The 72,089-nt window shown below is 38.4% G+C and overlaps 1 protein-coding gene and 1 long non-coding RNA gene across 5 annotated transcripts; one reads left to right on the top strand and one right to left on the bottom strand.

The window, feature by feature from the left end:
* Positions 1-2,880: 2,880 nt before the first annotated feature.
* Positions 2,881-12,916, bottom strand: LOC146768190 (uncharacterized). Its single transcript, XR_014951888.1, has 2 exons — positions 11,018-12,916; positions 2,881-10,286 (listed from the first exon to the last, which is right to left on the bottom strand). It is a non-coding gene; the product is annotated as an uncharacterized LOC146768190 (long non-coding RNA).
* A 30,307-nt stretch (positions 12,917-43,223) lies between these two features.
* On the top strand, positions 43,224-58,639 carry DAZL (deleted in azoospermia like). 4 transcript variants are annotated; one of them, XM_085568671.1, is made up of 12 exons: positions 43,252-43,469; positions 46,022-46,195; positions 46,411-46,545; positions 46,841-46,932; positions 48,305-48,356; positions 52,505-52,571; positions 52,885-53,018; positions 54,269-54,349; positions 55,103-55,159; positions 56,183-56,284; positions 57,027-57,125; positions 57,851-58,639. In XM_085568671.1, exons 3-12 carry the CDS (start codon positions 46,444-46,446, stop codon positions 57,902-57,904), a joined length of 840 nt encoding a protein of 279 aa, XP_085424797.1. In that variant the 5' UTR covers positions 43,252-43,469; positions 46,022-46,195; positions 46,411-46,443; the 3' UTR covers positions 57,905-58,639. The 4 variants fall into 4 exon arrangements, with proteins under 4 accessions (XP_085424792.1, XP_085424803.1, XP_085424797.1 ...); XM_085568666.1 differs by lacking the exon at positions 46,022-46,195 and having other exon boundaries at positions 43,224-43,469; positions 57,030-57,125; XM_085568659.1 differs by lacking the exon at positions 46,022-46,195 and having other exon boundaries at positions 43,258-43,469.
* The last annotated feature ends 13,450 nt before the right edge of the window (positions 58,640-72,089 follow it).

Genomic DNA, 72,089 nt, shown 5'->3' with positions numbered 1-72,089 from the left:
GAAGGAGACCAGAGCCCCACTCCTGGTGCTTCAATCCCCAAGGAACAGCCTTCCCCAACAAGTGTGAAGAGTGACTGATGGGTTTGAAATGGAGAAGAGAAAATGCAAAAGAAGGTCCTGGCCCTAATATAATCCAGACAGTGCTGCACAATGCAAAGAACAGAAGAATCCAGATGCATAAAAAGAATAGGGTATGATCAAATCTCACCCACAGTTTTCAAATCTGGAGTAGGCAGAGGTCAATTTGCTGTACCCTTGAGCTGCTGACAATCAGTTTGCAACTCAGGTGACACAGTAGGTCACTCCATCCATGTTCTTGCTTTGAAATGGTGCAGCAAGGTGTAACTTTATGGAGGAGTATCTATATAAAACTTCACAAGAGATTCCCTTGCCGTCTTCCTTTTAAAAATTAGCTGGTGGGTGAACTGAAAATCTCCCTTTAATTTTCTAGACAGACTGCTGAACAGCAGCATTCTGCTGCTGGTATGCAACAAACATTTTAATGTCCCACCTTATAAATCTCTGTCCTTTTACTTTCAAAATGCAGATAAAATTGCAACCTGACTCACTCATTGTCAAATTGGAGCTGGGTAATAGTCTTCTGGTCATTCTATGATAATATCTTTAGGACTTCTCAAATAATTTAATCAAACTCCACATTCACCTATGTCTAGCCATATTTACTTGGTTGGTTTTTCTTTGTAGGTTAATATATGTGTAAAGCAGTTTATTACACTAATCTGCTATGCAGTGCTGAAGATGGCGTATCTGCCACCACTGAAGTTCATTGTGGAGGTGCAGACTGCTTGTAAATGTTTACTTGTGGATGAAAATACCCCCTTGTGTCCTTAGAGAGGTTTTTGGCAATACCGTATTGAAACGAGCAGCTTATAAACAGCTCTGCCCAATGCTAACATCTCATACAGAAAACCCAAAGGCCTTTTCTGCCTACAGATGTTTGCCAAAGCCTGCGACCCTGCTGTGCCAACGGGCTTTCATTTTCTAGTATCGACTACAATTCACAAGTGCTGCACTCCAGATTTTACACCTCTGCAGCAAGACACCTCCTTGCACAGAAACTGGGAGATAAGGCAAACACATGCCCTCTTCACCTTTGCCTAGTCTCACCTTCAAAAATAAAGGTCAAGTTTCTCCCATTTACCCTCTGCTGATCCTGACTTTTCTTTTCAAGATAAAGCAGCTGTTGCAGTTGCAGCTGGTGCACTCAACTCCTACTTAAAATTTACAAAGTACTTTCTATTTGCTTGGAGAATGACAGTCTGCTCAGGTTATGCTGCCCTGCTCTCGAAGAGTTCTGGGAAGACTTATTCTCTGCTGTATCATCCACACTGTGCATGGTTTGGAACTCCCTACAAGATTCATTTTCTTGTCTGATGGAAATGTCTCTCCCTATGGTGTCCCAGACACAATCTGGACTTTTTTAATAGGATCTCTGTCCCCTATGCCTAGCTGCAAAATGGGTCTTCTGCCTTAGATCAGTCACAAGAATTATTCTCTCTCATACTGATTTATAGTAATTCATTAGTATCATTTCTTAATAGTGTTTTTCTTATGTTCCAGAGTTCAATTAAAACCATGGAATAAATAGAAATATATTTCACTCACTATGTGGTCTTTTTAATAGATTTTTGCCTTATTTTTTCTGAAATGAATTATTAAAACAACTCCTTCAAGGAGCATGCTCTACAGATATACTATAGCTTTCAGTAAAAGACAAGCACCAAGATGCAAGGCTTGACAGCCTGATAATTGACTGTGTAACCTAGGCATAGTCAAATACTTACTTGCCCAGAGCAGAAGATATTCTATAGAGCAATAGAGCTGATATTGGATATGCAACCTTAGCTTGATCTTTTGCATATACTTGACTAAAATCAAGATAACCTCTGTGTATATATTGGCTTATTTTGTACAAAAAAAAACTCAACAAACCTCCCAGAAATTCTGTAGTGAAAATCTAGTTTGTTGTACATCACATTCAAAATTTTAATGTGAGAATTACACAAGCATCATGTCTTTACTTACTTACCACTCTTTTTTAATGCCTTTTCTGCTATTCTCCCATTTTCTTTTGTCTCAAACCATATTTTACTGCTAGATCATGAACATTTATTCTGTGTAAGTGCATAGTAAGGACACTAATTGTAATTAAAATCCTCCTAAGCAAAATTATTATTTAGTCAACTAATAGAAACATACTAAAAATTGTTCCTTGATTTAAATCTGTTGACTGTGCAACTGCTGCTTCCAGTGGTCTTTCTGTATGCATTGACTCTTCTAGTCAGCAGTATTACATCAATAAATGCATATGTCTGTCATGCCCCGATTGAATAACAAAATTAAATACCTGATTATTATCCAAAACTTTCTCACTTAATCTAAATTTTATTTTTCAACTTTCAAACTTTCAAGTTTGAACTTCAGATAGCTACAGATAAAGCAAGAGACTTTTGAAATTACAGGAAATATTAACTATTGAATAGTTAAGGAAAAGAATATATGTTGTTTGTATGTTGCAACAACTCCCCCAAATCAAGGTACAATTTGTTCAGTAAGTTGTAAATGCTTTTAGAGGGAGTATATGAAATAGTTATAGTGCACTGCAAGATAAAACCATCTGATTTTACTTTGTCTAGTAATTAGCATACTGAAGATAGAAACTCAGCTGGGATTTCCATTTACTGCCATCAGAGAAATCATCATAGAAATAACTGAAATAATGTTATTTTTAAAAGATACATTTAAAAATAGTTGAAAATAATTAACTTGCAATATGAAGAAACACATTACTATACAACAGTGAAATACAAGAAAGAACAGGCATTGTTTTGAATAAAAAGAGGAATGGGAAGTATATAATTTCCAGAATTTACCATGTCAGGTTTACTTGCTTTCATTCCAGTTAAGTCTTCTCACAGAGATTTTCCGATAAAAAAGAAGTCGTTATAAATAACACAGCAAATTGTATATAAAATTAAAAGAGAAACTATATTATATGTGTTGGGGGAAACAAATTGGCAGTAGCCCCTAGAATGCTCTTCAGTACTTCAAAAAGCACTGGCATGTGGGCAGTGCAGTGTCTGCTTTTCAGGGTTTATCATCTATTCACTTTGAAAACAAGGATTACTTTTTTTCAGACTATTAAACCCATGGAAACACCACCTGGATTAAAACAGAATTTATGAGCAAACCTTACGAAACCTTTGAAGCCTTTGGGCTCCCTCTTCCATTTGAAAATATTGGCGCTATGCATGCATTGCAAGCGTGTCGCCAGCTGTCAGAGACACCCGATACGCGGCATGCTGTGATCTACGCACTTCGTACACGCGGCCTGAAAGAGGGGTGAAGGAAAGCTGCGGAGAAACACAATGAGACAGGATCAGGTTTCAAGCTTTTGGCTTAGGGCAACGTGTTTACACACCAAAACGATACAATATTAGTCTACAGAAGTCAGGAAAGTATGAGTAGCTTGAGCCATCTCTGGTCGTCACCTTCTAAGAGTTTATTCCCTCACAGAACAGGATAAGCTGTAGCAGTCAATCTGTCTATAAGGGGTGCGTGTGAGGAACTGATAACGTAGCTCCACTGGAAAAGAAATTGCAGCCCAACCACCTCACGCTCTTCTCATGTTGATATAACTACATGTTGATCAAGCTTTAACAGGGGCAGCAGTTTGCCAGGGCTGAGAGGGTCCCTGCGGATATCAGAGAAAGGCAAAACAGTCATGGGAGAAAAGACTGAAAATACATCAAAAAGCATCAAAACTGACTAAAGTCTTAAGAGCTAATACATAAAACAAGACAATAGTTTAAATGAAGGCAGATAATAGTTGAGAAATGAAACATGAAGTCTTTTTCTAATTCAGGAAGTGCTCAAAACTGATTGGAGAATTGGAGTGTGTCTTTTTTATGGTTTAGTGACTGAAAATGAGGATACAAATGAAACCGCTGAGCAAGAAAGTTCATTTCAGGCTAATGCACAGAGCTAGAAAAACTCAGGGCTCTATTATCTTATAAAAGTAATAATGGTGTTATGTGTAGTGAATGTAATTCGAGCCAGTTTTAATATGGTATATGTAATATTTAGTATTTTTAGAAAACACATATCTGTATTAGGAGTCACCCCCCCATAGGTGAAACTCAGTCTGTGTTGAAGCCTCATTTACAAGTGAATGTATGTAGCTCCTCCGGAGATTGGCCATAAGGGGACGCCCAGGTGCTGATCATCACGTCAACGACGCGAGATTGATATCACAGAAATCCTCCTGGCTGATACATCTGAATGCCGGGCTCCCTTAACTACATCAGGGGTACCAAGAGGATGGTGTGTGGGCATAGAGGGACCCTCTCCTGAGGCTGTCTTCTTTGTTGCACACCCAGCGCCGACCCCAGGCTCGGCACTGTTCTTTCCTTGTGGCTGGCTAGACAAAATGTAATTGCAAAATAAATATTTTATTTTTCATTTTAATTTGGCTGGACAAATTTTCATTTATAACAATGGCATTAATCTCCACTTAATGTAGCATGCTTTTCTGGTTAAACAGCCTTACAGATGATGCTCATAGCCATAATTTTTCAATAGCGGAGACATTATTCACAAATTTAAAGATAACTGTAAAAAAATCAGTTTGCCAAAGCCTTACTTTTCAAAGCTTGTAAGAAGAATGTCATTAATTAGAAACAGAAAACTGCCCATCCTGCCTCCAGAGATCAATATTTGTCACTCAAGGTATGTCCCTGTCACACTTCGGTTCACTCAACAGGGAGAAGGAATGATAGACAGGAAAATGCAATTACCTTTTTTAAAAGAACTCTTTGTTCACTGCTAGCCACAACTAAATGAAAGATAGAGTGTAAAACTTCATTTTATTTGATCCAAACAGCATTATAAAAAGGCAATGGGAGAGAAGGTCAGAGCAAGATCTTTCTTCACCTGCACAGCCCTCATTGCCCTGTGCATACCCCAGCTCACTGTGACAGCATAACTGCATAAATCCCTTTCCTCCTCCAACTACGTTGTGGCCATATCAATCTCCAAATGCATTTAAAGCAGATCATTCACGTCACTAGAAATGTTTGGTCGTCGCAGAAGGGAATTTGTCTCAAAGGCAACATGCACTTCTCCAGGCATGCAGTACCCAGGCAACCTCCCAGCCATTCACATACAGGCTCCAAAAAACTGAGGTAGCTGTGCTCATGCACATAGATCCCATTGCAGGCCTCCCCTGTTGTCCTTGCCATCCTAAAACACTTTTTTAACCCCTGTCTTTTTCCATTCCAAGTGACAAAAAAAAAAGGTCAGGACACTGTTATTGTAACATGATGCTGAGGGCATGTGCTATGCACCATGAGGGCATGTAGGGGTTGAGATGGGACAGCAATGGAGGGCCGAGGAGAGAGCAAAGAGCCGAATTTAGTGCAGTCTCTACTGGCACCTAGAACAGTAACTGAGGTGGAGCTTCCAGCTACATTCAAGTTTTCCCCCACAGGGAACAAACAACTGCTTTGATCCAAATGAGAAGCTGGGTATGAAGCAACATGTGAGCAGTGTGTGAGCAGTGTGCACAACAGACCCAGGAATGAAGCCGAAAACTACAGCAGATACACCTTACTGTATCCTTGGTATCATCCTATCCCATCAGTCATCTAGCAGAAGTAGGCAGTAAACTAATGGAAAATGTAGCTGGAAAAACTCAAACCAAAGCAAGAGAAACACAGTAAAGACAGACTTAATTACTCATGCAAAATTATATATATACATTGTAACTGTATCTGGTTTGACATTATTGAGCTCCTTCTAAGAGTAATGTGGAGTGATGGGCACAGGATAACAGTTTGTGACAGAATGAAGATAAACACCCACCACTGAAGCAGTCCTGGAAACCAAATACCTATGTAGGTTTGCATCTGTCTTCTATAAAGTATTATTAGCTATGTATGACACTAAATAAGCTACGAATGCCTCCACAGTCTGAGAAAACTTAATCTATCACTATTCAAAATAAGGACATGCCGTTTTTCTCTAAAAATTCCCTCTGCTGATATATGCTAATCATATTATTGCTGATACATGAGGGGTGAGAGGGTGGAGTAACCTAATACAGTGAGAGAAACACGAACCAGGGAGTATAACACAAGGCACAGACATGCATTCTCATAAACCTCGCTTCACATTCAATATAACTGTTCCATTTTACTGACAGTTTAAATCACAATGACAATGAAACTGAAGATTCCTATTGACTTTAATATAACTATCCAGCACTTTCTTAATTTCTTCCAGCAGTTTGAATATATTCAGAGTAATAAAAATGTGTGCTATAGTTTATGGTTGCTGAGCTGATGTAAAGTTGCAGATAGTTGTTTTTTCTGTAAAAGTAACGCTTTTTTCCAACCTTCAATCAAATTTTCAATTACCTTGGATTAGTAGAGGTCAAAAAAGACAAAAATTTTGTTGTATCTTCCAAATATCTAATCCTTTTCCAGAACAATTAAAATTCAAAGAATTATCCTTGTGTGTCTCCTAGTTCTCACTTGAGCAATAATATCCTCTTATCAAGGATGGAATGTAACAAGCTGTCCCCTATTGCCAAGATTCCCTACAGCAATGCAGGATCAAAGCATAAAGCTCAGGGAAAAAATATTTAGGTAGTAAACTAGCTCTCTTTCAAATTAAAATGCTTGAAACCTACATGTGTTACAACTCAGTTGTCTACATAATGGCCCTTCTCTCCAGGAACAGTTCAGTGATGAACTCAAAGCTTGTTTCGTATCAAGGGCACTCCCTGCTTCTGCCCAAGCACCTGCACTATACCACATTTACTCCAAAAAGCTCCCCATAATAGCTTGTTTTCTGGTGTGACTTTAGCTAGATTGCTTGACAATCAGATGGTCTTTGTCTTGCAAACAGCAGGCCATCAATTTGGGAGCCACAGACTCTAAGCTAGGTGTGGTGGTGATTGCTAAACATCCTCAAAGTCTTACTAGGATATGAGCTAGCTTTGTCTGCATGTGAGAAATCACAGACAGATCATTAAAGAGAATTCAGTCTTTTCTCCAGAAACATCAGATTTAAGAGTGTAAATGTTTTTAAAAAATCCCAGACCAACAACCCTGTGTCTTTAAAGCTACTCCTCTGTATAATGTCAGGCCCCAAGTGCACATCCACACTACAATCTCTTTCCCATTCATCCCCCACCCAGGAGTTTGGTTACCACTCCTTGACATCAGCTTCAATATTGAATCAGACTGTTTCTAAAAGTAAAGTGTGAGAAAGAGCTGTAAGATATGGTATCTGGGGCCTCTGCCCTTGGCTCAGAGGCTGCATTTGAGCTCAGACCCCTGCTATCAGTCCTTGCCTGTGTTGCATTATAAATATGGCTGTGCCTGGCTATTTTATTTGCTAATCCTGTGATTGCTTTCTGATTTGAATTTGCGGCTTGGCCTCAGATCTATCTCACCATTAAAACTGCTTCTGCGTAATTTTGTACTTTGTCATTCAACAAGCAGTGGAATTAGTGAATCCTGGCCTATTATGGATCTCATATGCTACAATTACTATTCTCCACCCAGTCCATCTTTCACTCAGAAAGCAGCAGAGCTGCCCTTGCTCTGTCTACAAGAGCTCACTTATACTAAAAGCCGGAGCTCCCAACACACATCACCTCCCCATATCCACCATGCCTCCAAATCTCTGATGGTGTGTAGATTTATGAGCTTCTTTCTCTACTGAAATGAGTAAATGCAAAGTCATGACCAAAGCACATGGACCTGTGATAGAGGCCATTTAAACTCTGGACATTTACTAAAGAAATCCATTAATAGAACACCATAACTTTTGTCAATGGTAAATAAGCAACAAAGTCTATAGTGTGGACTGTCAGCTTCTCAAGTAAGAATCTAGCTGGCATCAGGTGGTACCAACTCATGCTTGTTTTGTCAAGCAAGAAAACTACTGGAACAGCTTGAACATCCAGCCCTCACTACTGATGGAGAATTTATAATCAGTGTTATATCAACTCAATGATGTGCATCATGAACAAAGTATATTGATTTTGTCTCTAATTCCTCCAGAATGTTACAGTTATGAGTTATTTTCTTGTCTTGCAGAGAAACTTCAGTCCAGCTCAAAGCATAGCAGAGATAAATTAAATTTATTTTGATTATTAGTCTTTTTTGCTGTCAGGATGCCATGTAATTTCTGCTCAACAATACAGACTAAATAAGCACCTTTATATTACTCTTCTGAAACAGCAGCAAAGACTTACCCAACTTGTTCAAATGCTTCCAGAGAAGAAGACAGTACTTCTGCATGTTCAGAGTATTCAGGGAAGATAAAAATTAGCAAAACAAGAAGTCAACACATTTTTAATCTCCTGATTTGTCTTCTATGACATATATAAATAAAATAATACTACTTCATACTTCTCTAAGTCTTTTCAGTGTTAACTGTACAATAACAGGTAAAGCAAGATGATCCAATGGAATGTGAATTTATGGCCAAAAGATCCGGTGTCACTCTTCCTATTCTCCTGTGCAAGTCAGTATTTCCTCTCCATGGATGAAACACATTTTCCTTGGCTTCTGTAACTGTTCTTGAAGAACCCATAATGGCTGACCTCAAGTATTTGGGTAAATGTGACCACAAAACACTATCTCCAGATACTTCTGCTTCATTCAGGAAAGGTAAAGTAGCACATCACTTTAAACTCTGGTCATATGTAACTATGATTTTCATCAATGCAAAATGGAGCTGCACAACATTTTTTCAGGATATTTTAGACTTCATGCTATAAACAGTTTTACAGGTGGAACATATTTTGGAATGAAGCTTTCATATTGTGATAGAAGAATTAAGGAAGGTTGAAATACTTGTAATGGGTTTATTGGTGGGGCTTGCATAATTATAACAGTCTATGCTGAACCTGGTGCAGTTCTAGTGGAGAAAGTATGTTCCCCTGAAAGGACAATTTTATCTGAAGTAGCATTTGAAAAAATGAAATTTAAATTCTACTAAGCTGATATATGCAATGTCCTGTAAATGTTTTCCTTGTTTCATGACTCATCAGCTAACACTGGATTTCAGGCTGCTTATTAAAAACACTAATTATTACTTCATTTTAAAACATTAGATTCTATTTCAAATATATGGCATATATTTTAAACACCAAAATGATCCAATGAGCATCATTTCAGGGCTGTGAGGGCTCTGTTAATTTGAAAAACACAGGGTAAGTCAACATTTTAAAACATCTTTGCATCCTTAACACTTGCATTAAAGCCTGTGTAAGACCATGCAAGACATGGCTGTCTTGCAATTATCACTACTTTATTTAGCCTCTCTAGATCTAACCAAGGACAGCATTTCCTTTATTCCTTATAGAAAATGGTGAAAATACCCCCTAAGAAGATATGATTTATTTGATAGAAACATTCAGAACAAATCTTTAAGCTCTGACAATGCCTCATTCCTACAGAAATTGACAGCTGACTGAGAGTTTATTGCCTGATTATCACATGAAGTCAAATTCTAACTCTGAATAATGCTTTGCACAGCTGTAACTGCTCTCTGAACTACCTCACGTAATTGATTAAACTTGAATCACTCTTATGGGAGTGTTTTACATTGTGGAAGCATTTCTGCTTGTTCAGTGTAGCCAACAAACTTACTCCTTGTAGGAGTATACAGGTCAGGGATGCCAGAAGTATGAGTCAAAAATAATATTTGCATACAGGCAGCCAGGATTTGTTTCCTCAGGTGGTTTATGAGATTCAGTCTTGATAAAGTGACAACCTCCAAAAAGATTGATTTGAACAGAATGCAGAGTCTGGCACACATCTCCAACCTTAAATCTATAAACTCACAGCCACTTGCTGAATGCAGCAGAAATAAAACCAGCATCACTCGTTCATAGCACGCCGTTCGCAGTCCAGGGACAAGTAACTTCCCACTTCTGCTGTTCATGCAGCCTCAGTTAAAGTGTCCAAATAGCTTTAGGAGGGTGCGAGCGAGGAGCGCTGCTCCAGGCCGTACAGTGCAGGCTGCCTGGGCTTCCACAGCCTCGCTGCGCTGGGAAACGTCTCCTCGCGCACTGGGACCTTGCCGTCCTCTGGCTGCTTCCAGCGCCCATAGCAGCCAAGCTCTCTTTTTGTCTCCGGCTATCTGAAGGGCACCCTCTTCTGTCCAGCGCCCAAACTGCAGCAGCACGGGGATTTCCCCAAATGTTTCTTGATTGTACGAGGGAAAATTGCAGTACTGAGGTTTTTCTGTAAGATAAGTAAATACCATGACCCAGCCTGCTCCATTATGGATGGAAGACTGTTCTGCATATGTTAATGAAGACAAAAGGTGTAAAGAAAAATGAAAATATTACAGGAAAAGTAGGAAAGTTTACAAAGTTACAAATTGATGGATAGAACTAATTTTCCAGTGGAAATACAGACAGATGAATTATAAGGACTACAATGAATATTATTTGAATTCTCTCATGAGCGTTCCTTGCGGACTAAATGCAAAAAGTTTAATAGGTTTTGGAGGGATGGGGGGAGGGCTGCGTTTTAAACTCCAAGCTTTCATTAGAGAAGTCTAGGACTAGGAATTGCCACGTCTACTTCCAGATCAAGTTCTTTTGCTTGGTTTTGTCAAAACTTTAGAGAGGAATTGTCTGTCCAGTTCACACCCATTCCCACAGGTTTTAATTGGGAAAAAGAAAAAAAAAAGTTTTAATTTAAGTAACTTCATTTTCAGGTGAATTTTAAGTATCTATCCTAAGGAAACATGGCTTCTGTGGCCACCCTGTATCTCCACTGACTCCTGATAATGATGGGAACCACTGGCCCATTTCAGACCAATCTGGCAGATGGACAGAAATCTCAAACATAGTAAATTCTGGCAAATTTTCTGATAATCAGTGTAATGAACAGGGCTTATTCCTTGATTAATGTTCAGCGATTTATTGAAAAGGTTAGCTGGGCAGGGGACTCGACATGGAACTCACCCCTGCTGTTGTAGCTTTCCCGGTAGCCAAAGGGGAAGAAGGACTGCAGAGTCTGACCCTGGAGTCTCCGTGGCACACTGGAGGTGAAGAGCTGTCCGGTCAGTATCTGCAGTCCCGATCAGCAGACTGTCCTCTCTCCTTTCCTCCTGGCACACTGGTAGCCGAAGGGTGGGGGGATGTGCAGAGCCTGCTGCCGAGATCCAGCAGCAGCTGTCCCCTCTCCTTCCCTCCTGGTAACACCAGGAAGAGGTGTTTCTTTGCTCCTGCTTCCCACAGCTCAGTCCAGTCCTCTACAGGTTATGGTGACAGGTCAGACACAGACGAGGGATGTGGTTCCCTTTTCCCCAACCAGCACATCCATCCAGCCCCCTCCACTGCGTCCAGTCCTCCATTTAGAGGTGTTTTCATCCCCAAAACCCCCTCCCATGATTCCACTGGTCCCTCTATCTTTCATCCCAGCCCTAGAATGGCAGTGGGGGGGTGTGTGGGGGGGGGTGGGGGTGTAGGTGATTCCCAGGAGCAATTAGCTAATTAACATTTCAATATCAGTACTTAGCTCAATTCAGCAGTATCCCCATGGGAACCAGGAAGGCCCTTTTGTTCATAACAATCAGTAGCTGGATAGAAGAGCCTAATAAAAAGGGGCACCTTAATTAGTGCCCCCACTCAACGTGAGTCCAGAGTCTGGTTAGATCACAATCAGCCAAGACACGTGTCATCCCATGTCCAGGGACTGCAAAGGAAGAGAAGAGGGAATGAAGGGGAGGTGAGAGGAGATACGGAGGAGGAGGAAGGTGCATGACCACATGGATGTGAAATACAAATCACCAGGAAAGGAGATTCCATTAGGTCAGCTAAGAGATGAACTTGTTTTCTCACTCCCTTATGCCTCATAGTGGTTTAGAATAATGTTATTTGGATTGACTTTGGCAGCAGGTAACTAGAAGATCAAAATGCTGTCTGTCCATCTGTTGTGTCAATTAGTGTAATTTCTCCCCCTATGTGTTGTTTATATCATGTTTAGATGTTATTTAGAGATTTTTTTATCAATAAATATAGCAATAACTACTAGGGCATACAGATCTTTGACAATGTGATGTGTTTGGTAATGCTTAGTGAATTAAGAGATGGCTCTTCCAAACATAGGGGTTTTAGTCATTGCTTAAGTGCTGTATAACAGCTGCTGGAAGAAAAAAATATTTGTTTTTTACCAACTTTGGTATTTTTCAGCTTTTAGGAGAGAATAAACCTAGAGAGCATTAGTTAAATATTTTTCACTGATCAGGTCATTCCAGTTTCAATTTTTTTCTTGGAAAATGAGGTGACCTTTACCTTCATGTCACATATAATGTACCAAGGCAGCCATGCACATAGAGAAAGAGTTTTACAGACTTTACAATTTCAAGATTTCATAATATATCTCTAGATAATAAGAAATAAGCTGCCTGTATTAAAAAGAGATGCACTGATGTGCAAATGCATAACCAAGCACTGACCTGACTGAATTTTTATCATACTTTATTGCTACATCCTTTGTTATGTTAGGTCAGGTCTAAAATATACTCCTTGGATAGGGTATGAAACAAGATATACCTCTTCTGATCCTGCCATTTTTCATTTTATTACAGACACCTAATCATATAGTTAAATTCATAACCCTTGGGAGGATAAAGAAAACTTCCCTATGTTTTCCACAATTATAGGAATTTAAACATTTCCATTAAGTCTATTTTCTTTTGCACAGTTTTTCTTCAGAGTAGAGTCAAAAATAAATATTTTAAAATAATATCAGATTCAATAATTCTACACTTAAGCTTATAAAGAAAATCTATATAATGTGGAAATGTTCTTTCTAAATTTTAAGTTGGGAATTGGTAAAAATGTGTATTTTAGCTACAGAAGTAGCAAGGATAAAGTCTCCTTGCTGCCGGAGCTTATACACACCAACCAGCCTTGGGTGAACTTAAATGATGCACTAAAATGTGTGTTCAGCACCTGAAGGGTGCTGAAGGAGGACAAGGTGAATGTTCTTCCATTTGTGCTTCTGCATACATGGGGTACTGAACCCCGAAATACGCCAGAAGACAGACTAGGAAAATTTGGATGCCATTAATGAACAGAATAATAAAATGGAATGAAATGTTGTAGTGCAAATGCTCTGTCATGCTGCTGGGAATCAACAAGAAGAATCTTCACAATGAGCTGAGCTGGAAATACAAAAAACAAAACAAAACAAAAACAACAACAAAAAAACCCAAAAAGACAGAAAACCATTAGCCACTGAAAGTATGAAGCAAAATGTGCATAGCTGTGAAAAAGGCAAATATCACAAAGAATGTAAAAATCTGGTAAATACCTAAATACTGCCATTTTAAAAATTATGAATACTCATTTCAAATGCTGTGTACCCTCTGTGCACTCTTCAGAAGAGATGAATTCACACTGGACCACAGATACTTGGATGACAAAAGAGAGTGCAGAACCCCTCTCTGACCTGTGACTGAAAGACTGCTGTTTACCTTAGTCTGCAAAAATAAGGGAGAATGACCATACAGAGATAAGCTGGTAAGTGACATTTTGGAGAAAGAGACCAAATCTAAAGGACAGTGTTTTTTGTATGAAATGTAAGATGGTACAAATGGATTATGAGCACATTTAACCTAGCAATCAGAAAAATACTTTTAATCTTTTGAGGCTCTGAACAGCTTTTTGTTGGGAGTAATGGCAAGAAAAAACTCAATAATTTCAAGATAAGAATAATAAATCTGCAAATCACAGGATAATATATATGGTGTGACCTGCATTAGGCATAAACTAATACATATACATAGTACATATTGTGTGGAAAATCACTCTATGAAAAGCCAGTGTCTGCAAAGGATACGGAGGTCCTGCAATTTTATTCAAATAAAGGGAGAGTGTCCACTGGGGCATACCCCCATGGGGATTCTTTCTCCAGGTTTCAGAGGACCCAGCAGCCTCATTTTATCCTGAACTCCTGCTCACATGTTGCTCTTCCCTTTCCCCATTGGCTGAGGTACTAGAAAGGTACAACTTTCCCAAACTGCCCGCTGTGTACTGTGGCACTTCATGTGGCATGTAATTTTCTTCCGAAATTTGGAAATTCAGGCCATGTGGGTCCTGCAATAGACTTTGTGCTGACCCATTTGACTATTACCCTAAAGTTCAGGAGTCAAACTGGCTGTAACTGGCTCTGTATCAAGCTTGTGTGGGTTGAGGTTGGTAGAGACAGCACCCACTTCTCCTGAAGACCTTTAGCCATTGAATTGTTTGTAAAGATATTAGCACCCATCTTGCCTATCAATATCAGCATCCTCAGAAAAACCGGGAGCTGTGACTGGTACAAGAGTGCTGTAAAAAGCTCTGACACATATTTTGGAAATGCAGCTATCACCACAATGTATTAATTATTATACTGCTACTAATTCTAGTTGTAATCTCTGGGCAAGTCAGTCTTATGTCATTGTGATGTATTTACTTCCAAACTGAAAGACTGAGTTACATCCAAGCTATCAAAATTCCTATTTTCTTAACACTCCTTCTGTCTTGCATTTTTAAAATTTTCATTTACTTCGTTTCTAGACATGCCATCTTCAGTTTTAAGTTTTCTTGTGAAAGGGCAGTGTTTCCATGTGATCTTATTCTACCTCCAGAATTTTTTTACTTCAGCAATTTTCAGAATAATTCCTCGAAGCTTTTAATATTTGTCACCATCAGTGTGGCTTAGTGGAACCATGTAGTCTCTTCTGTGTAAAATTATGGACTGTTTTTGTGCAGAATTATAAAGCAGGGATTCAAAGGTTTTTCCTTTATTGCCACTGCTCTAATTGCTCCAAGGACAACTTTATAATATCTGCAGTCCCAGTAGGCAATAGCACAGAAAGAAAAGCCATAGCAGCTTTGTTTTTCAAAACCTGTCATGTACTGTAAGCAGTGATGACTTCAGATACAGAATATCAAAAGACACACACAATGTGTTTCCCTTCATTAAACAAGCATTTGGTTTTAAAGAATGTATTGGATGCCAACTACAAATATATGGTTTTCTAGATCAAAGAGTCTCTGTGAGCTACAAAATCATTGAGGGTGGTTGTCATCATAACACTGGATACACATATTCTTTCAGGATACTTTAAACTTGTGCAGCCAAATGTATAACCAGGCAGCAGAAGCAGACCACCTTGGTAAGAAAAATTAAGCTGTCTGAGCTCCATGTTGCTGCCACTGGGATATTTGCAATACCTGCGCATATACACCTACATAGAAGTAGGTGATTTATGAAACCACTGCACTGTAGTGTGCAGTATAAATATATTTGCATATTTGGAAGAAGAAAAGGGAATAGATGGTGACGCTGAAAATGACTCATTGGATTTCAGGCAAACAGCTGGGATGCTGACTTAGCACAACAATTGAAGAACAGAATGGAAGTTATCCACCCTGCACCATCCCTGCAGAAGGACAGGCAGTGAGGTCTGGGACTGAGGACTAAAACGTTAAGGAAAACCTGGGGATTTTAAGGCAAGACAAAACTGCTGAGGTCCCTGTTGCCCTGGGGCTATCAACTCTCTTTGAAACCAGGCTAGAAATGGCCAATCTAGTGGTTGACCAGTATTCTGCTGACAGGGAGATTGAGTTCAGGATTGTCAGCTTGACTTGGCAGAAGTTTATACAATTAGCATAGCATTTTGTTACTGCTCTGTTGATGGCCTCTGTAGATGTCAGGAATGATATTTCTTTTTATTCAAAATGAATGGATAAAACCACAGACAATGGAACATTTTTTAAAAAGTAAAATGTCTTCAATACAAAAAGTCTTAAAAAAAAGGTATTGTATAATGTTTAAAATGCCAGGATAAGGACTGTCTGTGATGCCTTATTTCCACTTATGTGTATCCTTTTCACTGTTAATGTGTCTATCACTCAACATCATGGCTGGTTGTTCTTTGACACATGAAATCAGGAAAGTTTCAAGTTGCAAACCTGACGTGACACAGCTGAGGTTTCTGAAAGGTGTACGATGGTGTTGTTCATAGTTTGGTTACAAACTGATCCTCAAAAGCAAACTGACTGACAGATTGATGTACACTCAGTAAAAACAGAGGGCTGAATTAACAACCAAAATATTAAAAATTATAGTGCACACACATAAGATAGCTAAAGGCAATTGTTCTGTTACAACATGAGCAAAGCTTTGTGTAATTTCTTTTGTGCTCAACTTTGCATTGTTGAAAGAACTTGTAATGTTCTTTCAACAATATTTGCAAGGTTTATAAGCTTAAGACAATGCAAGGTACTAAAGAATTACAAAATAGTGTTATAAGGTAAGGCTGAAGTACACAGCAACACAATTCAATCTCTTTCAGGACATATCCATTAGAATGAGAAATAGATTATAGAGTTTCAGGTTATCTAGTTATGCCAAGAATTATAATTATAGCTATACAAATTAGATTTCCTTGAACAAAGCAGAGATCAATCTTTGCCCAAGCAAAAGAGAGCAACAGGTCATTTGGGATATAGTGAACAACTATCTATTTGTGGTATGACTAACATTAGGAATTTTCAGTACTATAGGAGATTTATTAGAATTATTTACATTTTCAGGTGTGCTGCAGTTTGACTATATTGTCTGATATTACTGTACACTTTAAGCTAGATGCTACAGATTTATTCTCATACTGTATTTTAAAATTTTTATGCTTTGACAGCTATAGCTGGAGCTCTGAACTGATGCTGAGATTTTGATCTCTTTTTTGCAGAAGGACATAGTTTTACTATGTATTTGTACTATGAAACAGTGGTGCTTTCCTGATACTACAGCAATACAAGTAAACTAATAGATACCACCAGAAAAAGCAAAATATAGTAAATCAGTATTACTCTTAATCACTTACTAAAGTTTAATGAATTTAATCTGTTGGATTTTCTAAGGATTACAGAAATAGGGTTTTTTTCAAAGAATTAAAATATTATCAAGTATTGGGACTAGTAATTTTCAATGGAATTTTATTGATATAAATTAGATGATTATCAGGCCAATAGATAAACATTTATCCTTAGTTTATTAACATAAATACTTACAGTATTGCAATTAGAAATTATATCTATATTTTACAAGTGAAGAGAGAAAGAGCAAGCAATTTTCCCCAGCAATCAAACAAATTCTACATCAGAATCTCAGCTGCTGCAAAGGATATGCAAAATGCAAGCATGGAGATATATACATGACTATTCTGCTCTATGTAGGAGCATATTATCTATATTCATTCAGAACTTCAGAATAATTTTTAATCTCAGTTTGGATCCTTGCAGTAAATCATTACTCTAATAAGAATTAAATTTCTGTTTTATGTCAAAGAAATGGCTTGTTTTTCACTCCTAGGGGTTGAAAAACATATTAACAGTGAAGCTTTTTTTTTTTTTTTGCTTTGAAACAAATTTTTAAGCAAACCACATCTGAGTTGGTGTCTAGAGTGAAGAGAAGCATTTTGGTTTTGAATACATCAGCATATAATTCTTTCAAATTAAGTGACTTGCTAACATCCATAAATTTGAGGAAGTCAAAACATGAGTGCACTATGAATAGCCAAGAAAGATATTGGAAGGGCTGGAAGAACCAAGGAGAAAATTAAAATTAGCACAGATATGGACAGCTAAGAGGAGTTGGCTGGATCAAGTCAAGAGAAATAAAACTGGGAATCAAATGGTATAATAATAAGACATTGAGGAGAATAAGCCAGAGCCATCATGAGAAAGGTCACAGGAAAGAAAGCAATTAAAATGATAAAATTAAAATCTATATTTTCTTATGTATTTTTTAATAGCACCCAAGAGGCAAAACATAATTCCATGTTATTACAGAATATATTTTGGATTTAGCTCATTGTCGAAATTAGTTATGAGACAAAGATCAGATCCTGAGGGTGAACAAATAGTAAAGCAAGATCTTATGGCATTGGAGGCAGAAAGGGGTGTGTGGAGCTGCACAAGAAAAAAATATTGCAGTGATGAATGAATGCAGATACATTCTGGTCTATTTTAGTATGCATCCAGTTCTATGATAAATATGAGTTTCAAAATGCAGCAAATTGCACACATAAAGGATAAGCACAGAAGCATCACCGTATGAAGATTTTACATTTATCTGAAGAAGTGAACTACAAATTCAACATTAAAATTCTATGTATTTCACTAATATATCTCCATCAGCTATGGAAAAAAAATTATCATGTTACACATTCAAATGCGTACTTTAATGCTATTTTAATATCATATATAAACTAACTTCATTCTACTGCTTCCCCATTTTATGATATCCAAATTAACAGACAAATCCTTCAGATCATAGACATGCCTAATTGTTGCCAGTTATTTAGTAAATGGAAAATACCCAATAGCCGCATATTCCAAATACATAATTATTTTAAGCATCTCTTTTTTAGGTGGAGAGATTTGATTTACAATGTGGTTAACTATATATACATAAATTACAGGTCTGCACAGCAGCTAAGGAATATGACTGTCATGTTTACCAGTAGCCTGGAGTTTGAATTATCCATGGCAGTGCAGTTGGAGCAGCACAGATTTCTCCCTCATGGAGCATAAGACATCTATTGCCCTAGTTTAACCCTAACCTGGACCTAACTACCTTGCAGTTGGTTGCTCACTTCCTGCTTCCCTCCCCTGGTGTGACAGTAGATAATCAGAAGAAAGACAAAAATTGTGAGTTGAGATAAGAACAGTTTAATAATTTAAATTAAATATAATGAGGATGAGGATGATGACAATCGTGATGATGGTCATGATTAAAAGGGAAATGACAAAAAGAGAGAAATAAAAACCAAGACAGAAAAGTGATGCACAATTCAGTTGTTCACCACCTGTTGGCTGATGCCCAGCCTGTCCCTAAGCAGCAATCAGCCTCTCATAGCCAACTTCCCCCAGTTTATATACTGGCCATGATGTTCTGCAGTATGGAATATCCCTTTGTCTAATTTGGATCAGCTGTTCTGACTGTGCTGACTCCCAGCTTCTTGTGCACCTCCACACTGGCAGAGCAGGAGACATTGGAAAGTCCTTTGACTAAGTACTGCTTAACAACAACATAATTACATCAGTGTGTTACCAAGATTATTCTCATCCTAAATCCAAAATACAGCTCTGTACTGGAGAGCAATAGGCAACTAATCCAGGATGCTGACATCTGCTGCACTCACAAGTTTCTGTGATCTCTAGAGATGCCTTCAGAAAAACCCAAGGGTCTCTAAGGCAGGTACCTGAAAAGACCAAGAAGAACTTGTGAGTGGCATGAATGAGAATGATAAAAGGCTAATTGTTAGTTCATGTTCTAAATGCTCCACTTATTCTAGCCTCTGATGTTACCCATCAGACTTAACAGAACTTTTACATTTACAGTTTGCTTTTCAGGTGTGTAAATTCTGCTTGGAGCAAAGCTTGTAACATTAAAGCTCTACTAAGTGATCCCTTAAGGATAACTTTGGAAAGAAGAGCCTGTAAAGAAACAAAAAAGATAAATTTACTCTGAGCTAAAAATACAAACTCACTATGTAGCCTGGTGTACAATGTTAACTTCAAGTGGTGGAAGAGGGAAAATAAAATCTGCAGGACAACTGTATTTATGGACTTCTATTTATGGACTGTATGTATGGGACTTCTATTCAGAAGAACACACTGTAAGACAGTTTTAAGCCTTGAAGAATTGTCTACCTTTGAATTTCTAAGTAGCAAACCTTACAAAGACATAGAAACGCCTCCAATAGTAGGAGGATGAAGTAGTTTAGACACCTCCCTAATCAAAAATTGATATTGGTTAAATTGTTCACAATTAATAATAGTTTTTTTAAAAATCTTATGGTACATGTTAAATGAACCATTACAAGAGGGCAAGTAGTCTAATGGAATTAATAGTCTGCCTTATAGTCAACACTATATATGACAAACAAATCTATAACCTTATTCCATGTTGCACCAGCTACAAAAGTGGACGTACAATTTTATTTTTAAGAGACTTATCAAATTAAGTAAAAACCTTCTTTAAAGCAGTTTGGCAAAGAAAACAGAGAGAAATAACTAAGTATTTAATCATTCCGAATATAATACAGCATGAAGACTCATTATGAAAAAGATACAATTAGTTCCTTTCTTTAAATTTAAATGTAAAATAAAGGTATTATATTTGGAAAGGAACAGTATAAATTTCAGAGTAAAGTTCAGGAAAAAAAAGACAAGTGATTCAACTGAATGTTATGTAAAAGAAGCAAGGACAGTAATGTCATCCAGGAGATAAAAACATTTCTAGACATGTCCCAACAAAATTACTGATAAAATGAATATTCTTATGAAGTAATAATTTCACTCAGGATTCTTTTTTCACAGAAGTACAAAAACAAACTTGTTTTCCTTTTAGTTATATGAGTCTTGCTATTTTACAGTGTTTGGCTCTGTAGTGTCCTCTTCTTTCAACCGGTGTTTAGATGAAGTTTACTTCTATTTCCAATGTATTCACATAAACACAGACTCACAGAATGGTTGATGTTGGAAAGGATGGCTTGAGGTCATCTGGTCCATCCTCCACGCTCAAACAGAATCACCTAGAAGTTGCCCTGGGCCACGTCCAGATGGCTTTTGAATATGTATCTCCAAGAATGAAGACCCCACAATATCTCTGGGCAACCTGTGCCGGTGCTCAGTCACTCACACAGTAAAAAGTGTTTCTGGATATTCAGAAAGGACAGAACTTTCTCCCCAAGCAGCAGTAGGAATAACATGTGATGAACTGACCATAACTCCCATTCCCTGTCTCTCTATACTGCTGATGGGGGGGATGTAGAGCAGGGAAGGAGGGAGAAGGGGGCAAGGTGTTTTTAAGATTTATTTTACTCCTTGTTCTCCTGTTCTGATTTTCTTAGTAATAAATTAAACTAACATCCCTAAGTTGAATCTGTTTTGCCTGTGATGGTACTTACTGAGTGATCTTTCCCTGTCCATAACTCATGAACTTTCACTACACTTTCTGTTCCATGTCCACTTGCAGAGGGGAGTGATAGAGATGCTTTGGTGGGTGCCTGACATCCAGCCAGCATCAATCCACCACAGGGCATTTGTTTGGAATTGTTTTTCTCCAGGTGCAGAACTTTGCAGTTACCCTCACTGAACTTCATGAGGCTTCTATCAGCCCATTTCTTCAGTTGTATAAATCACCACATTAGAATTCCTTGATAGCTGTAATCTACCAGATGCTGTTGAACAGCTGAGTGCATAGCTAATCTCACAAGTTGCTACACCTTCTAAAGCATTTGAAAAAATAAAGAATGGTTATAAAAAATGTACCTAATGACACAATCATAAAAAGTGCTTAGCAGAATTCTTCTTCAAATCTGTCCAAACCAGAATTAATACTCAAAAAGTAACTATGACTAGTTTCTTAAACAAATGAAATTTCGGGCTCAGAGAACATGATTACAGCAAAAAGGCAATCATACTGAAACTATAAACAAAGAATCTGCTACATTTCAGCCCTCTATTTATTTACCAAGACCCAATTACTCCTTCATGCTGATAACAATAATAACATTTATCTACCGTTAATATTTATTTATTAAATGTAATAAAAATATAAGATAAAACAAAACTGAAAAGTAGGCATTCCATTTTGAGAAACATTTCAGGCTAAATTCTGGTCAAGTTAAGTCATTATTAAAACTTAACATAGGCTTCTACTAAATCAGGACTTCTGGTTTCATGCACCTGCAACGGGCAAATGGCTCTTAAATCATGCAATGTTGGTGAATATTGTAAAGTACAATATGCAAAGTACATTTAGCAAATGGAAGATAAAACTCTCAGCTATTATTGCACAGAAGTGCAGAGGTAGATGAGGCCTTGGGAAACCACGAAGACTGAACCTGTCCATTTCTTCTGTACCTCCTAAATTTGTCTACGTCTTTTAGAGCCATGCACAACACAAACATAGCACTCCAACTCAGGTCTCACCAGTGTTGAGCATACCAGAATAATTTGTTTCATTATCTCATTCATGACCTCCCTGCAAGTATTTCCCAAAACAACATTATTTCACTCTTTTGTGCCACTGCTGTATCACTGTTTTATTTTTTACCTTGCTATCCTGCATAAGCTCTGGATTCCCTGAGCTGTATAATTGACATATGGTCATTCCTTGTTTTGTTTCTGTGTATCTGAGCTCTGATTTCTTAAGGCTTGATTTTCCAGATCTATTATGTGAATTTATCCTGCTGATTATGAACCATGATTACAATTTGTTAAGATGGTCCGGTCCTTCACAGTACTTGCCTTCTCTCTCAGATTGCTCTTACTCATAAATTTTGTAAGCACATTCTTCTCTCCCATATCCAAGTGTTTAATTATAATATGAAATAGAAATGACCTTAGGACAGACTCTGCTGGAACCCAACTTAAAATTCCTTCTTAGTTTGAAGCAAAACACTGGTAACTCAACTTTAAGAGCCATTTTTCACTGTCTCTAAGCTCCACTGTTTGCTTGCAGTATAGAACAATGTCAAACCCATTTCTAAGAGCAGGATCACCAACAACCCCTTTGACCGTTGAAATGAACAGGTTTTATGCCTTTATTAGTGTTCAGCTCTTTATTAAAAAGTCAGCTCGGCAGGGGGGTGTTGTAGCTTCTTCCGGTAGCTGAAGGGGGAGAAGGACTGCAGAGTCTGACCCTGGAGTCTCCGTGGCACACTGGAGGTGAAGAGCTGTCCAGTCTGTATCTGCAGTCCCGATCAGCAGACCGTCCTCTCTCCTTTCCTCCTGGCACACTGGTACCCGAAGGGTGGGGGGATGTGCAGAGCCTGCTGCCAAGATCCAGCAGCAGCTGTCCCCTCTCCTTCCCTCCTGGTAACACCAGGTAGATTGTCTGACTCCTTGTGCCTGCTTCCCACAGCCTAGTCCAATCTGGTCTTCTGCAGGTTATAGTGACAGGTTAAACACAGACTAAGGATGGGGTTCCCTTTTCCCCAACCAGCACACCCATCCAGCCCCCTCCACTGTGCCCCTCTTTTTCATTTTGGGGTGTTTTTCATCCCCAAAACCCCCTCCCATGATTCCACTGGCTTATTTTGCATCCTAGTCCTAGTTTGGGTGGGGGTGTAGGCGATTCCCAGGAGCGATTAGCTAATTAGCATTTCAATGTCAGTACTTAGTTCGAGCCAAGTGTCCCAGCCAGGCTGTTTTGTTCATAACAACCGTGAAAGCAATTATTTATTTACTGTGCAGCTCTTGATGCCTCTTTTAGTCTCTTCTCCTAATGAAAGTATCCTGGTGCTTCATAGGCTGAGAACAGTGCTGGATATCTGACTCTTCTTAGCCATGACTGAGACCTTCAGCACTGCATTTCTCCTCCAGGCAGTAGTAAAGTGTGCCCAGAGAGCTAGAAACCTGGCTCTATAACCCCCGCACTTCTGCCTTTTCCCTGACCCATTAGCCAGAGCTGCAGCATGGAAGATGTCTAGAGAAGAGAGAAGATATTGCAGATGGGGGACATTGCAATTAAAACCTGTCTATAATGGCTAGGAACCAGTCTAGGAAAATTGGATTATATTCTACAATTTTAGAACATCTCCCACTCTAAATTTCCTATAATCTGTTCTGCCTCCCTTTGGATAAGTTTTAAAATAGAGGAAAAAAAACCAGCTAGAGCAGCTTTTAAATTTTGTTTTAAAAATCCATATGTTCATATCAAAATGACATTGTTTAGTCCCTAAAATGCAATATAAATTGTTTACAAATACATCAATAATGTATTGCAGGAAATGTTAATAGTTTAATATCAATCTCAATAGCAAAAAAATCAAATTAGTCGATTATGCCTATTACCTATTTTTCTCCCTTTCAGATGAACACAAAGTGAGGAACAAGTGCAGAGATGAGAAAAACTAATAGCCTACAGCATCCAGGTTTGAACATTACATGTTTGTCAAGATATTGAAGGTCCTGGTTTTACTTTCATTCTCCTTTTCTTCCTTGCTGCTAAATTATAAGGTGGATTTGGAGCATTTACAAAAGTTTGATATTTAAAGGCATTCCAGGGAAACAAAAAGGGTTTTTTTTTCCAGGATTGGAGCTGGTAAGCAGCTGTGAGGTTTCATGAAGTAGCTGAGCTAAAAGGGGTGAGATCTGCATAACAACTGCCTATATCAATCCTGGCATCAGCTAGTGCTCTAAGTGTTGGAAATAATTTGGGCCCATTGATGCAAACAATACTTTTAAAACAAAGATTTTGATGTCTGATTACTGCATTAAAGGTGATCTGCAAACAACACAATAGTAGAATTTCTTTTTAAGAAAATCTCTAAAGCCACACATTACAAAATTATAAAACAGATCTTTTGGGTGAATGGAATGTTTACTTTTAAAACAACACATACCCTCTTAAGAATAATACAAAAGAACAGAAAGGAGTCTATAATATTTTCCTTCAGGGATTTCTTAGACATTGTTTTACTCAGGGCCAATTAAAAAGCATTCTGCATACTCCTGGCCCCTATGAAAAAAAGTATGTTGAGTAATTCCCAGTTTCCAAAGGCATTCTCAAAGATAGGAGACAAAGAATATGTGTTTCACTCATCTTTTCCTTTTGATGTACAGAAGGAAATATTCAAACCTCAAAATCCATCAAAGCTGTTGGTATAAATTTGCTATATGGGTTATAATCCCTTGTGAATTCCCTTCAGTTATAAGACTTGAAGTTTACACTTATATACATGTATATGGTATCAGTTTGTGTGAAATTTTCTTTTTTAAAACAAATGTTTAAATATAACAGATGTTCACTTTGTTTGCCTCTACAGTGTTGGGTAAAAACACTAAAGTTGTTCCAAGGTATGGTCATAATATTTTCCCTTTCTTTTGGCAGACATCAGACATCATTCAAACTCAAATGAGCAGCGCTGTAGTGGCAGTGAAGGGCTGATCTCATCTTCTGTCTAAAGTGATGTAAATCAGATGTCCAAGACAGAAGTTGACTCATCTTGTGTTACTGTTCTCTCACCCCACCCCTTGTTGTTAAGCCCAGGGAAGGATCCCTCCAGGGAAGGATCCCCCATCGTTCTGCTGGATTTAGTAATTAGGAGATCAAGAAATGCCTTTCTGTGTCCAGCCAATGGTTTATGTTATTCCCAAACTGACAATTGCAGTAGCAGATGCTACAGAGTGAGAACAGTCTCTGTTCAGAATGAATGTCGACACAAATTTCAACAACAGAGGACAGGATCCAGGACAATGCCAGATACACATTGCTTTTGAAAATTATCAATTTTATGATACATTTTAGGAAAGAAAACTATTTTAATATACTCTCATAGCAGACATATCCTGTTGACTGTTAAAATAGACAAGATAAAGATCTCACTCCTGTTTGCTCCACTGCTTTACATTACCTTTTTGCTTTCTGGTAACATGTCCCTAATTCTGTGACCTTTCCTGTTGAAAGTACTTGAACACACATTAACCATTATAATATCGTTCAGCTTTCCTAATTTGAAAGATGCAATTCCAGATGTGGACCAGTATTCATCTCCTGAGCACAATCTCTTAAAATATCTCTGTGGGCATCCTGTTGGCTTTCATCATTTGATCCTTCTTATTCATTTCATTAACTAATGCAACTAAATAATATACACAAATATCAACTGTAATAACTGTGGGGAAAAACAAGCAAGAAATAAAATTTATTATGACAAATGTTTCATGTTTAATCTTCAATTCTTTCTCTAAATACCTTTTATCTGTCCCACTTTTTCTTTCTATGCTACTACCTAAGATTGCTTATTCCTAATCCTTAACCCAACTTGAAAATTATTAAATAATGGCTATAGTTTATTACACCATTATGAGATCACAAAGCATTGCTTATATTTTTATTAATATTTTTGATCCCTTCCATGTGTTCTTGACAACCATACAGTTGCATTCAATGCTTCAATGACAAACTCTCTGCGCCACCAGAAAACTGAATCAGAGAGGAGACTTTAGAAAACAGTTTTTACTTTTTCCCTATCCCAAACATAACATAATCAATGATTATTTGCCACTTCATAGTAATCCACACAGACTACCAGTTTTCATTCATGTCACTCCAGATTTGCTAAAGATTGTGTTTTTTAGATCTTTTGCTGCCAGCACTTAAACCATAGGGATGCTCAGAAATATTCTGTATCAGTGGAGATTAAGTGCGTGGATTGCCTTCAAGTACTTTGTTAGGGCAAACAACACAAAATTTTGGCATTGATAACTATAACATTATTGGCACAGTCACAGAGATAAGAAACTAATTTCCGCAAGATCTTTCAACAGTCAAAACAGATTGATGGTTTACTACATAGTTCTATGCCTACTGCTTGCTCCATTTCTTAGATACTTGTCCAACTTTGGAAGCCCAAAAGCAGTTCAGTCAACTACTGTGCATCATGGTAGTAATTTGTTAGAGCTTTTAGAGATATAAGGGACAACTGCATTTGCATCTTTTGCAAGGGGCATAGCAATAGGATGATTACAGAGCTTGTATTTCACAAAGTCACTAAAACATAAAGTCATTATTTTGTGGACAGTAGCAGCATTTAGAAATATACAGTCTTGGTTTAAGACTATTATGTGGGGTGGACAGTCCAAAATTAGTTAGCTCCCTTTTTAACCACTCCCTTTTCACCAACAAGGAGAATGTGAGAAGATATAGATGAAAAAATATCAGTTTACTAAAAACAAAACAATCAACATCAGTAAGCACTGAATACAATGTTGTTGAATCCCGGGAACAAATTAAAACAAGAAGGTGGAGAAGTTCCTCCTTAGTATGGTGGACTCCATAGCTGACCATGCATCAGAAGATGAAGACAATATGGCAGAGAAGCCCCACATGGCTGAACATTTGCCCTGGAACAAAAAATGGGAAGATAGGAGCATACAAAGCAGTTCTGGTAGCAGGTGAGGGATGCCAGCTTCATCTGGGGCAGCTCTGAACCTGCAGTCAGTCCCTTTGCTTCTTTTGGGCCAGCTGGACTCAGTTGGTGTCAGTGCTGCAGTTCTGGGTTGCTTCTGCATTGCAGTGGAAAGAAAAATAGATTTACTGGGCACTGAAACTCACAGGCCCTGACAGCTCTGGATCCAGAGATGTGCATTGCCCCCGAAAAAGTTGTTACTAAATTTGCTCCAAAACAGTTTAGGATTGTGGAATGCAGTTTCTTGGAGACCTCTGGCAGGCAATTTCTCATGGAGAGAAAGACAAGGCATCTGCTTCTCTTTGCTCTTGCCACAGGCAACTCTCTTGGCAGCACAGTGAGAAATAAGAACTCCATGTTTCCATTGCCTGTCTCTTACTGGGACCCTGGGCCAAACTCCTCTATGAAACTGGGATAAAACACGCTGATTCTGCTCCAGGTTCCCAGGTCAAAAAGTGACACTTTCAAGCAGGTTGGCATAGAAAAAATTTGGAATACAAGACACTTGATTTTGGTTACTCAGAACATACACAAATACTCCTACACTGGAAAATGCAATGCTGATCTCTAGGAACTAAGGCTGGGAAAGTTTTTTACAAGGAGGCTGAGAGAAATACAGAAACATGCTTGAAGTTGCTCACCTGAGAGTCTGAATAACTGAAATGCGATAGCTATTTCTTTTGAAAATAAATGATAAAGCATCACTGACTTGGACTATTACAACATTCTGAGAGAGACTTTAAAGAATTTGTGCACGTAACATTACATTTCAATCTCTTAGAGAGCTGATAGGATGTGAAATACAGAAAAATAAAATGAAATCTTGCAATGATTTGTCAGAATGTTCAGTATTACGAAGTTGTGTCTGCTCTATACACTTTCACAAGTTTGCAAAGATACCACCTTAAATATTGTAGCATTGAAAATATGCTACTTTGTAGCTGGAAAATTTGGTTTTGTATTTGATTAATGTTTTAATCTTTTCTGTGATGACCCTTTGACGTTTACTTCCTGTACTGGTTGGCTCTTGATTTGCAAGGCATTTTGTAAATAGTTTTCTATGGGAGCTCTTAAAAATCAGGTATATCAAATATCACAGTGATGCAGCAGGAAGTGGAATCAGACTTGACTGCTACAAGAATTGGGATCAGTGAGGTAAACTATTAATTTGTTGATATTGTGAAAAATTCAAAACTGGACCTCTAACAGTCCTTACTTCTGTCATGCAGGAATCACAGTCAAAGGAATTACTGACTCACATCCATGCAACATAGTCATGTCAAGTTGAGCCTGACAAAAACAACTCAACAACTCAACTGTAGGTGTAAGTATGCAAAACGATTAATCGCAATTAAGTCAAACGCAATTTTAAAAAATTACCAATTGTTGAGTCTTCTGCAAGGTTAATATGTTGAGGATTTTCAGTACTAGGAAGTCAACTGAAGACAAGATTGCAACGCTGAGTGCTTATTTCAAGTCCATGATCTATTATGCCTTTGGAATCCAGATAGTCTTTTTTTCCTGAGAAGAGCTCTTGGCTTTTAACAAGTTCTCGTATCAAAGGCCTTACTGATCTCCAAAGTCATCAGCTTACCAGAAGTGACAGCTTATGACAAAGATATTGGCAGATCCTCAATTAACATGAAATTGGAATCACTATTAGATTATTATTTTTCTTGTAAAAGCATTTCATACCCTTACTATTGACCTGTCACGAGGCACTGGCTGAGATCACAGCATAATGACTTGGTTCAGAAATCCTTTGATGTCTAGCAAAAGCCTAAAAATATTATTATTGAAATATTTCATCACCAGAACTTGTTAAATATTTTCATAATTCCCAAGCTGATAAGATAATTGCAATGTAAAGACATGGACAACAATATGAATAAAACTCTCCTATATAGGCAAAGTCCCACATAAAACTATCCAGTGACTTCTAGTCATTTGAATTTTATGAGACAGAACAAAAGACAAATCAGCTGAAGCACACATTGATTGCAAATGAACATACCATTTAACACTTTAACAGTTGAAAGAGCACAAATATTGAGTAACTGGTACAACAGATTAAAAGTCCTCATCTCTCCCATGAGGTACATATGAGCTAGAAAAATATAAATGTTTCTATTATTATACTGCATAATACTTCTCAACTCTTCATGTTCATGCATTTTGTTAAAAAACTGGTGAAACACAAAAAGGGAGATTTGTTTATTCAATGTTCTTTTGTTTTGATTCCTGTAGTAACACATGGTAAAACCCAGACAGACACAGATCCCTTTCTCAGCTACACTATTACTTCTCAAAGCAATGTACTTTTGTTATAAATTGTGACACGACAATTTGAAGTGTCTTAATTCAATAAAGCAATTTTATTTAAAATAGCAAGCGAGTAAGGCAGGCAAAGCACAGCGCTGGGCGGCCGGGGAGTCTCCTGCTCCACCAACGGCGCGCAAAAATGTTCTGTCCCAACCTTCCTTTTATCCCCCCCCTTCTCCTTGCAGGCGTGACTCTCCAGATGTAGTCTGAGTTGTGATAGCTTCTAAGTCTCTTCTTTTGAGATACAGCAAGCAGACCAGATACACACACCCAGGACTTTAATCTCAACCTCCTTATCACCTTGTAAGCAAATAAGCATTTCAAAGACACACCAGTACATTCTTATGCAAACCAAGGTAAGCAAGCATACCACAGTCTTGCTTCAGTGAACAAATGATCTTCCACTTATCTCACTTTCACTGAAGTTGGTGAAATTATAATGGTTTAAGTGCTGAACTACTGACAGAAGTAACTCCAGTACCCAGTTGCCTAACTTATAGCTCAGGTAATTCTCCCATTAAATTAACAGAAAGAATAGCACAGCTAAAGTGTATACAATCAGGCCCATAGTCATGATGCCAGAGAAAAAGTTCATATTTTGTGCTATGAAATAACCTTATATGAAGGATAAATGCTTTAATACCATGATGGGCCATAATTGGTCTCTTACACTGATATAAGAGAGAGCTGCAACACCTTAGAAGGTGTCAAAGACTCATTAAAGATCCCATGATCCACTATTTCATCAGCCAGGGGAGGTACAGAAGGTATTTCCACCTAGCTCAGAGTAACACAAATTCCGTGGACCATGTGCTTCCTGGATTCTTTCTCCCACTACTTGAGGGATACCGTCAGCAACCACCACTTTGACAAGACACCAATCACTGAGAAGGCCAGAAAAAGAGAACCAATGGAATGCTATTGGAATCTCTGTAGTGGTGATATTTTTTCTACTTAATCTGTTTCTCTGTCATTCTCTTTCTCTCCCCCTTCCTCTCTCTTTTCTCCCCTCTCTCTACCTCACATTTACTGTTAAATAAAAATCTATACTATTGACTTCAGCATATTGTCTCATTTGTGCCTTTACTCTGAAAGAGGCATCTCTCTAATAATTGTAATAATCAGATTTTAACATTATTTTCACTCACACACAGTCTATTCCTGTGTTCTTAGCAGACACTATATTGTAAACAATCCCTGATCTTGTCTTCCATATGCTAAATGTAGCTACTTTAAAATTAGACCTTCACCATCAATTTTCTTCTTGAATACTTTCAGAAAATAGCATCTGATTTGAGAACACTCATTTATAACAGATTTTATGTACAGTTAGAAAAGTAGCTCATATACAGTGTTACAGGAATGAATTTAAGTCAGTTGGAAATGTGTGGAAAGACAGCTTCAATACGTTTGGAAAAGCTGACAAAAACTACATCTAACAAATAGACCATGTCTGAAGACACAAAGAGAAAACCACTGTCATTTTTTAAATCTTCCTTAATTATGAAGAACAAAAGCAAGCATGGCATCTGTCCAAGAGAGAATTATTGTAGTCCAATGCAGATTCTATATGTAAAGTTTCAGTTTCACAGAACCCACCAGGGAAAATACTCAACAAAGTTGAATAAAAAATTGAGACAAAAATCTACTTCCTCATATTTGAGGAAGTTTGTGATTATTCAGGTAATATCACAGAATCACAGCATTACTATGTGGGAAGGAAGTTTTGGAGATCGTCAGTTCAACCCCTTAGTCAAGGCAGTGTCACCTAGAGCAGGTTTTACAGGAAAGCATCCAGGTGGGTTTTGAATATCTCCAGAAAAGGAGACTCCACAATCTCTCTGGACAGAGTGTTCCAGTGCTCTGCCACCCTCAAAACCATTTTTTCTCAAATTGAGGTGGAATTTCTTCTGTTTCAGTTTATGCCCATATTCGTATCAGAACTTTTAGTAGTGCATATATTTTAGCAAGCCTCCATTTAAAGTAAAAAACCTGTAAGTGCTAGTTAGTTTTGTAATTAGCACCATTTTCTGGTGTTTTAATAGGTGTTGAAATAGATAAATTATCTATATTGCTGATTCGCATATTTCCGAATCAAATAAACTGAAATAGTATGCGTTTCATTGCAACTGCAAGAGTTGTTCCAAATATAACATGGCATTTGTATTTTCCTCACAGTCTTAAATTAACTTGGCTAAGAGCTGTCCTGTAATATAAGAATTCCACCACTCCAGTAATTTGGCATAGCTGCACTCCTTATGACAACGCAGGACGCTAACACTTTCTTTCTGGACACCACCTGCATAAACAACACTGACAGACTACCATATTTAGGGGTTGTCAAAACATTGTGACAGCAAGTTTTAGTAATTTAGAACCAGCATCATGATTACGATGGGCTCAAGTTCTACTGAAGACATAAAATTCACCTTTTTTCATAAAGTGAAATATGAAAAATTTGAAATGAAAAATGAGTCACTGTTTTGCTCATAAAGTGAGCAAAGTAGAAATTAGATTCCCTGCCAGTTTTCAACTTGTTAGCCAATCAGACTGAAATTCTGAAAAATCATTCTTCTTCTACTTAGATGATGCAGGTTAAAACATACTTTTAATTTAATGAAGATGAAGAAATTTACTCAGCCTAATGGTTTAAATATTAACTACTCTAGACAGAAAATTAGTTCAAAGTGGAATTACTACTCTATTTACAGTTAATCAGTATTAGAATAACAGTCAATGAAATCAAAACACTCCCAGCATAGACACACCGGGTTTGTACTGCTCCAATAAAAACTATCATTCCTGGAAGGAATGAAGGAATGTAACAAGAAGAGCAGGGTTTTTTTTGTTGTTGTTTCTGTTGGTTTTTTTTTTTTTAATGGAAGGAACAGATGTTATGACAGAAATCTCCAGAGTAGACACCTATTATAAAAATGTGGTGCTTCAACTTAATAATTTAAAAACAGTAGTAAAACACATCAAGCCATTTAAAATCAGCTCAATATGTCTTAATGATAACAGAAATAAAAATTTATTGTGTTTCAGTAAATCACAAATAGAGAGAAGTCCTTGACTAAAGAGTTAAGGATAGATTAAATTCTTGTCGTTCTACTTTAATTAAAGCCAAAGAAACTTAATTTTTCTATAGACTACATACCATGGAAGGGTCAACAATACTTAATGCTGAGCATCTGCCAGTTATTTCTTTGCTTTCCATTTGACATTAAAATTAAGTGTAACTGTATTATAAATAGTGCTAGAATGAAGTATAGTATAGTGTCGATAGATATTAATTTCTCCCATGGAAATAGTATTTTAACACACAAAAAGGACATCTTTCACTGTGCAAACATTATTTTTATATTCTGAAATTAATTTCATCTCACTAGGTTTTTAAATGGATATTTGCAGATCCCCTTGCTCTACTGTATAGTGCATAGTCTAGATATTAAGTAGACTCACCAAGGCAATGCAGTAAAGTAAGTAAAAGATGCAGTTTTTATCACAAGTGGTATGTGTATCATTTTTCAAGTTGAACCATGTGAATGCTAAATTTCTCATTTTAACTTTCCAGTTTGATTATTAGCCATTTAGGTCCCCAATAAATAAAGTACACTCACAGTAAAAGCTTGACACCCACCCAGAAATCTATGTCAAAGTATTTTAATTAAATTTCATACTTCTAAAATCTATTATTTTTGGAGGCTTAATTTAAAACACTTGGTTTTCACAGAAAGCTTTTCTAATTTTTGGTTACTAAAATAAGCTTAAAAATGCAAATCCAAAGCACTGGAAGACAAGAAAGCAGACTATACCAACTAAAAATGTGTATATTTTGCAAGTGTCCAATTTTTAAGCCATGCAATTTTTTTTTTTTTTTTTTACCTAAACTATGATTTTGGATTGCTTGAAATGAAAATATTATAAAAAATGTGACACAAGATCACTACTAAGATATCAGGAATTGCTTCTAACACCCAGTTACATGCAAGAATCAAAGTGACAGAACTCTCTGGATGACAAGAAGTCAGTATGCAGCAGTAAATGCATGTGGCAACTCTCAGGATACTTACTGCAGATCCCATAGTACGGCAGAAGTTACCAAGCTAAATGTAAGCAGCTTGGTTTGGAACTAGAGGCAATTTAGCTTCAGCAACAAATAACTATTTAGATGTATGGAAACCATATGCATGCAGAAATGTTTACTGGGGCTGCAGAGCCATGACTGATGGAATGGCAGAGTCTCCACTTCTACAGGCTCATGTTATAAGCTTGCCAAGCAGTGGGAAATACCAGAGCTGTGAGCATCACCAAATCACTAAACTTTACCCTTGAATTTTATAGAGTTCACCCTCTTTTGAACAATCTCCTTTGAACTGCAAATCATAGTCCTTAACTTCAGCATTTCTCTCTCCCAAGTGCAGAAGTAATGATTTAAAACTCTGCATCCACTTGATTAGATAATTTCTCCTCCTGCAAATAACATGATTCAAATTAATTCAGTCATCTCTATACAACTGTGTTATGTAGGGGTGCAAAATAAAACAAAATTGGATCCATAATTCAAAGATCATTTAACAGGGGTCTTTAAATATGGTCTTTTGAACTGTTATAAGTTTCCATGAAATACATAGAAGAGTAATTAAAAATTGTCAGAAACTATTCCACTGTAAATGAATGAAACCTCCCAAAAACTTGCTTCCACAGTTTACCATTACTTCCTTCTCCATCTTTCTTTAACCAAGACTGAAAAACTGCCACAATAATGAGAAAATTTAATCAAGTCAGCCCTGTTTTCAAAGAAATAAACAGAAGATTTGTGAGGATGGACAAATGCATGTGTGGGTGTCCTATTTAAGAGGTGGAGTTTAGGTTTAGGGATGACCCGAAATCAGGTATTCCATATCTTCTCTACATTGACCCACGCAAATTAGTTTAGTGTCTCTTTAAGGCCCGGAGTCAGAACCAGAGCTGCGTTTTAGCCCAGCTCATGGCAGGGCAGGCGTGCGGGATCCCTTCAAACACGAACGGACAGGCCAATCCCTTCCCTGCTGCCCGCTGCCATTCGCCTGGGAGGGCGCAGCGCACCGCCTTCTCATCGGTGCGGTGCGGAGAGACAGCCTGCTGAGCTGCTCCAGCGCCCCGGCACCACCGAGTCCTTTGGGACAAAACCGGTTTTTCGCCAGCCTTTGTTTTTCCGCCGCTGCCCACCGTTTTTTCTGTTCTCGGGGGAGAGAGTTTGTTTTCTTGGAACTGGGTTGTTGCCGCGTTGTTTAGTCTGTTTTCTCTCTCAGCAGCATGACCCAGAGAGAGGACGGTCCCTCACTGTGTCTGTGTTCCCGGGACAATGAGCAGGATCTCCTCCGGAATCGTGGGTGGGAGTTGAACCGTTTGCCTTTGTACTTCTTGGTTATTGTTATAAATTGAGGCGAATAATTTGATTCAGCCTTTTAAGATCAATTAATAATTTTATTAATTACAGCAAGCGATAGCAAGCAAACAGCGCTGGGTGCAGCTAGGGAAATCTGTGTTCCGCTAAAAGCTGACAACCTTCCTTCTTTTCAGTCCCTTTTTATCCAGCACAAGTGGGGTGATGGGTTTCCTTCCACTGTGGTTATCAGTTCCAGCAGTAGTTGGTTTGACAAGTGGGGGTGATGGATCTCCTTCCGCTGCGGTTATCAGTTCCAGACAGTCCTGCAAGATCTTTCACAATCTTTGTTTGCTGTTACCAGCCTTGCCCAAGCCTGCAAATTCCATGCTCCGACCCCCCCCCCCTTTTATCCTAATTTCATACTTTTGATGAACAAACAAGTCAATGCAGTTCTTCACAGTTATTGTCGTTTTCTCTTAGTAAACTGTTATTCTTTCACTTATATCCTTGCACATTTGTCTCTCCTTATTGGTAGACTGGAGAGGTTAAAACTCTGGGGAGGTAGTTTATCTTGGAGTCTCTACCCCATAAATTGTCTTAAACTAGGACAGTGGGCAAACAAGGGAAGATTCCAGTGATGTTAACAATAACACAATACAGAACATATTTTCTCTCAGAATAGACAATTTTGTCATTTCTCTGTTGAGGTGTAAATCTGAAATAATTACATTCATATCAGCAAATACTGAATGATGAGATGTAAACAATATTTTTCAGCCACTACTAAGTCAATTTTGAAACTCTACCATTCAGACATGCAAAGAACTGGAGTCTTCCAAAGTGTAATGAGATTATTATATTGCTCATATTCACATACTTCTTTCTGTCTATCAGCTCTACAGCAAAAAATGGCAAGGTAAATGCCTGTTAAAATTTAACTGCTTTTCATTATTTTTCTTCTTTCAAAGGAAAGGAAGGAATACACATGACAGGTGACAATTCCACCTGTATCAAGTTCTTTAAATCCCTCTCCTATTCCCCCATCTTAAAACAATTTCATAGTAAGTTTGAATATATAGCATTTCCTTGAACAAACCAAAAGTGTCTAAGACATCTCATGTTTCATGACCTTTTGTAGCTAGCCCTAAGTAAAATTCTGACATTCTTACTTGATTTAATGTCTACTCCACAATTCAGTAGCTTTTCACCACTTCTTGTGTTGAAGTATGTTATTTTCACCAGCCTGGATAGTTTCCAGTGGTGGTTTTGCAGCTCAATCTTCATTTTGTGTTCAGCTCTAATGTTACAAGGAGCTATTTAAGAAAAGGGTGTCAAGAACAGTACAATCACAGTTATAAAAAACAGTTTAGTTAAACTGAATGGTTGGTATCAGGTCTGAGTATTGAGTTAGCTCAGCCTGGTACCCCCCTAGTACTCATGTCCATTGCCCAAGGCATTTTTATTTCTCAGCACCTGTAGCTGTGCTAACCTCCACTTATCTGTATAGTTCTGCTCTGTCTACTGCGGCAGCTATGAGGGAATCCATGTTTCTAAAAACCGTAAGCACAACAAAACAAAGAGCACTCAGATTCTTACAAAAAGTTCTTAATTTCAAGCAGATTGCTCACATAATTCCAATTAAGAAGTCAAGGATTGCCTGTGCAGTGGGGGATACAAAAGAAAGGGTGTAAACTTTAATTCAGACAATTCAGAAGTTTTAGACAAACGAGAGTTTTTAGACAAACAAGAGCTGGTAACTGATGCTTCCACAAATAAGGAAATAAAAAATTCATTTTGGAAACTAGATTATAAGAGCTTTGTTTCTTTTTTCCCCTGACAAAAAGCATTTCTCAACATTTGCTAAGTCCACTGCCACACCAACAGAGGACACCAATCACAAGGTGTGATATAAATATCCTTGACATCAGTCCTATTCAGGTAGGAAAGAAAATATCAAAAGTAGGCAATAAAATAGAGATTTCTTTCTTTAGAGAAACATAATTAAATTGTGGGCACATTTTATATACAAAGGCACTCAGAAGTATTGGAAACCTGCTTTGTTCTTTGACAGCGATACAATTTATAAATACAATGTATCTATAAACATCTATTAACATACTAATATATAAAATTACCTTTCTAAAAAAATTCATTGTAGCAATGAAAGTTGACAGTGAGAAAATTTACTTCAGAACGTTCAATATTACCTACAGTAACTTTGTTAATTAAAGCATGTAGGAGGTTTAAGTTGCTATTTATTTTTAAAATAAAATCAGGAACCTAAACTTAGAAACAGGAAAGGGCTACTCATGTGATGTAAAATCAGAAAGAACAACATATTGACTAAATTTTTTTAAATTCTTGTTCTAATTCTGTTTTCCCACCAATATATAATATGATTTTTGAAAGAAAAAAAATCAACATTAAGACTTCTGACAAAAACTCTAAATGAAAGATGACCTGATTTACAAGTAATTTTGTATCCTATATATACATCTAGATCCAAATATACATTCCAGCAAAGACACTGCAAATGAAACTCACTCAAAAGTTAATTAAGGCTTTTATACACATGGAACTGTTCCCGATTAATTCCACATGGGCCAGTCTTAATACAGAAGTGCCTCATTCCATTTTGGTTAAAACTTACTGTTTTGTTCAGAAATGAGTCACTCATAAATGTCATAAATCACAATCATTCCTACACTGTTTTAATTACTTGTGACCAAATAGGATGAAAAAAAACCCCAATCGGTAGGCTTTAATTCCTAAATTTAGAGGTCTATCTGTATGAATCTCCTTTTAAGCTCAATTAAATTAGGAATCTGATAAAAAAAATTAGTATTTGTACTTTTTAGAATAGATACAGAAAAAAATAATATATATATATACTTGTGCAAAGACACACAAGACTTAAGCTTCTGAAGAATGGCATTTAGGTTTCAGGCCTTCTAAATGTATCCCTCCTCTCACTTCATAAACGATTTGCTCCTCCTTGAGGGTCAGAACCGTTTCACAGTTCACAGCATTTTCGTGGCAAAGACCCATCAGAAAAGGAGACACAGATGTTTACCATTCCTCCTCTTTGTTTCCTTTGATTCAAACATTTTTGAATGCTTGAGAAATATTTTTGGCTGCCTTTTCAAATGACTGACCACCAAATGATACTGTAATTCTGTGGAGGATAAAAAAGGAAGGAATTGCACTTTTATTTTTATAACTCTTTATGTTAAAAATATGTTAGAAACTGTTGTAAAATAGCTGATAATTGTTGAGCATGTATTGTTAGTTTGGTTATGGTAAAAGGGGTTAAAAGAGTAGTTATAAGAAATACGGTACTCAACGTACCATATTACACCTAAAGTGCATCTGTACCAACCCCCGCCCCCCTTCCCCCGCCAGCGAAACGAGCCAGCCTGGACAGAACTATAATGGGCCAATCAAGCACCTTAAACCTTCATCCAAATGAAGGATCCAAAAAGAAACCAATCCAAAGGGACACGATAATACAGGGGCATCCGACCCAGTGAATCTGTGCTGCTCCATCTGGAACGTCGGGGACATCGCTGCTCAGAAGACCCAGCGCCGGCCCTGCAGCATCTTCGACGGGAACGCTCCTGCTCAGCCCGCGGGCCCCCTTGCTTTAGGCCTTTCTTTTTATTAAATAAACACTGAAATCACTTTTAGTACCGGGAATGCGGTCCCGTTTTTAACACCTTACATATTAGCTTTGTGAGAAATACCTCACAATGATAACCTTTATGGAGTCAATATCCTATGTATTTCTCACATTATTTTCACCTGGTGGAGAGAAGATTGAGAAGGATTTGGAAAATTACTCTCAAGTGCATTTAGCAGGCAGTTACTTAATTCTAGCTTAGTGAGTACAAACACTGCAATAGACAAAATGACCTTATCACCGCCAGACTGTCGGAGCGGGAGCACGTCTGCTGTAGTAAGATGCAAATAGGGCAGATACCATTGATGTGAGGCGCTGATGGCTGGCTAGTTGTATCGAGCAATAGCTCTCCTCAGAGGAACAAAAATGGCAAATATCCACTGCTGGTTTTCTTTCTTCACGGTGTCAGCACACAGTATGGATCAAGCAGTAACAGGATAAAGAAGAAGCCTGTAACTTTTAGCCATATATGAAAACAGTCCAAAAATGATAAGGATTTGTCCGAGGTTCAAAACACAAGTGGGTATCTGCAGACTATATGTTTTCTTTTTAGGGTTTCCCAATTTTATACAGTAGTATTAGGAGTCTGGATAGGATTGCAGGTCACTATTTCAATCATGTTAAATGCCCATGTGATTTTTTTATCTGTGGTCAGGAATAATCTTAAAAAGATCAGACCATTTATAATATATACTGTAAATATAATTTTGATTTAGGATTTTGTATAAGAGAAAGTTTTAAAACACCTTTATCCCTCTCTCAGTTCTATCCTTTTCAGATAATAATTTTTATAAAAATGGAAAATGAGAAAAAACAGACAGCTGGGGTTTATTTAATCAAATATAAAATGGAGACTGTGAAAGTTGTTGTTTTTCCAGAAGGAAACAACTGCCTGAAAGATGGGCTAAATCAGGGCCAAAGCAGAGAGCTGAGAGGTTTCTCCAAGCCATATTTTTGTAAAGGACGGCAGCCCATTCTAGAGTACACAGAAAAGCAATAAAGGGTGCTGCTTTTCCTCCTTTTTCCTCCATAGCAGATGGAAGGGTAATGCTCTGCAAGGAAGTGACCAATATCAGACAGTATTTTTCTGTTTGTTCTGGCTTCTATATTCTATTTTTTCAACACAAGACACTAAGGTGAAATGCTCTGATGAAGGAAAATGGCTCACTGCAATTTGAACTTGTAGCATGGTGAGGGAAGAAAAGTTTTCAGGGTCTGTAAGTTTAGAGAAAAGGTAGAAGAACCTACTAATAATCTAATTGTAAAGCAGACAGATATTCAAACTCCCCGTGCAGTGAAAAAACTCTTTCTAGAAACCAGAGATGCATACAATTTGTTGTAATTCAGAGCAGTACTGGAAGCAGAGGATAGCAAGAAGAAATTGTTCACAAATATATTTTACTTTTATTCTGTCTTACTTAGTGTTGATGAAATGGAATGTTGTAAATGAAATTACTCTAATTATAAGGAAAAAAGCTTAAGCAACCAAGTACATTTTCCATGCAATGCCTTTTTGCCCTGTGGGCCTCAGTGTTAAATACTCTTACGCATATATTAAGCGCAAGTTGAAAAAGAGACCAGAGAACTTTACAGAAAAATCACTGAGTATCATTAAATACAGTCTCGAAAGGGGCTCGGGACATGCTTTGGAGGCTGGCAAGCACAGGGAGAAACTAAAAGTAAGAAAAATCACTCTACACCTGCCCTGTCTTCACATCTTTTCTCTAGGCACTCCTGGCTGCTCTGAACGAAGATACCAAACTGGTGGTACTTTTGATCTGAATCACGCACAGCTGTCTTTACCTGTTCCTATGTACTTGTTTAAGTCATTCTTGTAGAATGTTTGGATGAAGAATATTACATACCCGTGCAATACACTGAAATGTTTCAGTCATGCTGTAGTACAAGCTGAAGTGTGGACCAGCTTTCCGATAGTGGTTAAAGTTATTAAGGTTAAATTTAGATTTTGTCTGAATTTAAATGCCTAAAGGCTAATCACAATTATTGATAGTGCTAAACATATCCTTGACAACCTTATACAATGATTTCAACAATGTCCTGACTTAGGTTACAGATAACTCAAGTTATCTATGGTTTAACTCTTAAGTTTTCACTTAGTTATTGACTGTATGAGTTAAATTTATTATCAGACTAATTTAAGTGTTCTAAAATAATGTCATTTCTAGAAAAAATAAGCTTCCAAATTTCACTAATGAAAATTAAATAAATGAATTAATGTTGAAAATAATATTCCAGTTTTCATCCAAATCAAGGGGGAAAAATATTGAAACATTATTCATGCAGAAATTCACCGTGGTTTTTTTTTAATAGAAGTTACTTGTGTTGCATTACTTCTTAGAGTTGGGGGGGAAATATAAGGAAAATCATTCAGCAAATGATTCATTACATTTTGAAGGATTTTACTGCGCTAGTGAAAATATAGATTGTGGTTTGATTATGGATACTCTAGTGGTTTCAGTGCACATTATAACAGTGTCGATTTTTTTAAAAAGGCAGGTGTTCATCAGAACATTATGATATATCCTCTTAAATAGCTACCCTGATGCAAAGACCAGCAAAGGAAATATCCAAAGTTTAACCAGATATAGAATGACCCCTTCAGGGCTTTAAAGCCTGCTGTGAAATGTATGTGACACCCTCTTCAATATGAAGTAGGAAACAAAGAAAACAGATATCCAAATCCTCTTTGGTTACTCAGCATCTTTTTCTTAGGCAAACTTGCTAAAAATTGGGACTTTCTTCTCTTGTTCTTAATCTAATAGCTTGAATATATCTTTCATATTCTCCTCTTCATATTTATGAATCTCCTAGGAGTAGTTAGCTGCTTTAACTTCACAGAAAGAGTCAACATTATTCACAAGAAAAGATCCCAAAATTGCAGATGAGTTAGGAGAAATGTTACAAAAATTCAAATGCTACATGTTACTCTTGCAATCTACTTTTAAGTCTACTTCTAGGAAAACTAAATCTAACCTGACTTTTAAAGCACGTAGTCCTGTACTTAGGAGTATTAAATTTCAAGATGCAACCTCTACTATCTGTAATCAGACTGGTAATTTTTCATCACATTTTCTGCAGAATTCTCACCCACTGCAGCCTATCAGATCCCAAGCCAGTCTCTCACTGAATTACTCTGATTTACTAAATTAATTTATTTACCAATGTCCTAATTAAAGAGGAAAAACGAAACAAAAAAAATTGTATATTAAAGTGGTAAGTACTACATGGTGTAGCAGAATATAAAATTTATTTCTTCATCTGCTACTTAGTGCATTTAACAAATAAATCTATTAAGCATTAACCATTGTAATAGCAGTATTTCTAAAACAAGCTAAGACAATAATTTCCTACTCCACTTCCTCCACTCCTTTTGAAATTTATGTATGGGCAGCAGAAAAGAAATTACTTTCTTCTTTGTTTTAAGCAACAGATCTTCTCCAATTTTAGAAGCTAATGCCTAGTTAAGGAAAACAGGACACAAGCCTGACCCAAATCCAGTACAAAAAGCTCAGAACAGCCTCACTTGTTGCCACCCTTAAGGTCAAATATGAATCCATTACACCCAAGTAGATACTATGTATTATTTTCCCTCATTGTTGGGGCCCATTTTCAAAGTCTCAGCCATTTCAAATAAGATCTGATAAAGTATTGTACAGCATGCCTTCCATTTAATTAAGCGGGCATTAGCTGCATGAAAGCCCAGGCATATGCTTACCTTTAGATAATATTGCAACCCCACCAGATTCAACAAAATCTCTTCTATAGGTAACAAAAACACTTCTATGTGATCAGGCCTTTGTTATTGCTATTGCCTAAACCAGCTCTGGGTCACATGTAAATCCAGTGCAGCAGTCTACTTTGGATTATTAAGATAACATTTGGAAAAGGTGAACACTTGGTGTTATGATTGAGCACAAGAGGCCATCTGATCCGATTAACAGAATTTATTTAATTCATTTAAGAGAGTATAAAAAGTTGAATCTTTAGAACACATAAAATTTGATTGGAAAAACCATCTTACATGTTAAATACACTCCATCAGTTTTGCCTTCCACTTCAATTTTTCATCTTTTACAAAGATCACTTGTATCTCTTTGCTATAAAAATAACCAAAACATACAAAACACTAAAACATAAACAAACCCAAAACAAAATCTCCAAGCCCGAACAAACAAAGAAAACCCAAAGAACCAAACCATAAATTAAACATCTTATTGACCTAGCCCAGTCAGAGGTTGGGTTAATTTTGGTGAGATGTTCCCCTCCCCCTTGAACCTTCTAAAATCAGTATCTCTTCTAAACATTTGATACCAGTGGCAAACAGCTATTTAAAACTAATTTCCAAATTTCATCTTATTCCTGTAGAACCAGGAGAGCTTCCAGAGAGATTTCCTTATAGAAAGAACTTGGCCCACTGGTGATTGGGCAGAAAGCTGGAATTCAGCACAGGGTAATGGAGACCGATTACTCTAGCACAGCTACATAGTATTGGTTTGTGACAACATTAATTGAGAGCTACTTTGAGCATTTGCCTCAAAACGTGTGAAAGCCTCTTCAACAACACACCATTCTCAAAACTTCCACAAGCAAAGTACAAGCTCTTGTCAAAAAGGCAAGAGCTGCTGCTGCTATGACATACACTCAACAACTTCCTGTGCAAAAATGCCACAAATGATAGTCGCAACCTAATCCGCCTCCTCAAAAAAAAAAAAAACCAAAAAACCCCCCAAAAAAACAACCAGAAAAGCTACAGTATTCTCGATCCTTTGTCTTCTAAAACTCAGACACCGAGGGACAAGGAGCCGGGCGCCAAGGGGGTGGGGGGGCACCACGCGTGCGAGGGAGGAGGGAGGGTGTGGCCTCTCCTGTCCCATCCCCCAGTGGGGCTATTTAAAGAGAACGGGATTACCTCGGACCCGCTTTATCGACGTCGGGAGCCCGGCTTCGCCGTCGAGAAGAAGTGACCGCCTGAGCTTAGTTTTTCTCAAAGAAGTTCATACGGGTTTTGTTTGAAAACCTTATTAAGTGTTAGCTATGGTGAGTAAACGCCGGAGGTGAGCCATGCTGGGGCAGTGGGGCAGGGGCGTTTAAATGCCGAGCCGCCGGGCGGGCTTCTGCTGGGTTATGTGCTTTGAGGCGGGGCCCCCGGCGGGCAGCGGAGCGGAGAGTGGAGTACTAACTTTGTCGGGTTGTTCTTGGGGTGAGGGATGGGAATACTCTCAGCTGGAGCAGGGTCCCCTTGTAACGCGGCGACGGGGCTGAACCCCTGAGGGCTAGTAGCGCTATAACTGTCTTGAGGGTTTTACCACCTTGCGAGACGAGCGGTTACGGTGAAGGAGGGAATACCGCAATTGCCAGGCCAGGGGCTTGTGCAGGGGAACCTCTGGCTCGTAGCTATCGGTGTTACGGTCTGCAGGAGGCTTGGCGTCGGAACACGCTTCACACCCTCGAGCGGCCATTTTGTGGCGGTGCTAAAATAGCGCTGTCCCGCACGGCTGGGCGGGCATCCCTCCGCCTGCCCGTGGCGGGCGGTGTACCCGGTGTGCGTAGGCTCCGGCAGTACCCCTTGTCTGGGGCTTGCGAACAGCTTTCATTGTTCTCAGCGCCAAAGCTCCCCGCCCGCGCCCCGTCGGCGCCGGGCAGCCCGGGTGTGAGGCTGTAAAATGGCGGCGGCACGCGAGCGGCGCCTCGCCGGCCCGAGGTCCAACGCCCCCCCCCCGAGGGCGGGCGTCGCCCGGAGTGCTGCGGGCTCCTCGGCTCGCCCCAGCGTGCTGCTTTGCCGTTTGTTCTTTTTGTTTGAGAAACATGATTTGCCACTGTAGCGCTGGCGCTTCACGCTATACGAGTAAGGCGGTGGAGCTTTTTTTTTTTATTGAGTTTTTTGTTTTATGCCGGAGAAGCTGTGCCTAGCGCGCGGTGCTGGCCCGAGAGCTCCGCTTAGTGCCCAGCGGGGAGGCTGCGGCCGCAGCCATGTGCTTCCCGCGGGCTCCGGCGCTGGCATGGCGACTGCGCGCACTGTCCGCCCAGCGGGACGTGGGTCACGGGGTTAAATGCTTCAATTTAAAAATAAAACCAAAAAAACTCAAAAAACCTAATGCTTACTTTAAACAGAGAATGTGCTGAGGCCAGGGGAGAAGCCTGAGAAATCATGAGCTTTTGTGGCCAAAAAAAAAAAGTGAACGTTTTTCTTTCCTGGATGAGCATAAAACTGAGTGAAGTTTGTAACACGCGTGGGTAGATGTTGGAACTCAAAATGTCCCTCAGACATTTTTAGAGGTTCCAGGCCTTGGTCAGAAGCATTTGAGACCCTGGCCGGCAGCTGCAAACAGCTGTGATTTTGAGTTTGAGCCATGGAATGAGTTACCAACTTTGAAGGTAGAGCAAGCAGTCACAAAGGGATAGATAGCATAGTAAAAGTAGCTACAAAACAGAGGGGAATTTTTTTTAGTATTGTACGGGGGACGGGGGGTTTTTACTTTGTACATGGGGGTCAGAAGTTCTAAGATGGAGGAAAGTGGGCTGATCCTGTTCTTCCTCCTTCTTCCTTGCCTCCATGTTCTCGGTGATGCTGGCACTCACAGATTGGTTTAGAGTAAAAAAGTACTTTGTTATATAGGTAGTAGGTATTGGGGGGTAAACTATAAACATGTAATACGTAATATATCATAAAAGATAGCAGCAGCCCTGGGCCGGGGGGAGAAGAAGACAGCAGACAGTGAGGGTGTCAGGGTGTGTGTCTCTGCTTGGGCCGCTGACCAAACAGCCGCACCCCGCGAAGACAATCTTTTAGATAACTAACAATAAACTGCCTTGAAACCAAACAACAAGAGGCTGCAGAGTTTTTCTTTGGAAGCACGGGTTGAAGGAGAGACTTTACCACCACACGAGACCCCAGACCAAGCCCAGGGTTTTCTCACAGGTAGGCAGGTATTTCCTCCACCTAGTCCTTTTCTACCTTTTCTTTTGCCAAAACTCTTAACTAGTCTTCTGACTGCTGTAAGGAGGACCTTTATACCGGTTTCCCCTCATCAGTTTAAACTTCATATTTGCAGGAATAATAGGGAGCAAACAGATTAATTTTCTTTTTTGACGAGAGAAGAAAAAAACCTGTTAATTCAGATAGTGCTATGTTGGTAAAATTATTTGGCTTTAGATAAGACAGTAATTTTTTTGAATTGGCAAACATTTTCCATGATAGTACTGAGGACTTGAAAAGTGGCTTTGGAGGGAAATTTTCTTTTTTGTTCTAGGAGAATTTTACCACTGTGCATTTTTATTTCCTTTTCAAGTTCTAGGAAATATGTATATTAATCTTACTTTTGATGTTTCCCAGCTTGCCAGAATGCCTAAGTAGTCTGTTTATTCTTTCTTGCAGGTACATAATGTGTGAGAGTGTTAAATCAGTTAATTTTCTTTGAAAATTCTGCGTCATTAGTGTGAGGCAGGAACACTGCACTTCCATGGTGGCCAAGGCCATGTGTGACAGGTGTACCAGCAGCATCTGTGGCTATCACCAGTGTCCATGGCTACCAGCTTCCTTCAGCTGGTGCTGGCTGGGCACCTCTTATGAGAGCCGTTTCCTGTTTTAGGGCTGCCAAGAACTTGCACGACAAAGTGAATACCACTTCTAGCTTGGTTCACTGACACATCCAGAAAGAAAAAAGTAGAAGCAAGAGTTAGGTCAGCTTGAGGAGTTATCATCTCAGATTTCAGTTCTAATGTCCTTTAGCTGAGTATGCAGCCAAACAAAAGCAGCATACCAGGTGGGTGAAAAACTGCTCACTTCATGTTAATCTTCCTGCCAGATTTTGTAGAGCCAGTTTAATTTGAACTGAGAAGTGTTAGAACCAATGAATGGTCCATTTGTGCTATTGAAATTCCTCATCCCCTGCTATATCTGCAAGAAGGTGCAGGCATTCTGGTGTCTTAAAATGTAATCTAGTTGACTAAAATAAGTATTTTTGTTTAAATTTTTTAGGCAGCGCATGTGGAAACCCAGCACTCAGACGCCATGGAGGGCAGTGCCTATTCAGCAGCAGTCAGTCAGGGCTATGTTTTACCAGAAGGAAAAATCATGCCAAACACAGTCTTTGTTGCTGGAATTGACTTAAGGGTATGTATACACTTTTAGTAGTTCAAAATTAATAAAGGGTGTACATCAGTGGAAATTTTGGTCCTGTTTGAGTGTGGATTTTTTTATTACTTTGTGGTGGTGGGGTTCTTTTTATTTTTTCTTTGTGTGTATATTTGCCAATCTTGAAGGTATTGAAGTGTTATAGGAGATTTCTGGAACATGTTTAGTTCTTATGGTAGTGGAAAATAATTTTAAGAAATGGTACTCTCTGCTTTAAATCAGTTCTAAGCACTTGAATGTTTTTGGAGATGTTTAAGACCTTGTTTTCTTGTAGGTGAATGAAGGAGAAATTCGGAGTGTCTTTGAACAATATGGTACTGTGAAGGAGGTGAAGGTCATCACTGACAGATCTGGTATTTCAAAAGGGTGGGTAGAATATGAGTAGTTGTTTTAAGTTGCTGCTTATGTGGACAGCATTCTGTAATAGGCGATATGAGCAGATACTTAGCAACACACTTGACATGTATAAGCCTTAATAGTAGATGCAGTTTTCTGTTGTGGTGAGTTAAGACTGTGAAACTAGTAAATCTATACTGCCTCCAACTAAATCTGTATAATCTTACAAAGAATAGCATTAATTTTCTGACTTTGGCCTCTCTGTTCAAGGAAAAGAAGCTCACTGTCACTCAGCCGTTGGAAGCAAAGCCTAACTCATGTGATGCTTATACAGTCAATGCTTTTATAAGACTGTTCTGTTGGCTGGAGTAGTTAAAAATCTGGGGACAGTTCAGGATGATTAAGAGAATTAAGATGGCTTATTTAGGGCAGTGGCTGTGCTCTCTCTTGACACTTGTGAATAAGTTCTAGAGTAAAACAGGCCGAGTTTCTTTGCGTGAAGAGTGAAACCAAGTATGTGAACAAAGTTGAAACAAAGGAAATTCCCTTATATATATGTAGAAGAGTTCTGGATTACTGTGGGGAAACCCTTAAATAAGATGAAGGACCTTACCCTGTTGAGTTCTGAGGAAGCCATCCCAGTTTTGAGCTTTTCCCTCCTGAGGAGAAGGAGATGGATCCTCTTGAAGTTCCTTCCAGCCCAGTTTTTCTTAGATTCTATGCTTAGATCGTAGAATGTCACATCTTTTTCTTCAGCATATGTAGCAATGGAAGAGCTGGAAATAAAATTCATTTTCTTATATCTTTAGCTAGTTTACAAAGTGAACCCTGATGTGCAGTTAGCCAGAGTATGTTACAAGTGTTAATAATAATTTGACTTACTCCATTAATGGGACACAATTGTTACTATAATGCTCTGAAATGTTCTTAATTGTATAGACCAGATAAACTAGAGATGGCAGTGAAATAAATTGAAAAACCTCTTCAATAATTTTACTGTTACTGTAAGGCCTACTTTCATCCAGACCTCTGTAGAAAATACAAAATTTAAAGATAAGTCAGATCTTATTTAAATTTTTAGCTTTCTGAGCTGCTAATACTAACAGCAGTACTTACTTTGAGTAGTTAAAATGAAAAAATAACCCCTTATTTTCTATTTAATGTGATTCTAAAATCTGACACTGATATTTAGTTTCTTTTATTTGACCCCATACCTAGATACTGCTAGTAAGCAGTAAATACTTTTTTAGGCTGAATAATAAACTAATGTCCTAGTTGATAATTTTGATGTGCAATATAATGTACCCAGCAAATTGTGAACTGGTCTTGTTCAAAAGAATTTGGCTAATAATCAAATGAAACTGATTTGATGATTACTGAGTAGTCTGTTCTTCCGTTTTAGGTATGGATTTGTGTCTTTCCTGGACAATGTGGATATTCAAAAGATAGTTGAGGTAAGCTCTTTGTCCAAATTACTCTTAAGAAGTTGAGGTTTGAAGGCTAGGGACAAGTTTGTGGAAGCAAAGTTACGTACCCTGTAGAGTAAGTTAGGACACAAAAAAGTCTAGGGTTGCCCAAAAGATTAGCTTTCTAAAATGTGTACTGGTGGTAAAATCTTTATGTATTTGCTTAAATAAAGAAGCAAATTAGTTTTCAGCTGATTAGTTTTTAGCCTGGCCTGGTCAGACATCTCCTGTGGTTTTGTTTCTGATTGCTCTCATTTATTGTGCTTGAAAGCCTTGAGTATGTCTGGTTGCTTGCTTTTTGTAGTGGTTGATTGTCACAGAATCCTTTTGCTATGGCAGAAATCTAGATACTCAGTTATTGGGACGTTTTGGTTTAACACAATTAAAGTGGGACACTAAAATTAGTAATGTCTCCTTTTGGTTAACCAATCCTTTTCCACCAATAAGAAGAAACAAATATGGATAAATATAAGTGAAAAAATTTCAGTTTGCTAATGAAGAAGGAAATAGCAACAGGCAGAATTATAACAGTAATAGTCACTAGTTACAAAGTTGCTGAAATCTCCTGGATTCCCAGGGAACAAAAAGAAACTTGAAATGGTGGAGTGACACCTGTCCCCAAATTGTGGCCTCTGCAGCTGACCAACCGTATAGTTCAAAAGACAAGGGGAAAATTGTGACAACCTTCCCCTTTCTTACCTCTTCATTGATGAATGCAGCTGGCACTCTTCAGCAGCTCGTACTTGGTTAAGATCTAGAACGCACAGAGGAATTTGTCTTCTTTGGCAGCAGACAGCCAGGCAAGGCCAGGCAGCTGGGCTGGGGTGGATCTGCCTTCACTTCTGCAGGGATGCTCCATGGTGGCAGTCACAGAATTCACCTTGAGCCAGTACAAGATGCAAGAGACAAAAGCGGGGGAGGGGCAGGGGAACCCCAGAGCAGAGCCTCTGCCTTGAGCAAAGACCACGAGGCAAGAGAGAGCTCTGTCCCTGCTTTGAACTTTCAAAAGACTGGGGCACTTGCCCCTCTCTTGCCCCATGGTTGTTTTCTGGCTCCAGGGTCTTAAGAGACAGTAACAATTTTGGGCACAGATAGATGAAATACAATAACATTTTGGGTTACCTAGGGCGTAGGAGTAACAGTATCATGGAAGACAGTATTTTTTACTTATGCTTCAGTAGTTGAAATAAGTTTCTCTAGCAGTAATTGTGCATTTGGATGCTACCTGGAGTGCAAGTATTTTCTGAGCCTTCTAGATTGTGCTATGGCTGTTCCTGTGTATAGTGGGTTTAGTGCTGGCCAAACACCGGTGCACTCACTAGAATTACTTGCTCATTTTCTGCTGCGAGATAAGGATTAGGAGGAGAGAAAAGCAGGCTCAAAACTTTAAAGGATATAAAGAAAACTTTATTAACAGGACTAAAAAGAATATTGAGAAATCAGAATAAACCTTCAGAACACTTTTCCTCCCCCCAACTCTTCTTTCTTTTCCTACTGACAACATGAAGAGACAAATTTGATATTTTCAGTCAGTTTACCACTTTTTAAAAAATCTTACCTTCAGTTCATTTAGGGAGAGGAGCCTCTCTTACTGTGCCGTGGAGGGTGGGCATGGTTGTGTGATCTCTGCTGGGCAGCAGCCACTCTGGGTGCATGGCTGCTTTTGGGCCCCTGCCGCAGTTAATTCCAGCTGCTTAACTGTGGGGCTGCAGGGCCACCTCTGTTCTTAGCCACATGATTTTTCTGTGGTGCCAGCAGGATGGCTTAGCAGCCGACAGCCAGAGTAGGGCCAGGCTGTGGTTGGAACTCAGTGGTGGCAGAATTTCCACCAACCTGTGTGGTGGAGCCCGGCCAGAGTTCAACGGCCAGAAGCAAGAGCTTTTCCTGTGGTTTGTTAATTTTTAAATGTGATTTCACAGAGGTGTGTTCAGCTTTAAGTGGTTTAACAGGGTGTCAGTATTGAAAATTAGCCAGCTGATTGGTTTTGTCAGGTCTGAAGGAAGCTGCCAAGGTCCTTGCAGGGAAGTGGATAGTTAGTGGATTTTTTCCTTAACTGAAAACCCCAAACTATGTTAAACCACAACACTGTCACCATACAGTTTTCCTGTAGCTAACACAGGTGATGAAGGGGTAAGAACTGTTTACAGCCCTGCTGATCTTGAGAGTTTGGTATCAGAGCAATTTTAAATCTCAGTGCTTATAACCAGATCGGGTACTTGGTTCTGATAGACATGGGCAAGTCACAAACCGCAGACAAAGCTTTTTATTTTCCTTCTTTATTCCACAGTTCCTGAATACAGTTACTGTGAAAATAACATGTATTGAAATACTTGCCTCTTTGAAGTCTTTGCCTCAGAAAACTCCTGTGTCTGTGGAGGATGAACAATCTCTCATTTGCTTCTGAAGCTCTTAGATAGGGAAGTAGATCAGAAAGACAAATCCAGATGGATGTGCCAGGCACAAATGTAGTGTTCTGTGATGTGCAGATGTGTTTACTGGCCATCCAGCTCTGTAAGTGGGAAGAGAGCATGTTTGAATAAAGTGGAGAGTAATGGAACCCCAGCAGGAGATCCTTGATTCTCACCAAAAGATTTTAAAAGCTTGCTGTTACTTGACAGTATGATGACAAAAATATACAGTGACTGCTGTACTGAGCAAGACTTCATGAGTACCTTTTACTTTTTACTATGGATTACTTTTATTGTGCTACATCAGTGTGTGGAATGCTTGCTCTGAGGTAATAATTGCTATGGAGAATAGCATTGAGCCATGTACATCACTGATCTTTGTGTGCTTTTTCAAAACTGGTGCCTACAGTGTTCCTCTATTAATATAGAACTTATTGATGTGAGTTTTTATACCAGAGATCATGGAAGACCCAGAGGCATATTGTGGATTTTCTTTTCAGTGCACATTTGAGGTCTGCAGGCAGTACAAATTCCTGCCATGTCAAGAAGAAGCATGTTCAGACAGAACCTGTTGACTTTTGGAGGGAATTGAAGAAAGGAAGAATTTAATATGGGTGTTGTAGAGCTAAATTGTAAACAATGGCTACTGCACTAAATCACTTCAGGTCTTACTTGCACTGAGTGGTCACAGTGTTTTCTGTAGATTAACATGATAGAGCCTCTCTAACTAAAATTACTCTTGGTGCCTGTCTTCATGTGCCTGTTCAACAAGGCTTTGTAGCCTTGTTTAGCCTGACAGTGTTTTTCTTCTGCTTTAGGTCTGTATCTGCACTCTGGTCCAGCATTAATCTGTTTACAGTTCAGAATGGAAAGTTGCCTTTCATTTAGAGGGGAGGCCTGTCTCCTAGGATTTCTCATTGTTGAGGTGGAAAAGGTAGTTGCATTATTTTGGGCACAACAGGATTCCAGAATTAATTTAAAAATGCCCAAAATCAACCAAGACACTTTCCCCGAAAAAAAGACAAATCAAAAAACGTCCACCTGTCAAACCTAGTCAGGTTATTGCACCTTTTACACCCCCATATATCTGTTGAATTGTCTTCTCATACTGATAGAAATTAGAATGAGCAAGATTTTTTTAAATCATTATATTCCTTCTCGTTTTACAGGCAACAATATAGTTGTTATTGCCTGTTCAAAGCACTCCCTTTAACAGAAATAGGAAAAAATTGCAAAACCACATACTTTCTTCTGAAGCAGGCACTTCTGTAGAGTTGCACGTGATAAAGAATGTAGACAGATTGCCTGCATCCAATACTGACGTTATGCTTGGTACCAAAATTGTGCTAATAGGGCTAAACCAAAAATCTTTCAGTAGAAACCTTAGACTAGTCACTCTGCAATAGTACTCTCACTGAGACAGGGATAGTTAAAGCCTCTACGTGGGAAACTGCTGGGCTAACAGTCACTGACACATAGTTGCGATTTCGAGTAGTGCATGTTACTATTAGGAAAGGGATACATAATTTTGGAGGGTCGGTGAGTAGGCAGATGGAGCACTGCAGGAAATCTGAGGTAAAAGGCGTATGGTGTTGAGAGAGGAGATTGGAGGCTGTTGAGCCTTTATGAGAGTTGATGTACTGTGATGTAGAAGCAGTCCAGTCTCTTTAAAATCCCATAAACCTCTCACCTTGCGGATTCCCAGCTTACAGTTATTCTTTCTTTCAGTCACAAATCAACTTCCATGGTAAAAAGCTGAAACTGGGGCCAGCAATCAGAAAACAACAAAACTCAAGTAAGTATATATAAATAAATTTGTTCATGTTGCAGCTATTATAATATAGCAGGGTCTTTTCTTAATGATATGTCATTACCCTTGCAAATACTTTTTATCTGATACAGTATATTTCAGTTAAACCTAGGTTCTGTCTTCTGTGACCTCCCTTGTATGATGTTGTTTTAATAAGGTTGGTAGCACAATACAAGGTCGTTAATACTGAATTAAATTTGAGACTCAAAACCCTTAAAGTTTTTTCCAACTTGAATTCTGATTCTTAATGAAATACTTGCAGTAATGTCTTAATACTATTTATCTGTTTCAAAACAAGATTCTGACGTGCAGCCCAGACAAGTAGTTCTTGGTCCTCCTCCACCGCAGTTCCAGAATGTATGGAGTAATCACAGTATGGAGACATATGTGCAGCCTCCAGCTGTCATGAACCCAGTAACACAGTATGTTCAGGTAAGACTGCACCTGACACTGATTTTGAATCATAATGAAATATTTTTTTGAAGGTGCAAGCACGGATGACTTTTGGAGTACATATTATTGAGATTCCAATCTGATCTTGCTGCCCGTTTTCATATTGCCTTCCCCAGTAAAAAGCACCCAACTCCAAACCACTTCAAAGGAATGCCAGCAACCCTGAAAATTTGATTCAGTGATGTTAACTCATTATAAAACAAGAGGGAGATATCATTTAGGAATGAGAACTGTTGAAAGTGAAGGGAAGATTATTATTGCCTGTCACAGATGAAATTTATCCAGAGATTTAGTGTGTGGCTTCAGAATAAACTATGAAATTTTAAATGTATCTTTGTAAACCAAGACTGGGATCAGAACTTCTCAGCTTCTTTTCTCTTAGCCAAACATATCCTTGGTTTTAAACTGCTGTTGTGTTACAAGAGAACTGTGTTACAGCATCTGCTGTTAATAGCTGTGCCCAGCACAGTATTGCTGGTACTTCAGATGGCCATTCCTACTGAGGTGTGGGTACACTGTTTGTGGCCTGGGTATGAGTCCTGTGCTGTAAGTGAACCCGATCAGGCTTTTACTAGCCTGTATGATGGGGCAGTACTGACTACAAACTGATCCTGTTTTGTGTATCTTAAGCAAAGAGGAAGAACAAACTTTGAGAAATACATTCTTGCAAGGCAGAGAGCTTGATAATAGTATTCTTGATGATTCTCCTTAGTTTATTAATGTAAGCACATTAATTCTTTTAAATGCTGGAATGTGCCTTTAACTATCTCTGAAGAATCTGAAAAGGTTCCAGGTTAACACTGTGTCATAGTACTTTCAGGAAAGAAATACTAGGAAATTGTCTTAATTGGAGTACTTCCTTTGCCTCCTAGAAACTGATCCTTCAGAGTGATCTGCAGACAGACTAGATCTGCTTCAGATCTACTCAAAGTTTATTGCATGACTTGCACTTCTGAAATTGCTTAAAAGATCAGTTACAAGCGGAAGTGGGATTTTTTAGGTATTAGACTTGGAATCTGACTTTATAGATGTTATTAGTGCCTGAAGTGCTGAAGCAAGCCCTGTGGGAAATCTAAGGGTTGCTTTTAAATTGTGAGTCTAGTCTGCTCAGGAATTGAAATAACAGTGTAGCTTCTAAAAATGTGCTTCTAGCTAATACCTCTACAAATATCATACTTGTATCTTGCTTCAAACTTGTGGGCTTTTTTTAAAAAAAGCTTTATTTACAGCCCTATCCATACAATTCATCACCAACTGTACTGCTAAAGCCGCAAGTCCCCGTAGGATATCAACCGACTTACAACTATCAGGTATGTAAAGTTTTAGTAGAAGCAGAAAGGCTGCTGGATATCTGACAAAGTTGGAATGAAGTGTTAACTGAAGTCTGAACTTTGTGTTTCTCGTTCTTTGAAATCTATTTTCCTTCAGTTCTTCACAGCTACCAAAGCAAAAATAAAATAGTGATGAAAAATTGAGTAACTTAGCATACTCTTTTCTTTTTATAGTTTCTTTTTTTTTTCTTAAATATACTGTGATAAAACAATTTTGAAATCAGAAAAAAGTGCATGAATTAGTAGCACTTGTGGGAGTACTTTGCATTTGTACATGCTGTAGTGTGGGATGTTAGGTACTTGGAATCAATCTTATCAGATGATAAAATGTTTGATGTATATAGAGGGAAGGGAATGTTCTCTCGTACTATAAAAATGTCAGAGAAGGTACTTAGCTGATAGCGTGGTTTGAACTCACAAGTGAAGTGTGTGGCGAAGTCCTGTTACTGGTCTTAAACTAGGAGCAACTGAAAGCAGCTGGAGGCTTGAGGTTGGTTTTCAATGTAGGTATTTGGTTTCCCTTATTTTCCTAATATTTAGAAATATTTTTAATTTTTCATGGAGTGAGAAGGTGATAGTTGAATAAAATAAAGTATCTTGCTGGATATAAGGCTATGTATTAACTAATTGTTTTGTGAGAAATGCTATAAACAGTGGCTCCTACAGAGCAGTTACTTGTCTGTGTTGGAAATGAATTAGTAAAAGGTGGTTCTTGTCCAATTTTTGTTTAAGGCCCAACCACAGTGGCTTGCTGGAGAGCCAAGAAATTATGTAATGCCTCCAACTCCGGTAAGTGTACAAAGTTAGACTTCTGAAACTATTTTCTTAATTAGCACATTGGGTTTACAGCTTGATACTAAAAAGTCTGTTTGTCTGGATCTGTGTAATCTGGTGTATAAAAATCTAATTGCTGATAAGAGTATGTAGTTTTTCAGAATTTCTGTTGATGTGCTTTTTTGAGTTACCTGGTGGAACAGATCTGCCTGTTTTTGGCACTAGAACTACATGTTCTAGTCACAGAACTCTGGAATTTTAAATAAAATGGAGTTGGTTTTTCAGGAAAAGTTGAAGGAAAAATAAGTTGACCTGATGTAGAATATTTTTTTTAAGTTTAAAGTCTCCATGTTCTTTGCAAATACTGATGAATTTTTTGGTTCCTTCTAGTAGGTTTAAAAAATTTTCCCAGGCTACTACAAACTGTAGATGGTGCTGCTGGCCTCTAAAAAAATTCCTTGCTTTCTGTGACTTGTGAGAAAGACTCTCTATTTGTTTACAATGTCAAAATTTAAACTTGCCCTCTGGGTATTTTTGTGTAGTTAGGTATATTTATGGACTGCAGTTTTGATTAAGTGTTTGAAAGCTGTAATATATAACTTTCTTGTCAATGGTACTCTTTTCCTGAAAGCTGTCAGAAGTCACTGAAATACTGATTGCACTATTGGCTTGAAATAGTGTTTTTTTTTTATAATATCCATGAATGTAATACAGCCATAGTGTATCACTTTACAATTCAATGGTAGCAGGCCAAAATGTTTTTAGAGTAGGTGTGCATGGGGGTTTCCTTGTTCAATGTTACCAGCTTGATTGTAGGAGCAGACAACTGTTCTAGAACTATCTCAGTTAAGCAACTTTTAAGTATCAACTGTCTTAGTAAAACAGGTCATGATACAGTACTTCCCCACTCATGAAATTTACCAAAACTGCAAAGATAAAGTTGGCACAGATTACGAATAGGTGAGGATCAGCGACACCATAACTCTGCATGTTTTTTATAGTCTTACTGAAACACTGTAATACTTTAAACCTCTATAGGTGTATACTTCAGCGAACTATCATGGCTCTGAAGATACAGGAGCTGCACAGATGGAATGTGCTGCTCCTGAGCCTGTGCAGTTGCCTAGCAGTCCACAAAAGGTAAGTTCTTTATCAAAGTTTTAATGTTCTCTATCATAAAAGCCATTCACAGAAATTTGTATGTTAGGGTTATGAAGCTTTGTCAAGGGCCTCTGACAGATATCCTAGAAATCAAGGTTATGGTTGCTCCTTTCAGCCTGTTGTCATATGTATCTGACTTCTGTGTACAACTCCAGAAGTGTCGCATTTCCTTGAAATTGTTAGTGCTTGTTTGCAGTGCTGAGGGCTGGATAAAGTCTGTTCTACTCGATCAAGTCTACTGACAAGACTTTGCCTAATTCTGTAGAAATTCCAGGGAAAATTACAGATACTAAAAAAGTAGATTCAGTAGCACTGCCTGCTGTCTTAGATGTATTTTAAGCTTCAAATATCTGAGTTGGTAACTTTCTCCCTTCCTCACTGTTCTGTGGAAGGTGGCCCTAATTTAGTGAACAGTTGGCTCCGAGTTCAGTTTTCTAAACGAGAAATTTCATTTTTCAGCTGTCAGCCTCATCCACAAGAGAACTGGCATGTCACTGATTAGAATTGTTTTTACACTGTAACACTGAAGGGGGGATAATGACTTAGTAACTTTAGAAGATTGGTGAGGACAAAAAAAATTACAAGTATCTCAGGGAACACAAGGCAGTTGAGGAATCCTGATTTCCAAGTAAACCCTGTGACACACTGGCATTGCTGTCTAGTAATGCCCTAACAAAGAAAATAACCGATAACTATATATGCACCTATAACTGTATTTCAGAAGTCTGTGGACAGGGGCATGCAAACAGTATTATCCTGTCTGTCTAATCGTGAGAACCAGCTGAAAAATGACTTTGTATCACAAGACAACAATGTAGAGGTATGTAGTGAAAGTAAAATTACATCCCTGAAACATAGCTGACCTTCAGTGTGTTCACCTACAGGATACCATAAAGATGAAGCAATTCATATCTGTGAATGCCACTTTATTTTTTTTTTCCTTGTACATGCTCTGAGATGTGTGGGTTTGGCTCTCAGTTGCTTAATGGTGGAAAGAAGTGCTGAAATTGGGTTCAGTGGGTTTAATCAGGACAGCATAAAAATTGCTGAACAGTCAACTAATGAACAATTAGAGCATAAGTCTGGCTAGTCATTTCTCAGTGACATGGCTGAAAGCAGTAGATTAGATTACTCCCTAGCTTGGACAGAGGATGTTGAGTTTAAACCTTGATAGTCTGTACAGTGAAGTAGCTACTGTGAATGGTGGCTAGTTATGCTTTGTCTCTGCTTTAACTAATAAATCATAATCCAAGTTGGTAGCTGGTTGTCATTTTTTTGCTGTATGTGTTCAGTCTTTGTAGATTTGCAATCTTGATTACATTCCAAGTCGGGTTATTAATTTCTAAGACCTCGCTTCCTTTTTGTAGAACAACAGATATGTGAACTAGACAGGCGTACTCTGAAACGGGAATGCAGAAGCTGTGTTTTATCAGTTTTGGAGAGGGGTGAATAGAGTACAGGATATATGAAAATAGTTTTCATAAAACTTTGGTTCCTTTATTCTGATTAATTTTATTTTTTGTCCTCTTTTCTATCCCATCCCAGGAGGGTAGGACATACCACTTCAGAAGAGGAAAGACAGCACACAAACCCCTTTGATCAACAAAGACGTCAAAGTATCTAAATTAACTGGATGGTACTACAGTTCAATTTAGCAATACAGAATGTAACATTTCGCAAAGTAACTTCAGGTTATGTTTGTATTCATGTTCTACCTGTTTTGATACTGTTCTTGTCGCTTGAGTAGTTTGAAGTTGTTCGTGTTTCCTGTATGTGGATTTTTCTCTGAGCTTTAAGGTACAGTTTGCATATCACACGTTGCTTTTCATTAACTACAATTTGACTCACATTCACCAGTTAAGTCTTGCAGTTTAAAAGTGGAAGTAGTTCTTTGCCCAAGAGATTTGAAGACTGAGCTTTTAAATCAGTGCAAAAGAAGGTGAGAAGTTGTAACTGAGCTGAAGCCCTGTAAGTCCTGCTTGGCTTTAGGTGACATAATCAGTGTGATTATGTTCATTGATGACAGTCTATGTACCTGCAGTCTTGAGCATTGCTATTATTTTTGGGTGAGTAATGAAGAGAATCCTAAAATTCCTGTATGTAAGTTAAATGCAAGAATGTTACCTGTATTGGACACTCAGCCAGCCAATACAAGGTTTTTTACTTGAAAAATCTTAGCAATACCTGTATTTTAAACTTCTGAGAAAATACTGCAGTTATATAAACCTTTGTTATGTGATGCAAACTGTTAAAGAACAGGTGCATGACTGTTTTAATAATCATGTAGGTTTTAGGTGTGTATTGTGAAACAGTGAAATAAATTTTTTACTTTGCCTTGGTTTCCTATATTTCTGGTGTAACAAATCTAAATAATAACTTGTTAAAACTGTTAAAAATGTACTATGCTGTGAAGTTTCCACTATAAATCTATAGTAACAAATCTTCATTTTGTGTAGATGCTAGCTGAAGCTTCAAAAGAGTAGAATTGAGAAAAGAGAACAGTCTTTTTATATGTAGGATCCTAGCTTGATTTTTTTCTTCTACTCAAACACCTCAATCTCTCCAGACAATAAAAGAAAAATGTGCCTCTCTTAAGATGTATATTTGAGTCTATTTAGGACTGTTCAACTTGACATTTTCTGAAGGTTTAGAGATAGTAATGGCTTGGCAAAGACTTAGCCAGAAATGCATGTTAGTGAAATATGTAGAAGGGAACTAGATATGTAAGGGTGTATGGCTAGAGCAAATGTCCAAGGACTGCTTCTCCAGGAGTGTTCTGGATAAAGCTTTATTAAAGGAGAGTGGGGGAAGAATGATGATAAGTTTTTCTGAGCCACTGTAATACTGATGTTCTGATGGCATAAATTAACCTGGAAAAAGCAAAACCCATACCAGTTTTTCTACTCACTGTTTCATGTTACTGAAGATAGTATTAAGTGTTCCCATGATACTGATTTGCCATGTTTTTTTCAGACTGCTGTTTTAAAGACAGTGGCCTTATTGTTTTTAACTTCTGTGTTAACCCTTGCAAAAAAAAAAATAAAGCTGCTTTTTTAGCACTGAATCCGTACTGTGGCCTTTCCAGCTTCCAGTATCTAAACAGCCTGTATGTGCTTTGAAAGCTGTGATGTCAGTTTATTGATAAAAGGTGGTAGTTTCTTTGCAAATGCAGATTTCTTTTTGGCTTGGTTGCCCTAGACCTTATCTGAGGCTTTCTGCTGTAGCTCTTAGAAAATACAAAGGGCTTCATGCATAGCTGTCTCATTGAAGAGTCCCACCACCAAAAGAACAGATTAAACCGGAAGATGCCTACATAGAGTACATGTTTTCTGTTTATTTGACCAAGTGTTACGCACAGCATCATGTGGTGAGCAAGTTGATTGTACAGTGTACTTGAAATGGTACTAGAGTCTTACAGGCATGCTGAGAGGTTTTATGCAGGGGAATAGTCAAGGCCTTATGAAACATAATACATTTTTTCTTCCATTAGATCATGTTGTGCTGGTTCTGCTAGCTGATTACCTGTAGGGCAACCCATGCATTTTTAATGTTCTTTTGAAGCACCCTGTAGCACGTAACAGAAAGCATGACACACAACCAGTAAGTACATCTGTCCTGTTGCATTCAGAAAGTTGAAACATCTGTTTAGTACAGCTGTGACTTAAGGCATTTCTGAAATCAGTGCTTGGTTGGAGCATTTTGCAAATTTGTACCCCTTGTATTCTCAAATCAAGTGGACCATGTTAACTAAACTAGCAGGCAGTAGTCAGTCCTTGTGCATCTGCATTTGCTTGCACACAGCATGTAAATACTGTGAGAGACTCTGAAGCTTTGGGTATACTTTAAATATTAAGACAGCTCTTTGTTAAAAGAAACAATTGCTTAGACAAGATAGAAAACTACTACACTTGCATTTAATTGGTGTTCTAGAGCTATGACACTTGGGTTGTTTTACTTCTTGCCTGAAGTACCCCAGTTTGCTGTTTGATGGCCTTTTCATATATTTTTTTAAACTCTTTGCCACCTGACAGAATTATTCTTGGAATGAGACAGCCAAACAGATGCTATTCTTGGATCTCCATTAGAATGATTGGTGCAGACACTGTCAAAATGGAAATACTTTTTCCTTCTAGGTATTTGTGTGCTAAACTAACTTAATCTGAAAGTGATGTTATCCTTTATTGCTACAAAGAAACAAAAGCATTTTCCCTTTTGTATTTCACAGGGTTTTCTTTTGTATGCCTTGGTGAAAGAGATTTTTGAAGTCCGCTAGCAGATCTCTATATTCCTTGCAGGAATGACTTCCTAGACCATTATTTTAGAAGAGTACAATTTAAGAGTTTTAATGTCTGCCACTTTAAATGTTGCTGGGAAAGTTTAAAAAAAAAAGTGATCCCAAGCTATTAAGAAAATTGAGGCAGGATATGCATCTTTCTGCTCTAAAATTTGGGCTGAAGCTTGGGAGACAAACTCATCCTGTTACTTCTTTTAAAGTAAAAGGAGTTTAAAAAGGCTTTTGTGTTGTCCCCATTACTGTTCAAGCTTCAACTTTGGTGAATAAGTGTAAAGAGTTTGTGAGGGTTTTGTATTTGGTGGGGGGCTGTTTTCGTTTTGGATATTCAGGGTGTTTCCACCTCCAGTAGTGTGAACTTGTGTAGTGGGTGCTCAAGACAAACATGAAAGGATTTTCTACTCCTACACCTTAAGGTTGTGAGACTGTAGAAAGTACAGAAATGAGGGCAGAATTAATGTTTAAAAACATGGTACTGTAGAATATTGATGCTGCTAGTCCAAAAGCAATTACTGTATGGACACTTTTTCTGATTTTAATCTCAAAATTTCTAAATTTCTAGTCAAAGATGTATGCTGTAGTTAATGTATTGCTGATATAATGGGATATTAGAAGTATTGCTTATAAGACAGTACTGGTGTGTTGGCAGTAGTCCTTCTTGGGGTGTGTGTATCATGCCCTTTAAGCTTCTGTTCACCTTTTCCTGTAAGCAGGTGTCCAAATTTCAGAGTATTTGAACTACTTGGTGTTTATATTAGATGACCTTAAAAGAGCCTTTCCAATCCAAGCTGCTCTATGATTCTGTCAAGGAGTCTGCTTTTCCCATCCCCATTCAGGATCACTCTGGATTTAATCTTTTTACGGTGTCTTAAATTTAATAATGTTTTGCTGTGTGATGCCCTTTTTGTCTAGAACAAACCTAACCAAATCTCTTTTCCCCCATTATTTTGTGCTCCTCTATGAAAGAATGTTCAATGCACTCTTAAAATTCTTGTAAAGTCTTCCTACAACAATTTAGGATTGAAGCCACTAATTTAAATAGTTGTTGTCTTCTTTTCCTGGGAAAGTATTTGTGTTTAGAGCTGTAAATTCATTGTGGGATGGCTTGGGTTGGATGGGACCTCTAAAGGTCATCTGCTGAACCTCTCTGCAGTGAGCAGGGATATATCCAACTAGGTCAAGTAATTCAGAGCCCTCTCCATACTCTTATCATAGATGTTCCCAGAGATGGGACATCACCCATCACCACTCTATGGCAATGTGCTCTGGTGTCTCATAGACCTCATGGAAGAAAATGTCTTCATTCTGTCTGGTATAAATCTGCCGTCTTAGTTTAAAACCTTTTGGTCATAACTTGCCCTACTAAAATGTCTCAAATTTTACAGGTTCCCTTTAGTGTTGGAAGGCCCCACTAATGTCTCCCTGGAGCCTTCTCCTTTCTGGGGTTAGCAATCCTAGCATGTTCTGCCTGTCTTCATAGGACAGTTGCTCCAGCCCTCTGATTCCATCTTTATGGCCCTTCTCTGAACTTGCTCCAACAGGGCCATGTCTTTCCTGTGCTCAGTACTCCAGATAGATGTAGTACTCCAGGTGGAGTTTCACCAGAGTGGCAGAATTGCTTCCCTGGGAGGGAAAGGGGACAAACAACCCAGTGTTTTGGCCTGTAGCAGTTAACAGGGTCATGTTCTGCTGAGTTGTGCAGCCATCCAATTCTCAGCATAAACTTGATTTTATTATTCCTAAGTGTAAGGAAGCGGTTACATTATTAAAATGGGATTAATGGCTCCTGTATATAACAAAAAGATAAATTATGCTTTTTATAAGATATATAAAGAGGATCCTACATGCATATGGTGAAGTAATCATGTAGAAAGGTGTTCTGAGCACACATACTTCAATTTTCTAGCTTTTAATAGGACAGTGAGGCAGGGAATAGAATATGAATTGGTCAGAGGCCATACGCTGAGTAAGAATTGTTTAGGTTGGAAAGTATGTTTGAGATCATTGAGTCCAGTCTGTTTACCTACCACTGCTGCGTCCAACAGCAGTCTCCCTAGATGCCACATCTTCTCAATATCTCTAAGAATAGTGACTGTACCACTTTTTTGGGCAGCCTGCTCCAACACTTGACATATCTTCTTTGTGAAGAAATCTCTACTGAATATCAAAGACTACCTTCCCTTGGCAAAATCTGAGGTCCATTTCTTCTAGTCCTGTAACTTGTTACTTGGGAGAAGAGGTGGACCCCCAATTTTCTTTGTTGAGTGACAAGGTCTTCTCCAAACCTCCTTTTCTCAAGGCTAAACAGCCCCAGCTCCCTCAGCTGTTCCTCATCAGACTTGTGCTTCAGATTCCTCACCAGCTTTGTTGCCCTTCTCTGAACATGCTGTGATACTTCATTTTTCCTCTGGTGCGGAGTCCAGAAGAACACAGTATTCAGGATGTGGCCCTACCAGAGTCCAGCGTAGGGTGACAATGCTTCCTGGATCTGGCTGTCATATTTTGTGATACAAGCCAAGATGCAGTTGGCCACCTGGGCGCACTGCAGGGTCATATTCAGGCAGCCTTTCTCACTCAGGGGCTAGCAACTGTTTTGGGACTGCTGCGGACCAGGGGAATGTGACTTTAATTAAACCAAAGTGTTACGAAGGTCTGTGGTAGGTGTTGATGCAATGTGATTTTTGCCTATTGCCCTGAATGTCAAAGTGAAGAAACGTGATGAAGTGCAGTAGATAGTGGGAGTGACTTAGGATTCTCTTAAGAAGGGATTGTGGTTGTGAATGGGGCTCAGCTGCAGAGGTTTCAGCTCCTTGTGGTCCCACCTGCTATCCTTATAGGTAACCCAACTCACCCATTGGTGTGTCTTGTTCAGTGCAGTGCCCATGTAGCTGTAGGCTCTGTGGTTCTGAACCCCAGGGGCATCTTAGGGTAGATGTGACCAGCACCAGGGCTTGCCCAGGTGGTCCTTTTCTGCCAGCACAGTTTTCCAGACACTTCACCGAGCCTGTAGTGTTTCATGCAGTTGTGACTCAAATGCAGGACTGGCACTTGGCCTTGTTGAGTCTCATAAAATTGGCTCATCAATCCTGCCTGTCCAGGCCCTTCTGCAGACCTCCTTCCTGTTCTCCTGCAGATTAACCCTCCTGCCCAAATTCATGTGTGCCACAGCCCAGGGACTGTACACTTGATCTTGTCCAGATCATTGATAAAGACACTAAACAGGATTGGTCTGAATACTGAGTCCTTGGGAGCCTCATTAGTGACCATCTAGATGCAACTCCTGTTTCCCTGTATTCTCTGGGCCTGGTAATCTTGAAGATTTTTACCTAGCAAAGCAGCCAGTTCTCCAAGCCATGAGCAGCTGGTTTGCCCAGGAGAATGCAGGAGAGAACTATCAAAAGCTCTGCTGGAGTTTACTGAAGTCAGGGTGCTGAGTACCCCAAGAATAGCTGCTGGAAATCTGAAGGTAGCCTCTTAACTTGCTAGGGGAAAACCAGCTTGTTTTACAGTGCCTCATGGAACTGAGCAGCTCACATGTGATTTTCAGGTCGGTTTAAGTCTGCTGCAGGTGATTGTTTTCATTACAGCCATCAGAGGGCTCTCGCATCCAGGCCTGCATTAACAGACTGTGGCTGTAGATAGGAAATGCCAAAGAGCAATAGCACTAAAAACATCACTGATCAAGGTATATGCCTACAACATATAGACAAAAAACTTACAATGTGAATGAGATTTCCCCTAACACTGTTTATTACATTTATTTTGAGCATTTGTGCAGAATTTATTTTGGCTAGAATATTGATGGGGGGGGTGGTAAAAAGATGGGACGCCCCCCAAAGTAGGTATTTTCCTTTATGTTAGATGTTTGACTTGTGCAGATAAAAATTGCCAACACAGCACTGAATGTTAGGAATGTTAACTGAGGCTGCTTGCTTGGTACTCCTGATTTTACTTTCACTAGAGTGGAGCTTTTTATACATAATTAAGCAACCTATTTACTGAAATTTTCTAGAGAAAAGTGTTGCAATGGTGGTTTGTGGTTTAACCCCATCTAGGAACCAAGTACTACACAGCTGCTTGCTCTCCAATGGGATCAGGGAGGTAATTATTACAATGGTAGTTAGAAAACTTGTGTGTTGAGATAAAGGCCTTTGTAGTAGAAAAAGGAAAAGCCTGGAAGACAGGAAAAGCAGAAAAAGGAATTAATTCACTTCTTTGCATGAGCAGGCAGGTGTTCAGCTATTTCCAGGCCAACAGGGGCCCATCATGTGTAATAGGGGCTAGGGAAGACAAATGCTATCACTCCAAATGTTCCCCACCTCTCCTTCTCCCCACTTTATAGACTCAGCATGAAGTCTTGTGGTCTGGACCATCCCTTTGATCAGCTGGGACTACATATCCCCACTGTGTTTGCTTCTAGTTTCCCATGCACGCTCAGTCTCATTGCTAGCATGGCAGTACAAGAAGCAGACAAGGTCCTGGCTCAGTCTAAGGACTGCTCAGCAATAATATCTCTGTATTAGCATGCTGTTCAGCACAAACCCAAAACATCCTCATGCTAGCCGTTGTGAAGAAAAGTAACGATGCACAGATATTTATTGGTAAGACACTTCCTGTAAATGCTGCATTTCATGTGTTTTTGACAGTGAAATAATTGTGTGGTCTATGTGTTACAGTGTTCATAATTTAAATTGCCAGTTGTGCTACTTTCACTGTTGCATTGGTTATTCCCTGACTTAGGAGAAAGAGAGACAGAAATTACTTGTTTTCTTAGGGGTCTGTGATAGTTTCATTAATTAAAAGTGTAATTGTGTTAACAGCCTTCAAATATAGATTTCAAAGTAAGATAAAAATTATCAATAATGGTGAAGTTTCCAAAATCGTATTTTAGTGCTGTGTTGCCTGTTAGTAGATTGTGAAATCTGGGTTGATGAGCTTTGTTCTGCTGTGGTTTCCTGAACTCAGAAAGGTGCATAGCACCTTAGAATGCCAGGCTCTAGAAGATGGGAAGCTGCTGTGCTGTGTTACAGCTCACACCAAAGCCTGCTTTTTGCACTGAGACAGTACTAAATGTGGCTGCTGGGCTGAAGAAAGCTGGAAAGGGATTTTTTTTTTTTGCCTCCCATGTTACATGTAACTTGACTATCTCTCTTCAGCTTTTAAAAACAGCCTTTTAAGCAGTTGATTCCATGAAGAAACACCTGTAAGAATTTCAGGAGCCTTGAGCTCCTGGTGAGTCAGTAGACTGAAATAAAAAATAATCCGGGAACTGGCACTTCAGCAAGTCCTGTGTCCAGTGAAAGAACATCTTTTATGTTCCTGTGTAAATTCAGGGCTACTGCAGAAACATTTCATGTTCATTTCCATTTTCCTTAGCGTGGTGGGGAATTGAAGCACATCAAGTTCTGAAAGGGCTCTTATTCATGTGTTTTCAAACTCATAAGCAAGCCTTAAAGTCAGCCTGGCACTAACTGCAAGCAAGAGCTCCTCTAGGCAAGTGGGTTTTGGTAAAAAAATGAGCAGTAGACTGTATTCATTCTTTAAAATAAGATTTAAAAGTGCTCTTTCAAAGAGCATTCTCAAATAAATGAGACGGAAATATTTTTACATTTTAAGAATTGACTTCGGCCTTTGGTCCTAGACTATTTGATCCATTTTTCAGAAACTATGCCTGAATATAACATAGATCAGTATGGTGACTGAGCTGGGTGCAGATGAAGGTGTAGCAATCCTTACAAGCTAAAGACACATGAGGAGTTCACTGTTTTTGTATTATTTCTTGTTCACATTATGCTTTGTAATACTTCACTGTGATCTGTCTGGCTTATGCCGGTTCTATTTCTGCCTGTTAATCTCCGCACTGTGGTAGACCCAGCTGTGCAGTCCATCTTGTACGCAGAATGGTACCAGTTGCCATGACAGCATATAGCTACCTACTGGTGGCAGAATAATAGGTGTGTGACTTCTTTGGGAAGTGTCACCAATGTCATTTAGTCATCAGCCAGCAGGTGGGGTATTAAGTTAACAGAAACCTGCCAAATGCTGTAATTTATAAAACCTTTCTCTTGGGGAACACTGCAGTTTGTCCTTTTAACAATAAAAGCTGTTCACTGCAAAATGTTGCGATTCTTAACTGTGGGCTAATTAATTTTTTTGTTAAAAAATACAGCCGTAAGAAATGCAATGAGAAGGCTTTGTAGGTTGCCAAAAATCATGTTATGAGTTGTAGTGGGTTTGGAAGAAAGGTGGGGTTTGTGAGCAGGTTTGACACTAAGTTCCAAGTATGTAATCAGGACAGAGCTGGGCATTCCATAGGGAAGTTTGAATGTATTCCATAGCTGAAAAAAAACTATCAGCTTATTTGTAACTGTTTTCACTTCCGCTCTTTATTGTACACTGCTTGCAAATCAAATCATTAAATGAACTTGACAGTATTTCAAAGGATTATGTCAGAAAAGGTTTTGGTTTTCCTTTCTGCTTTCAGGTAAGTCTAGTTTATTCTACAATCCCAAGAATTTGATAAATACAAAACAACAAAAAGAATAGCCTGTAGAGATACCCAGACTCAGTATATTTTGAATCTATTTATTTATCCATCTTCTTTGTTCCTGTTTTTACAGAGGTGGTGTTGAAATGAGTAAGAACATGGACCACTTTAAACGGGATAGTCATTCTTAATATCTCCATTGTTGTAAATGGAACACAGTAATTGCCAGTGGGTGGGAAGTCTGATATATGGTTTACTCTTTCTGCAAGTGCTTAGTGTTACCTGCTATTTTGAGTGTTTCCTAGGACCAGATCCCTCTAGGTTGGTTGGAGAAGAGGAAGCGGTTATCCAGCAGAAATTGTGCATAACTTAATTTTCAGTTGCCATGTCTGCTTCCCCTAGGGAGCTATGAGCTGTATGAAATATTTGCTTTCTTGGATGACATTTTCCAATATAAATGACACTTTATGATAGGGTTTATGAAGCCAACAGTGAACAGAGTAAGAAAGAAAAGAGTTAGGGTTCACTTACATATTTGCTTACCTTATTACAGAAACACCACTAAAGTGAAAAAATAATAAAATATTATTTTGCTGAGTTCCTACATTTGATAGAGACTCTTAAATGGTCTTAGTTAAGAACTATTGTGTGTGTCCTGATAATGTTTTCTAGTTCGGTATTGTGTGTCATTATTGGAAACCTGTCTGTAAATGGAAGAGTAAAAAGGCAAGAAATAGATCCTTGAGAACATGGCTCGGCTTCTAGTAGTTTGTGTCTGAGGTTTTAATCTTGTCTTTTATTCTTCCTTTTGGTATATATTGAAGAGAGTAGCAAGGTAGGCTGTACTAAAGTATTTTGCCACGGTGTCATGAAATGCAGTTATAAATAAAAATAATTATGTTTGTAGCATGAGTGCAATGTGTTTTCATCCCTGCCTTTACGACTTAGTAATGTTTTAACCTAAATAACAATCCATTAAATAGTAACAAGCCCATTTTATAAATAAAAATAATTATGTTTGTAGCATGAGTGCAATGTGTTTTCATCCCTGCCTTTACGACTTAGTAATGTTTTAACCTAAATAACAATCCATTAAATAGTAACAAGCCCATTACTTAAAAAATTCAAAAGATGAAGCCAACTTCTTTCATAGATTATTAGGATTCTTTAACAGATTTTTTGCCATACTCTGTGTTCTGAAAAGAGCTTGAATTCTGTATAGAAAAACACGTTCTATAATCTAAATGGAAGTTTCATAACTTGATTTTTTGATACTACGTTTAAGAAATCTTATTAACTACTCCTGCAACCTTTGTGCTGCACTTCATACCTAGTGACAAAGAGAACATGGAGCTGGTGGGGAAAATGCATTGCTGTGACTAGTCACAAATGCCACTAGTGTTATTTACTGTATTTTTTACCTGTAACAAGAAGGATATACTTGTACTATATATACTTATAACTGTAAGGTTAAGGATGAAAATTAACTATTTTGTTTTGCACTGTTCCCCAAGTACACTGCATGGCAAAGTAAAACTTCAGAAGACTTTGCATGTCTTTTTTCACTTTACCATTCCAGAAGACTAAAATAGTGCAGAAAATAACAACCTTTGCAGTTACAGAAAGTTACTCAACAAAAATATTTATTAGTACAAGTGCACAGGTTTGTTTTCTGTCTGTATGGAAATGCTAATGGATACAGTCTACATTTGTCTTGTTTGAATGCTACTCACTTTGTTAATTCATCATGTGCTCAAGCAGCTTCTTTTCATCACCGTTGGCTTTCTGTCTTTGATGTCATAAAGTTCTGCATGCTGAAATCACTTTCTTAATGCAACTGCCTAGATTGGTATGATTTTACAGTTATCAAAATCTGAAAATAATCCAAAGGTACTCTGCTTATGCTTTTCTCTTGATAATTTAGTCTCTTCAGACCAGGCTTTCCTGTCCTGCACTGCTACTTCTAGTTGGATTTAGAATAGAAAGTACTCTTTGGTACTTAATATTTACACTGCCTCTTAGGAGTCTGGGTTAGATCATGGGTTTTGTTCATATTCTGTCTTGGCAAACTTTATCTTGTTAGCTATACCCGATCCATTTACACAAAGAGATCTGAAAAGATTTTACTGTTAAAATAACCTTTGGTCTGAGAAGTTTAAAGAGAACTTAGAAGTAGGGTAGGTGAGGCCACAGTGATACTTCTGGTGTATAAAACAATGCACTCAGAATACACAGTTTCTGTGCAACTTCTGTGAGATCCTAAGTTTGCAGAAGGGATTAAATTGTTATAACTTATTTTTTCATTCATTTACCAGGTTCTTTCACTAAGTAATCAATTTCCCAGGACTATATCTATATAGAGTTTATTCAGATGGTAATGAAGCAAACTCTTCCCATGAGTTTTAGCAATCGGGCTAGAATCAAGTGTTCAGAACTAAGATAGTGACCCATTCTTGTCTTTTGCCTTGTCTTGTCACTGTTTGTGCCACTGGAACAGCTGGGCTGATGCAAATACGCATCTACAACTTCCTCAGGAGAAAGTGATCTCTTTTCTCTGATGACAGTGACAGGACCTGAGGGAATGGCATGAGGCTGAGTGAGGAGAGGCTTAGGTTGGAAAAGGTTCTCCACTCAAAGGGTGATTGGCCATTGAAATAGGCTTCCCAGAGGACTGGTCATAGCACCAAGCCTTGTCTGAGTTCAAGAAGCTTGAACAATACCCTTGGGTACATGGTGTGATTCTTGGGCCTGTCCTGTGCAGATCCAGGAGTTGGACTTCGATGACCCTAGTGGGTTCCTTCCACTCAGGTTATTCTATAATACTATGAAATTAATGGAATACTACTTTTCTGGTGTGTATCTTACCTATCCATCTACTCGAAAGGTAATAGACTGTTTAACACTTAGTAAAAATTGGATGAATTTTTACATTATTTAAAGTGCCTGGTTGTCCAGGCCTTTTTCATATTAGTGAAATCTCTCAAATGAGAATCTCAGCTGACCTCATTAATACAGCTGGGCACCAGGTATCTGGTAAGTGGAAATTTACAGCTTGGGAAATTCTAAGAATTACTTTCCTCTTTATGTGATTTAGCTTAATGTAATGGAAGAAGGGGAAAATGCAGTGATTTGTTCATAGTGCTCTGTTAAACTACTGGAACGTTCAGAAACAGAAATATGTATGAGTATGTATCTAACTTCTTATTGATGGTATTAAGTAGTGCTTAATCTGGATATCCAGAGAAAGGAAAAGACACATACTCCAGTACTTTCAGTAGTGTAGTGTTTCTTGTTAGCACAAGTCTTAGCCTTCTGCACTGGCTTATAACTAGCTGTCCTTTTATAGAGGGCTTTAACTTGCATGGTTTTGGAGCACCTATGTAAGAGAAACGGCTTGTGTTCTGTAATCTGAACAGATCATAGCTTCTCTCATGCTTGTTCAGCTTCTCTCAGAGTGGCCCTTCTGACAAGGAAAATTTGGCCACTGTTCTCATTGCATTGAACAACAGCAGCTTTATTGCCAACTTGATAGAGCAATAAATCTCTCTGTTGACAATGGTCTTCTATATGCAGCCATTTTGGGGCACATCTCTCCTGTTTCTGAAGGTTTTTCTACAGCTTGTATTTAACCAAAATTATTAATGAGATGAGAATGTGAAATCTGTCAGATGTGTACAAAAGCATTCAAGAAAGGCAAAATAAATAGGGATGAATTAAATAAATTGCCTGAAATTCATAAATGTAGCCACAATTTTCCTCTTGCTCCTACAGAGGCATATCTTGTCACTAATGATCATGTGAACAATTACATCCACACAATGTTATATAACTATGGTCTTCAGAAACTTATGTCCATAAATGCATTTTAGGTTTCAAGACTATAGAAAACAGCTTTCAGAAAGAGCTTCCAAGCAGAAAACTGATTATTAATTAAATCTAGCCATTGCAGCTTCCTAATAGTTGCTTTCAAATGAACAATAGGAGCACTTTAATAATAATTAATTTTAAAAACGTGCCCTGTGCCATTAAAATGCTGTAGGGGTAGGACTCGTGTTCAAGTTAGTCTCTTTAGGAAATAAAATGTGAGCTATTTTCAATAACTAATTGGGCTAAAATTGTGAGCTAGTCTGAGTTGTAGGCTGCCTCCCTGCTCTGGAACCCTGGAAAGTCAAAAGTAGGTGCTGTTTCTGAGCAAGGGTCAGATTGTGTACTGCTGCTGGGACAGAAAGGGTTACACCACCATCACCATTAGCAGCTGAGGGCTGGCTGGTCTGATTATCTCTTCAGCAGCAGCAGTATAGATCTAGTCAGGCTCCAGAGTCTTCCAAATCTGTCCCACTTCTTCAGATTGAGAAGCAGTTTTCCTGATATTTCTGAGAAGCTATAGCTTAGTTCTGAATAACACCCAATGGCATTACTTGTTTGCCATAAGAAAAAAGCTCATCAAAAACTGAAATTTTAAATTCCCACTCAAGCTTATCATTACCTCTGTGTCTGGAATGTGTCAGTCTGTTGAAGACTCAAACTTTGAAAGCTACAATACATTCAAGATCTTGTGAGTGCAAGAATCTTGGAAAAAACAAATCGGAACCAGACAAGGGCCAGACAGTTACAGAACCTTTCCTGGAGCTACCAGGTGGCAGCTTGCTTGGCACTGAGGATTTGTGAAACACTGAAGGAATGGTTTTCCCTACCAATCATACCAATTTGTATCAATTGAGGAAATGGAAATGAGTACGAGGAAATTATATATTTAACACAGGTAAGACAGAGGTACTTTCTACTACAGGACCCAAATACAAATTAGAAATCAAAAATGTGGTTTTACAGCAAATAAGGAAAAAAGTCTGATCATTGAGTAATTAAGATGTTTCATAGCAGTTTGCACTGGTGATCTGAAACTAACAATCACAGTAAATGAGGAAAATATGTTAAATGTCTTGTCTACCTCAAATGGAGCCTAGTTTTTCTGGTTTTGCATTTTCTTTTGTATTTTGTCTTGTTAA

The sequence above is a fragment of the Lonchura striata genome, chromosome 2, assembly GCF_050655825.1.
Source record: "Lonchura striata isolate lonStrDom1 chromosome 2, ASM5065582v1, whole genome shotgun sequence".
NCBI classification, from domain to species: Eukaryota; Metazoa; Chordata; class Aves; order Passeriformes; family Estrildidae; genus Lonchura; species Lonchura striata.
The sequence above is the reverse complement of the archived record's forward strand: the minus strand, read 5'-3'. Positions and strand labels throughout refer to the sequence as shown.

Excerpts from the sequence above, each read along its gene's own strand:
- DAZL (XM_085568659.1), top strand. Across the intron at positions 53,019-54,268 it reads CAGTAACACAGTATGTTCAG|CCCTATCCATACAATTCATC; the intron begins GTAAGACTGCAC and ends CTTTATTTACAG. Across the intron at positions 55,160-56,182 it reads ATGTAATGCCTCCAACTCCG|GTGTATACTTCAGCGAACTA; the intron begins GTAAGTGTACAA and ends AAACCTCTATAG.